Source organism: Cannabis sativa, unplaced genomic scaffold (assembly GCF_029168945.1).
Source record: "Cannabis sativa cultivar Pink pepper isolate KNU-18-1 unplaced genomic scaffold, ASM2916894v1 Contig7, whole genome shotgun sequence".
Lineage (NCBI taxonomy): Eukaryota > Viridiplantae > Streptophyta > Magnoliopsida > Rosales > Cannabaceae > Cannabis > Cannabis sativa.
The window spans coordinates 2201495-2273583 of NW_026870043.1; the positions used below are offsets into that span (position 1 = coordinate 2201495).

Sequence of the window (72089 nt, forward strand, 5' to 3'; positions counted from 1 at the left end):
TCTGGTCTAAGAACATAAAGCCCCTGTTCCATGGATGCAACACAAATCTGAATGTCATTTCGAGAAATGGTAGAACCAGAATCCAAAAAATCTAATTTGTATTGTTGCAATTGTAAGCATGAAACAGAAACTAAGTTTCTACTGAAATTTGGAATGTATAAGACATTGTCTAATTCCAAAATTCTGTTTTGAAACTTGAGTTTGGCTTTTCCTCTAGCTCTAACCGAAACCATTTCGCCATTACCAACTTTAAGTTTCAACTCTCCGGATTTCAAATAATTCCAATTCTCAAGCAATTGCAATGAACAACTTACATGGTTTGTAGACCCAGAATCAAGAATCCAAATGGATTTATCATTCTCTAACACACATGATTCGAAGACTAAAGCATTACTGCTTATTCGTTTGTTAATTGTTGTTCTTGCTAGTTCATTTTGTTGTGAAGTATAACTTGAGGAAGTGGAATCACTTTCTCTTATCTTCTCAACTAAGCTTGAAGTAGTAGGATTTATGGAGTTATGAACTATTTGCTCTTCAGAGTGAACAATTCCCAGCTTACCTGCTTTCTGGAATTTAAAGTCCATCATGAGCATATGTGAAGTATTACTGTAAAGCCCGCTTAGTTAATTTGGAAATTAGCAGTGTTTATGATTAATTATGAAAATTATTTATAGCTATTTAAATAATTTATTATACTGTTATTTATGGAATTCAGAAATGCATGGTTATGTTATTTAGTAGTTTTCATATTTTGCATTTTCGGTGCCCGGTATTTTGGAACTCGGCGTTTGGCTCGGTAGAAATCACAACTTAGCATGTTATTAGTTTGGGACGGTTTATTAGACATTGGGAATGTCGGGAATGGCCGGGAATTTAGAATTTCCCAAAATTACCCCTTTAGTGATTTTTATGTGATTTTAGTGTGGAGGGGCAAAATGGTCTTTTTGCCCCAATGACTTTTGTCTTTTAGTGACTTGATTAAATGGAAATAAATATTTATTTGAGTGTTTATTTGGCTGAAATGGGTATATGTTAAGTGTTTATTCATTATTCCAATTTTTACAAAAAAATAACAAAGTAAAGAAAAGTTAGAAATTTTCAACTCACTTTCTCTCTTTTCCTCTCTCTCTCTCTCTCTCGGCTGTGCTTGTGGGTGTGCAAGAGCTGGATTTTTCTGTGGTGATTCAAGCTTGGTTTGCAAAGCTCTAGTAATCTTTTGTTGAGGTATTTCTTTATGTGATTTCTCTACCTTGTTTTCTTGAGATTTTTAATGAAAAAGTTGAGTAAATGCATGCTTCTTGAGTTGTTGTTGCTGCTGTGTATTTGTCCTTAATTTCTGAGGTTTAAGCTTGTTAAGATTAGGGTTATTTAAGTGGTTTTGATGCATGATTATTAGGTTGAGCAAGCTATAGCTTTTTCTATGCAAAAATGTGATTTTGAAGAAATGTTGTGTAATCTGTTACTGTGATGTTGCTATTGTTTTTAATTGTGTTCAGAGGCTTAGTTAAGCTTGATTAAGTAGAATTAACCAGGTTTGAATGCATGTTAGAGGGATTTGCTCAAGTTTGAGTTTAGAACTCAAAGCTTGAGCTTTAATGGCAAATTTTGTATCTGTGGTTTCTGGGTTGTTTTTATGCCTTGGAAATGTTCTTTGGGGTATTTAGAGCAGGTCTGGAAGGTTTGGTATGAATTGGGTTTGATTTGGTTGAGTTAGGAATTTTTGAAAAATTCTTGCGAGGAACCGGAATTCCGGTTGTGCAACCGGAATTCCGGATGAGGGTCCAGTAATTCCCAGAACCGGAATTCCGGTTGGGCAACCGGTCTGCCGGTTGGGGAATTTTCAGAACCCGTGTTTTTCCTCGTTTTTATGTTTTAAGGGGTATTGCCATGTTTTTTATCGATAGGGAAACTTTTAGTTCCTAGTTTAAGTCCCCGGGAAGTGATTTAGCGTGTCACTTATAGTGTTGTGATTTTTATGGTTTAGGAGCCTGTAATCCGCCGCTCAGCTAAAGTTCCAGTCAGGTTGACCGGCACACCTGAATTCGGAATCCATGTAAGATTAGTATAACAGTATGCATATGTAGATTACATGTTTAGCGTGCATGTAGGAAGCCTGTTAGATTACATTAGTTATGTATGTTGGCTTCGAACCATCCAACCCTGTCACGTCGGTACAGGCTGGAGTATGACCAGCAGCCGGAGTATGACCGGTTCGACCGATCAGGTTGACATTTGGTTGGTGGTTCCGTACTATTGACCTATCCCGTCGGTACAGGCTGGAGTATGACCAGCAGCCGGAGTATGACCGGTTCGACCGATCAGGAGGATACTTGTCAATAGTACCGTCCCTGTGAACGTTCAATACTCAGTACCATGTTGGACATGGCAGTAGTGGCTCAGTACCGTGTTGGACACGGCAGTAGCGGGACTCAGTATCGTGTTGGACACGGCAGTTAGGGTTATGATCAGGGGTATGGGCGTCTGATCATAACCGGGATTATGTATGAGTATTATTATGCTTTTCTTACTGAGTCTGTCGACTCACAGTTTTACGTTTATGTGTAGGTAAAGGCAAGGCTAAAGCTGATGGGCCGTGAGCGAGCATGTGAAGATTGTACATGTCGGGGCGGTTAGGCCTGGAGCGTACGATCGTCGGGACAGCGAGGTTGATTTTTGTAACTGGTCGTTAGACGACCTTTATTTTGTGTATCAGTTAAACAGTTAAATCTTTTTGTAAATAATTTTATAATCGGGATCCCGAGTCTTTTGTAATATTATTTTATAAGTTTAATTAAAAAGCAAAATTTTAATTAATCACGTTTTTCCATAAACCTCGTTGATTAGCAACGAGCTGCACAGCATGTTTAAAAATCACGTAATACGCCTATGTTAGTTAGGGTGTTACAATTACTCTGACAAGGAGTTTATAACTTCAAGTTCAATTGCTAAGATATTAACTAGGAGTGGAATGAGAAGGGGATTATAGACACTACAACACATCAATAAAACAGAAGTAAGGTTTTGGTTCAAAATTCATACACAAGTTCAGAAAATAACAAGTAATTACATATGTTATAGAAATACTAAATCTAACATAGTTTATTTTCTAAGGTTTCCAACATAATGAAATACAGTGTCCCGGTAGGCGAGAGTCAAAGATAACATTAGTTGAATAGAGTTGTCAGCTCATCTAAAATTAAACATTTTAGCAACCTTTTATTCGATCAAAATGAGAATCCAACGTTGTCCCGGTAGGCGAGAGTCAAGGTTATTCTCATTTTATGAGCTTCCACCATTGTTTCATGTTTTATGAGTTTATCTCTAAGTAGTCACCGTAGGGGAGAGTCTAAATAGAGACGAAAACTCACAAAACATTTATCAAATGAAATCTTACGGTGTTAAAAGTGTTCAACGAATAACCATCCATAAGGGGACGAAGTCTAGCGTCTCGAGGTTATATTGAAAAAGTTTAACTATTGTAAGACCAACAATGGAGATCGAATATCTTTTGATTAAAAGCTCATTATTTAAAAAAAAAATATATATATATGTATTTTGTATAATCATAATATTCGATATTATAATAATAAAAAATTACAAATTAAAGTTGGTTTAAATAAAAAATCAACTTTAATTAATTTTTAATTATTATTTAATTTGAAAAATAAATTCAAATAAATATCGAATAAGTTCCATAATATAATAATGAAAAATTACAAATCAAAGTTGGTTTAAATAAAAAATCAACTTTAATTAATTTTCAATTATTAATTAAATTCGAAAAATAAATTCGAATAATAAATGGAACAAGTTCCATAAAATAATAATGAAAAATTACAAATCAAAGTTGGTTTAAATAAAAAAATCAACTTTAATTAATTTTCAATTATTATTTAAATTCGAATATTTAAATGGAACAAATTTGAAAATATCTCGCTTAAGTTGTTTTAGAAGAATCTAAAAAATCAACTTAAATATCTTTCAAATCAGATTTAATTAAATTTAAAATTAAGTTGTAACCACTTAATTTGAAGATATTCCATTTTAAGTTAATATTCGAAAAGATATTAACCTAAAAAATATCTAGAATATTCCATTTTAAGTTAATATTCGAAAAGATATTAACTTAAAAAATATCTAAAGAATCTTAATAACCAATGCCTAAAATTCCTCAACTTAATTTTGAAATTTTAAATTCAAAAGATATTCAGATTTAAGTTGGTTAGTTGTAAATAACTAAATATCAACTTAAATAGGAATATTTAATGAAAAATTTAAATTAAGCTTCAGAAAGAATCTAGATGGTTATAATTCTATATTTAATTAAATACAAGAAAATACATATAGTTTAGCTTAGAATATAAAATTCTTTAAACTATGATTTTCTAAATTAATTTCAAAATAAATGAAATTAATTATGTTGTTAATCAATTTTAATTAGGTTAAACTAGTGTAATTAACCTAGCACAGTCATTCAAATCAGGCAAATGGGCCTTCACAATTGGGGTGGTTCATGTGAGGGGGTGCTAGGTTCAGTATGTCGTACCCACTTCTATGGCTCCCAACTCTCACACAAGGCCCAAAAGAGAGGAATTTAACCTTAATAAGAACAACTGTTATTAATTGAATAGGCCCAAAAACTAAATGGGCCTAAATAAATTTTATCAAAAACTATGATAATTTATTTTAGCAACAACAACCTATATGCATCTATAATAAAATTAAACACATAGGCTCACACAGGCACACTTTGGATGGGTCCTATCATGTTGCTAGGTCATACACAGATGAAAGAAGATTGTAAATATACCTGTTACAAATTATTATCTTGACCAAGGGAGCCATCAGATCATTAGATCTGGCAAAAAGTAACCATGGCTATTTGCAATCAAGTAATAATAGGTTTTGAAAACTTACACACAAGCTAAAACACATACTCCTGCAACAAGGTTAGTTGGATAGTTGGATGTAGGATTTATTTAATTTTAAATTAAATAATTAATTTCGAAAATAATTAATTAAATAAAATAAATTTTTCGAAAATTTAAAAAAAAAAATTGAAAAATAAAAAAAATTTCGAAATTTAATTAAATATTTAAATTAAAGTTAAACCTACAATTTTGAAAAATTAGGTTTCAACCAACCTAAATATCATTTCAAAAAAAATTGCAAACTACTTTTTAAATTTTAAATGTTATTTTATAAATAAAAATTAAATAAAAAATTAGAAAAGATAAATGAATATCTTTTTCAAATTTTAAATGTAATTTAAATAAATAAAATAACAAAATTTAAAAAATTAGCAAAATATCTTATATCATTTAAAAATTACATGATTATAATTATCTTATTTTAAATTTAAAATAAGATAAGATATAATCAAATTTTAAAATAAGATAGATTTTTAAGCAAAATGATAGATACTAATTATATTCAAATTCAAATTACACTAATATCTTGAATTAAATTTAAAAAATATTAAATTAATTCAAAATGATAATTAGAATTGAATTAGGAATAGTAATAGTATAAATACAGAACGACACAAAAAATCGGAAGTTAATTCCATGAAAAAGCATGAAAAAACGAAGAAAAACGAAAAAATTGTGAGCTGTACGGACAGTTTTCGCGATCGCACGAAAATTTCAGCACAGCCCCGATTTTTTCGAATCTTCAAAAAATCATAACTAATTCAAATTAAATCGAAATTGAGTTCTGTAAAAAAGTAACTTGCTTAATTTTTTCCATACTATCCAATAAAAATAATTCCAGTAACAGAATCGCAATTATTTTTCACGAAAATTTACAAACATCAATCAATCATCAAATAACACTCAATACAACATGATACCATCCAAAAACAAACAAACAATCGTTTTAAAGTCCAAATTTCTTGCAAGTAAATCAATTACCATGGCTCTGAGGCCAGTTGTTGGAAATTATTTTACCAGGATCTTAGATCTACTCACAAGTATGTTTATTAACATCCTAAATAAGAACTTTCTAAAACGATAAATTAAACACATATAAAGTTTAAGAAACCTTACATTGGGTGCAGCGGAATTAAATGACTCCTTCCGTTCAGATCTCTAACCCTTGTATCCTTTCTGTAGCAGAGTATTATCAAGATCTGAACCTGGATCTCTTTCTCTGAATCCTTGATGCTGAATCTCCTTTGCTGATGATCTTTCTTCACGATCTTCCTCACTATGATTGAGGTATTGCTTGCTGTGTGTGGACACTACTCTAATCACTAAGGTAGATTCGAAATATGAAGGAAGAAGAGAGAGAGAGAGTGGCGGCTAGAGAAGATAGAGGAGGCTCAGGTTTTTCTGATTCAGAAAGTGTGAAGTGTTATTTTCCTGAAGCCTTCACTATCTATTTATAGCATTCCACTAGGGTTAGGTTTGAATTATTTGGCATTAAAATAATGAAAATATCAACTTAAAAAGCCTACAAAGGTGGTCGGCCATGGCTTAGTGGACTGGGCCTTGATTTTTGCAATTTTGCAATTTTAACACCTTTTGTATCTGATTTTCTCAAAAATGCCAATTTCTTAATTCAACCATTTAAATGCCAATTCTAACTATTTAATAACTATAAATAATTATTAAATAATATTGTCATTTATCATATTTATTAATTGAACCATACAAAGTATCATAATTAACAAATATGCCCCTATTTACTCTTTCTTTACAATTTCGCCTTTACTTAGTGAAAATTTCACAAATAGACATAGTCTAATTTGTGAATTATAATTGATTAATCAAAACCAATTACATGAGTCTTACAAACAATATTATCTCAACTAGTGGGGGGACCATGGGTCTATATAACCGAGCTTTCAATAAGTAGATCAAGAATTTAGCACTAAAATTCACTAACTTATTAATTCTTCGTTGAATCCACGCATAGAACTTAGAATTGCACTCTCAGTATATAGAATGCTCAATATGTTCCACCATATAGACACATCATTAGTTATCCATTGTTATAATCCTAATTTGATCAATGATCCTCTATATGAACGATCTACACAGTAAAGGGATTAGATTACCGTAACACCCTACTATGTATTTTATCCTTAAAACACTTGACCCCGTATAAATGATATTTCAGCTTATGTGAAATGAGATCTCCACCGTTTATTTTCGTTTGGTCAAGCTCGAAGGAGATCATCCTTTGCTTACTATTCGCCAGATAGAAGCTATAGATTCCATGTTTATGCTAGCGCTCCCACTCAATTGCACTACCGTGTTCCCAAAATGTACGTATCACCCTGACCTAAAAGTAGGCTTAACTAACAAATCAAAGAACACGAATAGCCTTTCAAGATTGAGCCTAATCATAACAGGATTAAGATCATTTGATCTAGGATCAACTTGGCGATATTGACTTGAATAGATTTTACGGTAAGTTTAATTAAATCTAAGTCAAAGTTCAATATCGGTCCCTTCCGATGGATACTCCATGCATCCAACCTGAGCTTTACTTTAACCAATGTTCTGGAAAGAACATAGTATTTCTCCAAATACAGGTAAACTCTTGTTGTAGATTATCATATCAGTAAAACCCTGTGTCTGATAAATCTAGGAAACTTTATTCACATAGTCATGTTTACTTTCCAATGTGATGACAGCACAATAAACATGATCAAGTATGTGAAAAAGGTTTAAGATGAATTTATAAATCAAATAGACAAGCAATTGATAAAGTGAACCAAAACATACACAAATGAATGAAAAATACTTCTGTTTCTTTATTGATGTTGAATAAAATAGATTACATTGAAATTGAGTTTTATTTAGGGCATAAAACCTAACAAAATGTACGTATCACCCTGAGCAAAAAATAGGCTTAACTAACAAATCAAAGAACACGAATAACACTCTTGAGATCGAACCTAACCATGTATGGATTAAGATCATGTGATCTAGGATCAACTAAGTGATATTGAATTGAATAGATATTACGGTAAATTTATCATATCTAATCCAAGTTCAATATCGGTCTCTTCCAATGTATACTCCATGCATCCGATACTAGTAAACTTTGTCAATGCCCTGGAAAGGACATAACACTTATCCAAGGTGTAAGTATACCTATCGGGGATTATCATGCCAGTCTAAATCCAATGAACTGACATATCAAGGAATTAAACTTTTTAACATATAATCATGATTACATTCCACTGTGTTGACAATACTATAATCATGAACAAATACATATGTTCTGGACTTAATAGAATTTATACATTAAATATAATTGTTATCCCGAAATTGGCACTCTGAAGTGGCATCACAAGAATGGTAACACGTGACATCTACTTAGAGCACCTGGTCGGATCAACAAGCCGAGCAGGATGCCTCGCTGGCATGTCCATAATGGAATACTCAACGAACCGTGCAGAATGAGCAACACGTAGCGAATTCAACCAAGCGCATCGTGAGTCACCAGCTCAATCCCTATAACTCAGGGATCAACTTGCGTGGATGTGGCATACACACGATCCCACTATCAGTGTATTCAGCCTCAATCCCACGATCCTAGCATTCAGCATTGATCACACGATCTTTCTGTTTATGCGCATTGTAACGAGAGAGGAAACTCTTCCTCCTCAAGTTTCCTCCTTATAAATAGTGAGGAATGTTCACTAGGCAAGGGATCGAAAAATAGAAACGGATAAATTGTAAGCCGAAACGCTATAAGCTAAGGCTATTTAAGAATTATATATTCAGAGATATTATTGTAAGCTATAAGAAAAGGAATCTTCTTCCTTATTCTTAAGTCAATACAACTAACGAGGATTAGGCTATTACCGAACTGCTCGGGGCTGAACCTCTATAAAATTTTTGTGTCTTCTTATTGCTTTACTACATATTCTTATTACGACATATCGTTTATCGCTTATCAAAAATACTCATTGTCGTTGGCTAAAAGCGAAGCCAACAGACTTCCAAAACTCTAGAAAAATGTTATTTTGGTACGCCAATCCACCTACCAACATTCTCTAGCATAAAAAATATCAATTCCATCACTTTTTTACTCATAAAAATCAATTTTCTTCTAAAACCCGAGTTATTCTAAAATAACAAAAAACGCTAAAATTATTAAGTAACAACATCTTCTAACTATGAAGAAATCAATATTTATAGAACCTAAAAGGCTCTTATCAGCTACTCAATTCTTAACGGCTCAACATAAAAATTGATTAATTAGGAATAAGAGTAAAGTGACCAGAGAAAATCATTAATTTAAAAAAATATCAAAAAATCAAACTAATATTTGTGTATCAAAAATTTTAGAATTTATAATAAATAATTAAACATAATTGTTGCCACTCTTTAGAAATTGAGTCTAAAATCTAAATTTAAATTCAAATTCTCTTAATACCTTAACTTAAAATAATCTATTTTTGAGATGATATATAATTACTCAAACACCTACTTGATTAGCATGGGATATTTAAATAAAAATAGATAATTTAAATGAGTTAATTTTTGTTTGATGTTGTTCGATTACGCTACTCCATTGGTAATGGTGTTTTATATATTTAAAATTAATACATAAAAATATATAATCAATTAGGTTGTATTAGACTTTGTCGACCTCCAGTTCTGGTACAGAAGCTCAACTGATTGTGAGTAAGTTATGTCTGACTCTGACTTTAATTTTTTTTTTTTAGTTCCATTAAAAACTCAATCTCTTCCCACGTGCTTCCAAACATCATTGTACATCAAATAGCTAAACAATGTTGACCTTATCAATTTTAACAAAATAAAATAAATACCACAAAAAAAATATCTACAAATTATATAAATCAAATACACATCATCAAAGATATATCGAGTACCATCAAACAAGTATCACGAAGCAATTGAACAAATTACATAACTTCTTATGTATTGAACGTGCAGCGTGTAACAATCAAATAGGTACTATAACTAATATATATCGAGGAGAAATTGAACACTAATCGAAATATCATCCCTAACCTCTAAAAATGCTAATCATTGAGTAAGCATTGAGTAAGCGTCAAATACGTTGAAATTTATGCAAAAAATGAGAAAATCCCAAAAAATATAGATCTCTAACCAACAAATTGACAAAACACACAATTAAATGTATATTTAAGCTACAAAATAATAATAACAAATTTAATATTAATAATAAATTTAACATAAAATCACATATTCATTTCTTTTCCATCAAAAAAACAATCTAAAATCTTAAAAACTTTGACATTCTCCTCCTATCTTGTGATAAGGCTTTTTCTTGATAGAAATATGTTTATCTTTTATAGATAATAGCTTTAAAAATTAGTGTCATGGCTAAAATTCTTTGGGTGTAGAGAAGACAGAAAATGTTTGGAGTGAAGAGAGAAAGAAAAAAGAGAAGATAAAAAAAAATGATTGGGTAAGAGAGGGTATTTTGAGTTTACACAAAAATATGTATATTTAAGATGGCACAAAAAGGTTTAAGTATTTTTTTTTTATTTTAATGTAAAATTATATATTAATGGCATGTTTACTAATAAGTAATGGGAGTCAATAGTAAGGTAATCATTCCATCACATTTGTTTACTTGCATTATTAAAATTAGGAAAGGGAGAAGTTGATTAAATAAGGGAGAAAAGAAAGGGAGAACTTGTTGGAAATATTTTACTAGGATCTAGATTTAAAACCAAGTATGTTTCATTAACATCCTAATATGAATTCTAAAACAATGACATAAACACATATAAAGTTTAGTAAACCTTACATTGGGTGCAGCGGAATATAATGACTCCTTCCGTTCAGATCTCTAGCCCTTGATTCCTTTCTGTAGAAGAACATAATCAAGATCTGAACCTGGATCTCTTTCTCTCCTTCCTTTGATGCTGATTCTCCTTCTTGTTGTTTGGAATCTCCTACAGTCTTACACACTATGATTGAGATACCACTTGATGTGTGTGGGCACTCACTCATTCACTAATGGCTGAATTATTAAGTGTGAAGATAGGCTTAGTGTTTCGAATCGAAGAAGAAAGAAGAAGGAAGAGGCCTCATCTAGGTTTTTAGCTTTGGAGGCATTAGTTGGATAATGAGACCATAACCTTCCTTTTATACTATTCTTCAATAGGGTTAGGGTTGAATTAAATGGATTAAAAAAGAATAAAATATTGGGCAAAATACCTCTTGGCCGTATACAATAAGTGGACCAATCTCTAGTTACAATTTTGCCACTTTATTTCAACCACTTATTCTTCTTTTCAATAATACCATATTTTTCAATTCAACCTTATAAATGCCAAACTATTTATTTAATAATTTTTTATTTTTTTTTTTTTGAATAAAGGATTTTCATTAAAAATTAACAGCATCAGCCTTAACAATGTCACACAAAGAAAGCAGAGCATTTAGCTCATTAAAAGTACAACCTGACGATAAATAAGACGCCCTAGCAACACAATGGGCAGCCCTATTTGCAGATCGATTAACATAAGAAATAAGGACATTATTCAAACTGGCTACAATAGTACGACAGTCCTCAACCAACAAACCAAACTGGGATGGCATATGCACTGAGCTATTAATTGCTTGAACAACAACTAAAGCGTCAGACTCAACAACCACCCTACCCCAGCCCTTGCGCTTTATCCAACTTAGCGCCTCCTTGATGCCAATGACCTCAGCTATTTCTGCAGAAACACAACCCCAACGACTCTCAGAAATAGCTTCAATAAGCTTACCATGGTGATCACGAGCAATACAACCGAAACCAAACTTTTGGTGAGCTTCAAAAGTCGCACCATCGACATTCACCTTGACCGTATACTCATCAGGTTTACGCCAACAATTACTTTTAGAGATATCCCCCATAGCAAATAAAGCATTAGGAGATTCAAATTTAGTAATTTTCCATTGGCCAAGGACATTTTTTGCCGACTTCACTACCTCCAAACCAGACCGAGACTTATGGTTCCATTGCACTTCGTTGCGAGCATGCCAAATACTCCAACACACCATCGCAGCCTCTACACTAACCTCCTCACGGCCATCAGCTAGCAGCTCAAAAAACCAGCTGCTAAACTCAGCAATAGAACCAGTAGCCGACTGGTTTACCGCCGAAAGAGCCCAGCAAGATTGAGAAAATGGGCAGTCCAACAACACATGTACAATAGTCTCCATATGTATATTACAAAAAGGGCACAAGAGATCTACATTTACATGTTTTGAGTGACGTTGTACCTTAGTTGGGAGGCAACTGGAGCAAGCACGCCAAAGAAAGTGATGAACTTTGGGAGGAATGGGCAGCTGCCATAGATGCTTCCAACAGTTCTCATCTTGCAAAAATAACCAATTCCCACTTGAAGATTGAAGGAACTTGTAGGCACTTTTAACCGAATAGAAGCCCGAGGACTCCATGCTCCAAAACCACCCATCTATAGCCCGAGAAGAAGATAGTTGGATGCTTCGAATCAACTGAATATCTCTCTCCTCAAATATATCATTAAGAAGATCAACATCCCAAGATCTTTCCCCCAAAAACCATCAAACTCGAGACATTGTGATCAACTAACCCAGGATTACTCGTCAAGACATAAGGATTAGAATCATTTGGAAGCCAAGGATCAAGTAAGATACTAACCGAAGAACCACTTGCAATAGCCCTTCTTGCACCGGCCCTTACAAGCTCTTGAGCGGCCCAAATGCTTCTCCAAATAAAGCTTGGATTGGATCCCAATTCAGCGTTAAGAAACGAACCTTGTGGGTAATATCGAGCCTTGTAAATTCTCGCCACTAGAGTGTCCTCCATAGTAAGCAGGCGCCAACCTTGCTTTCCCAAAAAAGAGAGATTATAGTCCCGAAGATCACGAAAACCAAGACCACCATAGTGTTTATGTTGAGAAAGCTTCTTCCAACTAACCCAACTCACTCCTCTGCTAGATGAATTAGATTGGGATTTCCACCAAAACTTCGCCATCATCCCTTCAAGGCTTGTGCAAATTTCTTGAGTTAGGAGAAAAACACTCATTGCATAATTAGGAAGCGCTTGAGCCACAGACTTTATCAACACTTCCTTGCCAGCTTTAGACAAGAACTTAGTCTCCCAACTAAAGATCTTCTTTTTCATTTTTTCCTTCAAGAAGCCAAGAATGGCATTTTTGTTTCTTCCCATAATGCATGGAAGACCCAAATAGAAGCGACATTTAAACGCATCAAACCACACAAGTGATCACGAACAACCGAGGTAACATTCTTGCTAAAGAAAACAGAGGATTTAGCAAAATTTACCTGTTGACCCGAAGCAAGCTCATAACTGTGTAATAGCCGCAACACACTTTGAGCTTCATTATCATTGGCCTTGCAAAAAACATAGCTGTCATCTGCAAAAAGCATGTGAGAAACCATAGGTGCACCCCGAGCAACACGACAACCAGTTAACCAATGATGCCTCTCATAGTGCTTTAACAACAAAAAGAGACCCTCAGCACAGATCAAAAACAAGTAAGGAGACAATGGATCTCCTTGACGCAACCCTCTTGACGGAGTAATCGGCCCCATAGAATGACCACCATGAGTAACATCATACGAAATCGTAGTCACACAAAACATGATCAACTGAACCCAATGTTGAGCAAAACCCATACGAAGCAACATGTTCTCAATAAAACTCCACTCAACTCGATCGTATGCCTTACTCATATCAAGTTTAATAGCCATGAATCCCTCCTTCCCTACTCTCTTTCTCTTCAAATAATGCATAATCTCAAAAGCAACCATAATATTATCAGAAATCAAGCGACCCGGAAGAAAAGCACTTTGATGACTTGAGATCACCACAGGCAAAACTTCTTTAAATCGGTTAGCTAACACTTTCGAAATAATCTTATAAAGCACATTACAAAGAGATATAGGGCGCAAATCAGTCATAGACTCCGGATGTTTTTTCTTAGGAATAAGCACAATATTAGTATGATTCAACTCTCTTGGAAAAGAATCAACAACAAAGAAATTCTTAACAAGAGTGATAATATCATTACTTACAGTGCTCCAACATTTTTGATAAAAACCCGGCGTCATGCCATCAGGACCCGGAGATTTATCCGGATGCATTTGAAAAAGAGCTCGATGAATCTCCTCATCAGAAACCGGTTCTAACAACCGGTTGTTGTGGTCACTAGTAACAGCCGAAGGTACACACTGAAACACCTCCTGGTCCGAGACAGCTGAAGCAGTAAACAACGTGGTAAAGTAATCCACCATGACCGAAGGGAGTCATCCTTTCCAATCCACCCAAACACCATCTGAGTCTTTAAGCTTTTGAATGGAATTGCGACGTCTTCTAGAAGTAGCTAAGGCATGTAAATACTTAGAGTTACTATCCCCTTCACGAAACCAAAGTTGCTTGCTTCTCTGCTTCCAAAAGATCTCACGTTGCAACAACACACTATTCAAGTTGGCTGAAGCATTCTTGTAGTTCTCAACCGACACCCTATCATGGCCCCGCTTCCACTTTTGAACCTCAAGCTTACACTCTTTTATTCTCTTAGGAAAATTCCCTGAATAATCTTTTCCCCAATGCCATAAAACATCACCACAACACTTGATCTTCTCCATAACACCCCTCGGCTCACCATTATCCCAACAACTTTTAACAATCTCATAAAACAAAGGCTCTTTCAACCATGAATTTTCAAACCGAAAAACATGACTCTTAGCAACCACCACTTCATTAATCAAAACTAAGTGTAAAGGAGTGTGATCCGAAGTAGACACCTCTAAATTAAAAAGCTTAGCCAAAGGAAAAAATCTAACCATGATTGAGTCACCATCGCCCGATCAATACGCACCTCCACCCAATCCGGTGTACCTCTACTTCGCTCCCAAGTGTACGGGTAACCATAAAGCTCGAGATCATGTAAGCCACAATCCATCAAGGTGTCATTGAACCCGTCAACTAACCACCGTGGATAAGGATGACCACCTTTTTTGTCCTCTTGAGAAGTAACATTATTGAGGTCGCCTATGATACACCAAGGCAAACTTGACTTGTTTTTTAGCTCCCTTATAAGGTCCCAAGTTCTTTTTCGTAATGATCTATTCGGCTCACCATATATTCCCGTCAACCGCCAATGCCCTTGGTCACTACCACAAACAACTACATCAATATAGGACAATCCATACTCTAACACCTGAACATCCTCCTCATCCTTCCACAACAACGCAACACCCCCACTCTTCCCCTGACAGTCCACCGCCAATGCTCCTTCAAAACCAATCGCCACACGCATTCTTTCAACAATATCCTTTTTAGCAAGAGTTTCACACAAAAACAAGTAACTGGGCTTCTTTTGGACCACAAGGTCCTTCAAGAATTGTTGAGCCCACGGGTTCCCAAGCCCATGGCAATTCCAGGAAAGAATACTCATGATGATGGGTGGGCCTGCATACCATGGCCCACCTGTGAATCGTTTTTTGACCCATTTACACCAACATCCCCACTAACAGCCTTAGCCGAAACCCCCTCCACGTGAGCTTCAAGGCCCACACGCCCAGTACGCCTCCTCTTACTTTCCATTAACACAACCAAATATTCCTCAATATTTGCATCATCGTCACTTTCCATAAATTCTGAATTTCCATCTATAGCCGATTGCCTAATCTCCCTCCCACTTTCCTTAGTTATTTCTTTCTTTTTACTCTTCCCTAAAATCATGGGATCATGATCACCAACATGGTCAACACAATCAACATCCATGATCTTTTGGATAGCCTTAACTCCATGATGATCTTCATTCGCACGCCCCCCACCACCACGGCCAGCTGCCGCTCCACCCTCCTCGGCCCCACTCCGAAGCCACTTAGCACCAACTAAGTAATTTTTCTTCTTTAGATCCGCCCGTAGCGCCGCACCATACGGTTTGACCAATTGATCAATAGGTTGATCAAAACGTTTAGGACAAAATCTATCCGCATGCCCGATGATTCCACAAACAAAGCAAAAGGTAGGAAGGTGTTCATATTTAAAATTCGTCCAAATCCAATCCCCATTCTCCTTGCAAAGTTTCATCCTCCTCTTTAATGGTTTTTCGATATCCACCGTAGTACGAACACGCAAGTACTCTCTCCAAATACTATTAAAATTCTTAGGATCCGATTTAACATACGTACCTATATAAGCACCCGCACTCCGAACCACCTTTTCCAACATGTATCCAGATTTCAAATCATGAATCTGAACCCAGAAATCAAGCTTGTGAAGCGCCACTTCCTTAGGATCTTCTCCCTTATTCAGACGATGAAAAACAAGAGGGCTTCGATTGAACGTCCAAGGGCTACCATCTATAACGGTTTGGACATCCAACTCATGGAAAAACTGAAAAAGATAACGATTCGTACCCAACTCCTTGATAAAGACACCCTTACCCGGCTGCCAAAGTGAAGCCATTAAGTGGCGCATTGCATCAAAGTCCACCGGTCGACCCGTCAGAAACTTCCCCACCAAACACCACTGATCGTCGAAAGTCGTCTCATCTCCCTCATCGTCTCCCCCAATCAGAACACCCGCTTCCTCATCCTCCAAACTAATCTGAGCGTACTGCTCATTCAAATCGAAATCCACGTGACTGCTCGATGCCATGATGACCAAAAGACAAGATCTTGAAGACAACCTTAAAAAACTTTAGAGAACTTTTACCAACATGTCAATAGACAAGACTTTATTCACGGTACTAATCTTTAATCTTTTGTCAATTCTGAAAAGATATTGATTTCCCTCTTTTGGTGAGTGAATATATTCATTATTCACTATATAGGACTACCACATTTATTTAATAATTTAAATAACTATCAAATAAAATTGTCATTTATAATATTTATTAATTAGACTCCATAAAGTCTCTTAATTAACAAATAAATCCCAAAACACTATTTCTTCACAATCAAGCCATAACATAGTGAAAATTCATAAACTAGACATAGTCTAATTTTAGAATCATAATTGATTAATTAAAATCAATTAACTGAGTCTTACAAGCAGTATGGTCTCAACTAGTATGGGGACCATAGGCCTATATAAACCGAGCTTCCAATAAGTCGAACCGAATTTACCAAGTAAATTCCCTAACTTATTAATTCCTTATTGAATCCACACTTAGAACTTGGAATTGCACTTTCAGTTATATAGAACGCTCTATATGTTTCACGATATAGATACGCTATTAGTTATCCATTGTTATAATCCTAATTTGATCAATGACCCTCTAATAGATGATCTACATTGAATAGGAACTAAATTACTGTTACACCTTCAATGTATTTTATCCTTAAAACACTTAGCTCCGTATAAATGATATTTCAGGGAAGTGAAATGAGATCTCCACCATTTATCTCTGTTTAGCCAAGCTCTAAGGATATCATCGTTTCACTTCTAAATTCCTATAGAAGTTATAGACTCCATATTTATGTTAGCGCTCCCACTCAATTATACTATCATGTTCCGAAAATGTACGTATCACCCTGACCCAAAAGTAGGCTTAACTAACAAATCAAAGAATATGCATAATACTCTTGAGATCGAACCTAAACATATCAGGATTAAGATCATTTGATCTAGGATCAACGGGTGATATTGAATTGAATAAATATTACGGTAAATTTTAATATATCTAATCAAAGTTCAATATCGGTCCCTTCCGATGTATACTCCATACATCCGATGCTGGTAAACTTTGTCAATGCCCTGGAAAGGACATAACACTTATCCAAGGTGTAAGAATACCTATCGTTGATTATACCATGTCAGTCTAAATCCAGTGTTCTGACAAATCAGGGAATAAACTTTCGAACATATAATCAAGATTATATTCCACTGTGCTGACAACACTATAATCATTAACAAATTCATATGTTCTGAACTTAAATAGAATTCATACATTATGTATATATAATCATGAAATATATCATGTGAACATTGCAACATTAAATGTTATTTCTGATCTTTATTAATAAGTAAATCTGATTATATTGAAATGAGTTTTATTTAGGGCATAAAACCCAACAGAACTTCCCCCACCAATTTTGTAAGGAATGTCATTAAGGGTAATGGATTTTTAATATTTTTATTTTATTTTTTAATATTAAAATATATAATGACAATTTTGTCCTTTAAAGTATGTCTTACAAAATAACTACCATATAATATAGTTTAACTCAAAAGGACAATTTAGTCAATTTAAGCATTCCGATTACGTTTCCTGATAAAGTAAACAAGATAAATCACAACTATTCTATTTCTAAAAAAATTTAGTAAACAATATATTACAAATATTGATTCCGATTATTTTTTATTTATCTTGTTACATTTCTCCATTAATTTATTCCGATTATGATTAGTGCATAGTAAACGTGCCATAAAAGTGAAATTTGACTACCACAATTAAAGTTGAAAGATGTGGATGAAATTAAAAATAAAATATAATATTTTTACATATTTTTATATTTTTGCTCTAATTGCAAAATGGTATAAACAAGTGCCTTTGATGACCAAGCAGAGTTTCTGACGTGGCATGATATTATTGGTAGAAAAGGCGTGGAATTGTTGGGAGGGAGGCCACACGGGAATAAGAAAGAAAAATAAACTCCCATCTGTGTATAAGAATACCAAGTCGGAGCAAATTCATTCTTATAATTCACGCTTTCACATTCCGATCTTCCACATCTTTCTTCTTAACACCGAGTCGACTCAGGCGAGTTCCTTACGCACTTTTTTATCTTTCTCAGTTTTGATTTTCTCTTTCTGCTTCCTTAATCTTGTAGATCTAGGCCATGCAATCTTGAATATGGGGATTTCGTTTAATAATAATTTTGGATCTGACTATCGGATCTGCTTTCCCCCTGTGCAATATTGTCATATTTTTTGGCTCTCTAAATTATGTCAATGTTAATTCTCTGTGATAACCATTTAATTTTTGAAGGGGCTAGTATGGAGTTTTACCTAGTTTATTGGATGGATTTGGGGAATTTTGTTTGAGGCCATTTTATAGGTTTTTTCCTGCTGCTGTATAAAATTCCTGATTTTCATGAGTTTATCTGTTCTTTTGGCAAATGATGGCATTAAATTGAAAACTTTACGTCCTCTCAAGGATCTAAGTGTTGATGATTGATACAATTTACTCTTTGCATATGCTAGATCTATATACCTCTGTATTCATCATTATCTACAGTTGATTGTTTTTAGTTTTGCCCTTAATTTTTTTTTTTAATTTATTTGTTTATTTAAAATGAAGGCGAATTCTTCGATATTTGTCTATTAATTTCACGTGTAGCTGAGAAACTAGTAATGGGATTTGTATTAGAATCATTGTTGAACCTATACTAAGATCTAAATGTTTGTCACCAAAGGTTTTCTCAGCTGGTTATGCTATTTGTATCCTTTAAATGGCATTGAAAGGAATAATTGGGATTATTCCGATTATTTGCTGGAGAAGTGGCGCTTGCAATCGCCTTAATATGCATTTAATATAGTCCTGTTGCACTTTATTATTGAAAGTGTGATCATCTCAACAATGAGTGTCCATGGTTAGGTCTCATGGGGTTTCAGGTTTCCGTTCTTCATGGGGGGATAACAATTTGTTAAGAGTTTGCTAAATGGTGTGACCATTGGAAGTTATAACTGTTTGTTTGATTGTTTCAGAAAAAAGCAGAATGGTTTTGGGTGGAGGAGGAGCCCCTCAAAGAGGAAGTGCTGCAGCCACTGCAAGCATGCGCCGAAGGAGGACGACAAGCAGTGGGGCTTCTGGCGGTGCTGCTGGGACCATGCTCCAGTTTTACACAGATGATGCTCCTGGACTTAAGATCTCACCCAATGTCGTTCTCATTATGAGCATTGGTTTCATAGCCTTTGTTGCAATTCTTCATGTTATGGGCAAGCTCTACTTTGTTCGCAGAGAAACCTAGAAGAAGAATGTAACAACAGAGATCTAAGGGTTCATGTTCTGGATTTCGTTTGAGTTAAAAAAAAAAATAGACCAGTTACTCATTACATTGCGTTTACTTTTTCCTTTTTGTTAATTTGTTCATTTAGAATATGAAAGGTTGGAACAGTAGTGGCATTTTGTTTTCAAATGAAAGATAGATTTTGATCTTAGTATGGCTTAATTCGTATGCAAATTTAGTTTGTCAAACGTAGAATTTGGCCGCTCACATACAAAAATTGGTTGAATACTTGAATTGTTATGGAAATTAAGGTTGAAAAACATTTGATGAAGCACAATAGAGCATGTGTCAATTTAATGATTTCATTGTAGTTTACGACATACATGCATTGCCAATTGTAGGAATAGATGAACCAACTTTATTTGCTTCCATGATGCCTTATGTAGCCAATGGACTTTTCAAAAATGAAAAAGTTAATGATGTTTGGAACAATAGTATTATGATCAATTCAATTATTGCTGGAGTTTATTTTTTGGGTTGACTTTTCTTCCCCAAGATCCGAACCTTTTAGTTTGCATATTAAATTTGGGATAATAATTAACAATTGGAAAGAAATTCTCAATGCTAAAAAAACATGAGTGAGATTGACGTGGGTGGAAAGAATACAGTTTTTATATAAACCTCCCAGCTCCTTCCCACAATCCCGCGTACGCTGTTTATGATGGGCAACGGTTGCAACTTTGAGCGTAATAGAACATAACCAAAAACCATTGAGTATACCGTGAGTGTCCAATAATCGAAAGAATTACTCGATAGTTTCTCTCAGTCATATATCAGCCAAGAAAGATTTGACGTGAAGAGTTAGTTAAACAAACACATTCCAGAACACCAAGAAAAATGATAAACAGAAGACTAAGCACTCGAACGAGCATCCAACCAACCCAAAGGACCGAACCCCACATTGATGCACCCCTTACTTCCAACTTATGTGACAATGGCACTCCTTCCTTGCCAAGAAAATTCACAAATTCCAGGCGGACCATAGGTAAAAGCTCAGATTGGTCGTTGAATTCTCCCAAGGAAGATCAACCAGAATCTCCATCACCCATTTGCAGCAGTTGCACTAGTCCACTAAGCTCTAAAACATCTTCTTCTAAGCTCAATACATTCTTCTCTCGACTCTCCACTGAGTCAGCAACTCCAAGAAACCAGGTTCTTTTTCAAGAATCTCCTATGATCTCAGAGTTTGAATTTGTGTTACTGGATAAGCTTTGTTATTACTCGTCATAGACAATTCAACACCTAATAATACTTTCTCTGGTTACTTGGTCAAGATCTTTCAAGATTGCCCAACCTTTTTCGCTTGGACACTGTTTTCTTTCTTTTTAAAATATGAAAAAAAAAACATTTGTTACCACGATTGGAGTATATCCAACTATTCTTTTTGTGAAGGGCCTTGTATTGTTTTCGTTTTATTTTTATGCATATGGTAATCGAAAATGCTGTAAATTTGACAACCCTCAGAGCTATTACGTTGATTCGGATAGTGGGAAGAATGGCCGTTTCAACGACCCAAATCCTCAAGACAAGTATCCACTAGGTCTCTTTCCCTTTTCCACTTTTAAATCATCCCAAAAAAAGAGTATAAATTAATATTAACATAATTGAAATAGTATCCGAGTCTAATTCCTTGACAATCCAACACATTTGTTTCAGCAATTGAAGAGAATTCAGTAGCTGAGGAGATTAGTAGTCAAGCTTGCAGTTTAGGGAACTTCGGAGTGTCCAATGGTGAAAGCCCGGATTATTTACAGCATAACTTGATGACTCGGCCGAAGCCTTACAGTACGTTCTTAGATGAAGTCAAGAAGCAGGAGCTTGAGGCTGAGGTAGAAGCATGGAAAAAAACTAAAGAAACCGAGCTTATTGACAAGTGAGAACTGAGAACACATTGTGTTTCATTCATGTATAAAAAGGGGTTTATCCTCCTCTATTATAAAAAGGGGATTCAACTTTCTTATCTAGCAATGCCTGGCAGGTTGGCCAGAAAAGAAGCTGCTATAAACGAATGGGAACACAAGAAGACTAGCAAGATTGTGGAAGAAATGAAGAAATTTGAGGTATGAAGCTCTTGTGAAGGTTCTGAGTTAATGATGTACATTTTTCTTTCATGTAAAAGTATTGCTCATGAGATCATTATAGGAAATAAAGAAGGGGAAAAAAATGGGTTAGCTTATCAGTAATCGGAAAGATTAAAGACATGTTGGGAATAAAGATATAAAACACTCTCCACAAGCCTTCATAGAACCCATTTCAACAAAAAAAAAAAAAAAGTAGAAGCAGAAGAGCGTGAATATCTTATCTTGTATCAGTAATTACTCACTTATTTTAACCTTTACTGCTAAAGGTATTCGCTTATTTTATATAAAAGATACAAAAGAGTCTAAGCTTATGTAATACTTTTTGCTCATCTTCATTGTCTTCTTATTTCGCAGAGCAAGCTGGAGAAGAAGCGTGCTAAAGCATTACAGAAATTCCAAAAGAAAATGAACATAGCAAAGGCTGAGGCAAATAAAATGACAACAAAGGCAAGGAAAGAAACCATTGAGAAAATATCAGACATTTCAAAGATCTCTGACACAGCATTAGCCACGAAGAATTCAAAATGTGTCAAGCTACGGTTCTCTTAGTCCAAAAAAAAAACAATTATAACTTTTAGTAATTAGATAAATGAGATGTTTGGCATTAAATTCCAATGTGCATCAACGATTCTATTCAGCAATTATTAATCATAAGAATCCGTAGTATCTCCAAGCTTTTTGACGTTATGCTAGTCCTTGTAAGAGAGTTAGTGGTCATGTTGGTCATATATTTTTTTAGACATTTCAGACATGTATCGGTGGGTTCACTTAATTTTGACCGATTAATATTTTTCATATTTCCCTGAAAAATAAAAAAGGAAAAAACAACCAAGCCGAAGAAACAATTAAAGAAACATGGCTCTTTCTCAAGTTTGTTTTAGAAGTAAAAATTGCATTGAACTTGAAGAATGATATACAACTGTGCAGGGATATTTAACTGTCTAAATGATATAATTCAAATGCAATGATTAATGACCGCACTACAAAACAGAAAGAATATTTACATGCCATTAGCAGTTTTGAGCTACTCTGCAACTAAAGCAGTGAATACTAGCAAATAAAAACGCATGCCGTGCGCCGTAAATATCCACATGGAAAAGTTACAAGTTAATGTGCGTTCTCAGATACCCAATTGGACACCATACTCTCATCCACAGGTTTCGGGCCCCCACAAGATCTTGACACTGATTCAAAAAGCTTTTCAATTTCTGGTGCGCACCTAATGAAACCTCGGTTCCAAAAGTTGTACCTTGGATTCTGGAAGGAGAAAGGAGGGAAAAAAAACACAATCAACACAAGGACTTGCACAAAACAAAATTCTGCAACCATGGAAGAAGAGACTCACCTTAATAAGCTCAATAAATGTAATAAGAAGACCCCATGGATGAGGCCTGTTAACAATCAAACGTTCCAACAAGACTCTTGTAATTTGCTCCTGGATAATTTCCTGTAAATAGCACACTTTGATAAGCAATTGAATACTACTAATAAGTTAGCTGCAAAATTAAATGAGCAATAATGACATTAAAATGTTCACACCTGATTGGATTCGGCAAACAAGTAAAGAAGGATAAAAGAAAAGTAATGTGTATGAGTGTTTGGATAGCGGAGTTGGTTAGCCACCGCATTAAGGAATAGATAGCGTCCCTCAGTATCTAGGTCCACTATTAGAGCCTGGAATATATCTAAGGCAGCACCCACCAAGAATACAGCAAGTGGAACATTTTGGCTACTTTGGGAATGAGAAGTTCTAGCCTGAAGCTGCTGGATGGCCTGACAGGAACCCAAAAAGCAGGTATGGTGAACATTCATTGTTTAATAAGCAGAAGACAAATTAAATAGATCTTTGTAATCTCTTGTTTTTGGCAACTGAACAGTATCTTATTTACATATTGAACTAGAAACCACGCACAATGAAATGAGCATATTTTCAATTTTACAAGGCAACTGAAAATGTGTGAAATTTATTCCCGTGATGCATTCTGATGTGACAATAAGGGAGAAATTGGCATAGAAACAAGTACCTGCATGCCAACATAAAGCACAAGCGAGTTTATCAAGGGTACATTATAATTGGTGCCAGCCGCAGCAACTTCACTGGGTGGAAGAAGCAGCTTCTGTTTCAGATCAGTCAAAAATGAGGAGCCTTGCCTTGTCTGTTGAGAAAAATTAAATAGGCATTACATTGGGTAAAAGTTCAGGCAAATGGCAGATAAGACATAAAAGGAGAGACACATGGAGAGTACCATCTTTTTTAACTCAAATTAAATAAACAAATAACAAAAATGAAAAATGGAGGAAAAAATTGCAATAAAGAGAGGTACCCATGGCATAAACTACGGTAGGAATAATTTCTCTCACCAGAATAATGTAAAAAATAGAATGCAAAACAAAATACCTTGAGATACTCATCCACATCATTCTTCATTTGTTTTGCCTTTAGAGCTGCATCAACCTCCGAAAGAATGCGAGGAGATTGGCTGATTTCTGCAAGCAAATCAATCTGCAGACATAATAGAAAAGAAATACTCTTCTTAAGAATCTGCATCAGTAGATAAAAGAAAATTGTAAAAGTACATAAAACCACCACTACTACCACCACCTTCAAGTTAGGAGTAGATGGATCTGGCAGCCTCATATTGCGGGGAAATGCACTTAGAATAATATTTCTCATTTGAATGCAGCTTGGAGGAATAACATCACAGAAGGTAAAATGATAATCACACAAAAACTCGGGGAAATCATGAAGCAGCACTAACAACACCCTAAGTGTGCCTTTATACAGAAAATGAACCTGTACAACAGATTAAATTTTAATTATATTAACAAAGGTAGCCATATGACAAAGCATAATTAAAATGGTATATCAAGACAGACCGGAACTCCAAGCTCAGCATTTCTCAAGAATGGTTCCATAAATTGGAACAAGTCTACCAGCAATCGTTGAATATAGGGCCAACCCTTCTGACCATTCCCCGTCAGCATTTTTGGCATGAAACTCCTGTGGCTCACCAACTCGAGCCATGCAAAGCTGATAAAGCATTTCAATTAGACCAGAGAATACTTCTTTCTTTCTTTTTTCCCCTTTTAATGTAGTACGAAAGACCACAATATGAAAACAAAATAGGGACCTTCAAGAACAGGTTTTATACATAAAAACATACTATCCCAGATTCCCAGCCCCGGACTAAATTGGAGAGTAGAACTCATTCACAGATTAACCTTACAAAGAATACTGAAATAAAATGCGACCAAGTCCTCCTAAATACCAAAATTTGATGATCATGCTACATTCTAGATATATTAATCTATATTACCCAACAACATTTAAACAAGAATCATGAAATAACCTGAATGCAGGAACTTTGAGAGGCTGCAAAGCATGAAATGCATTTGCAAATGCTGTCAAAATCTGCAGCAGAAAAAAGAAGGTTAAAATATAAAAAACAAAATGTAATCATTTGTAGTGCAAGTGATATCTGATAAGAGAACCATATAGACCTGAAAGTTTGCGCCATCTACAAGGGGGTCTATGGAGCCAAGATCCTGAAGCCAATTGATAAACAATCTAAAATATGGTCTTGGATTAAAAGATGATTTCTTCTCTTCAGCATCTTTTTGAATGAATCTGACAGTAACTGCTAGAATCTGCCAAACATTATACATGTCAAACAACCAAAACATAATAAATTAGTCAATACTCTGAACTTAATAATCAATTTTTCTCACCTTAGACAAGAGAAATGGTTTATTGGTTCCCTGCTGCAAGAGGAAATTATTTATTTAGAATTCAGATCTTATTGCAAAAGAATTGAAAAAACACTGGAAATGTGCTTGCTGAGTGGGATGCCTACTAACCTTGAGAATTGAAAAGACGATTTTTGCATAAATATCAATTGCAAGAAATGACAAACTCTGCCCTTGAAGAGGTGCTTGCAATGTGCCTGAATTAATCACCTCAGAAGATAGGCAATGCGCAACAGAAAGTTCCTAAAACAGAAAAAAGATGAGGCCATGGCTCTTGTCAAATCATAACTAGCCTTTCCAAAGAAAGAGATCTCACTGTGAGGAGGCGGAAAAATCTCTCTGTCACGTCATCCCCTTTCAGCAGTCCATTTTGATGCAGCTGTAAAATGTAATGTGCACACGCTGCATCATTAGCACCAGGAAGTTCACAAATCCTGTACCACTCTGCAAACAGCCTCGAAACCTAACAAAAAGAAAAGCATTAGAGATGAGTTTCATGAGCATAAATGCCGTACAACTCTTTTCATATTAATTTCCATGGGTATCGAGTTACTCTGCTCTACCAAGTCAGAAAAACAAATCCTAAATAGCTCCCTCCCCACCCCCTAACACTACCAGAAAGAGATAATGATAACATCAGAAGTATATATCTAATATATTTATAACAATAATAATAAAAAGAAAAAACAATTAAAAAATCATCTTCCCATAAAAGAGAGAAAAGGGAGTCAGCTAAGTAGAATTTCTCTATGGTTTGCATATTGCATATTCCCATACAACACTATCAACTTCAACCACCATTCCGAGTGTAAAAGTACATAGAAGAATATTTTATCCTCATTCTAGTGCTATTATCCATCTAAGAAAATAAAAAATCTAGTTATCATCAAAGGTGAATGTTACTTAATCAATAACATAAATTATAAGGAATATACTTGGAAACTAAATGTCATGATACCTGCTCACGGAAACCAGCAGGATCTGGTTCAACAGACTCTACACTACTCAAGTCTTCCTTAACCATAGAGAGACCAGGAGCCTGTTAACAAAATACAAAGTTAAATAAAAGAATTGTTGAAATAGGTTACACACAAAAGAAAAAATTTGACCAAGATGTCTTTACTGACTTTCTTGTCTCTAGATTGTCGAGCCTTGTCATCCTTCCCAACATTAACACCAGAAGAAACAGCCACATTTGCTGAAGGATTCTTGACCATCTCAACCAACTGTTGCAATGACTCGGGAGACCCAGGCTTTGAAGCAAGCTGTGTTTCAGAATGATAAGTAAATGAGTTTATACATCAATATGCAAGGACATTCACTCATGCAAGACTGAACAAGTACAAACCTTTGCTAATGCATCTACAAGATTATGAAGTTCCGAAATTACTGTAGATTCTTCTACTGCCAATATTTGAAGAAGCGAAATAGCAAACTCCGTTGCAGCCTCTGCATGTTTAATGCACTTAGTAATATTTTTAAATGCAAGAAATAAAAGGAAATCAAAACAAAATCTTCTACATACTATTCCTTCCTCCATCAATAAGTTTTGCCATATGCACATTATACTCTGCAAGGTTTAACAATTCACTACGGATAAGGCCAACAGTAATATCTTTGTTAAACTTTCGCTCCTCGTCTGAATAAATCACCTGCGCAAAGTTGAAAAGTATTTGATCAATACAACCAGAATGTCACACTTTATAACAACAGAAATGGATACCAGCTCATTAAACTAAAGAACTAGGCAAACTCCAGTCCTTTCACCAGCCCAGAAAGCTGAAGACTTCGCAAAAATGATTAAAATGAAATAGATCCATAAAACTTCTTGCCAACATAATATCATCTGAGAGAGTCTACGTGGTAAACCCACAATATAAAACATGATTCAATGTTGAATGAGCATACCCAGCTAGTGAGCTCCTTGACAACTAGCTTGCACACATCCCGAATAGCAGTAAGGATCGTGAGAAGAGAACCAACATGAACATGGTTTGATGCATTTTCATATAAACCCTTGAAAACCTGTACCAAAATTTGAAACAATCTCAAGATATTGACATGTTGGGGCCAAACAAATGACATATCATCATCACTTGGGAATGAGTTAGCTAATTTCGTTAATCACTTGTATAGTTTTTAAAGTAGAAAGAAAGAAAAAAAATTGCAATAAGTACTACGAACCTTTTGAGCAACAGCTAAGGCAGCTTCATCACGGCTTACGCATCTAAGTATGATCTCTGGAACTTCAGTAACAATTCCCTGTAAACATGTCCCCCAAAAAAAGGATTTAAATAACACCCTAATGCAAAGTTGATGAATGTACAAAGTCAAACAAAAAGCATAATTACACATAAAATAATAATATAAAAAATTAATGATAAAAAGGATGCCATCACAGAATCAAAACATGATATTGAAAGATCATAACACATTGAATGGAACCTTCAAATTAACATTCTTTACCATATCTGATTAAAAAAATTAAATACCTGAATTTCTGCTTCTCTAGCTTCATTAGTTATCAAAGATTCAAGCTGAAACAATCAAAAAGGAAGTCAGCTACTACGTTATATAAAATCCTCCGTGGCAGAATAGAATCCATTTGCAAGAAAAACAGGTTCATTTTTGCACCAGGACCCAAGAATATTGAAATGCAATGGGTAAGGCCAGAATGTTACAAAAGATCATAACCTTTCTCACAGAAACGAAAATAAAAATTGAAAGTTGTGGCAAATTAGAAAACACAATCCCACATTTCAGAAGAAAAACAAGAAAAAAAAATTCTTATGTCCAAAGACCAACATAAACATTGGCTTGAATGTGAAGCAAACTAAACAACCTTAGATAAGTAATGGGACCATAAAATAAAAAATAGATGGGGACAAAAAAGCATGCAGAACCTTTTGTGAAACAATCTGGTATTTATCCAACGCATCCCTCGTACTAAGTGAAGGGTCTGATAAGCTACTTCCAAGACGCTCACCAGCAGCAGGTGAAGGCAATGGCTGCGAAGAAGTTCCAGATTCCTGGTAATAAATTTAAAGCTTGAAGTTTAATTTTCAGAACCATAAACAAGCTCATTTTCAACATCAATATGTGAGCATCCAACCTTAGCAGCATCAGTGTACTCCACTGAATGTAACTCAGGCAGAGAAGAAACAGTAGCAAATGAACCAACGACAGGATCACTTTCAGAACTATGTTGGGTAACAGCTTCAGCCACACCAACATGCAATGAGGAAGCACTGAAAATCCCAAAAAGGTAAGCAATTAATAAGTTGAAAAAGAAACAAATTCTGCTGAAATAAGAACAGAGTCAATCCTCAGTACAGCCTCCTGATCTTGTTTCGCGCACAAAGTCTAGTTTGTTCAAAAAAAAAAAATTGACGATGGTGAATATTACAAACCTAAGATGCAGAGCTGAATTAGTAGAATCAATAGCCTCGTCCACTGGACGGGAGACAGAGTCAAAACCCAAGCTTCCAGATGCAGAAGAATATGCTGGACTAAGTTGTGTTGAAGCTGTACCATAAGCACCAGCTAGACCAGTATTTGCAGTTGAAGCAGAGGCACCAGCAGGCACAGCATGCGAACTCTGACTAGACTGATTTTGCAAAGGAAGCCGGACAAAGTCCTAAAAACAATAACAGAATACAAGATCTGAGTACATTAAAAACAATTTCCTATTAAAAGGAATGCACTAAGTACACCAATCGACAAGTGCTAACCTCATATACTCTCTGTTGAGAAAGCGACAAATGACCAGGTTTAGGACGAAGAGACTCTGGCACAACACCCATTGATCCTTGAGTGTACACGTTAGCATCAAAAAAGTTGGCGCCAACACCGTCTCTATGGTTCCTCCTCAATGAAAGTTGTTGATTTATTTCTCCATCAATGCTTTGTATGGCCTACACATGCAGGCACAATCAGCATAAAGACTACAAAGCCACCAGTGGGTGACATTCAAGTTATAAATAAAGAGTTATATGCTTCTTCATAAATCACCAATTACTCAGCCAAAATATATATATATATAATAGAGAGACACAAATGGATGTTTTTGGTCATAGGCATAGCTTGATGCTATCACCTCCTCTTTAGGTCCTAAGTTCGGATCCCCTCCCCCAATATCAAAAAAAAAAACACAAAAAAGCATAGGCTTTTAATTTAAAGTGAAGTTCAGATACTGCTTCAACTCAGTGCAATGGTAATAAGTTGGTTTCAATGTAGAGCAGCAGGCACCTATACATGAGAAATGACAATGACAAGATTTGGGATGGATTTTATAGTTGAATGATAAAGATGCTCATCTATGATCACCAGCTTCACAAGTGAATCTCTAATGTCCAGAAAATAATGATCACCAGCATCTATCAGCATCATTTGTACACAAACGTAAGGAGCTAAACTGTCCTCACATTCTCTTCAACTTATTAAAATAAATCTTCTGTTGAGTTTTTTTTTCTTTTTTAGTCAAATCATTTTTCTTTAAGCAAGAGCTGAGCAAAATGTTCCCAAAGGCAAATCGTCCTATAGTATCACATATTGGAACAGAAAATTGTCTTTAGATATCTTATATGATATTACCTAAATTTATTTTATTTCCAATGTAATAGCAATAATAGTTCCCTAAGGTGGTGTTTAGTTGGAGGTAATGAATTGGAATAGAATGGAAAACAAAACAATTTTTATTCCATTCCTTTGTTTAGTTGCATTTTAAAGTATTAGAATATCATTTCAATGGAATGACTTTCCCATCATTTTGGTGGAATAACTATTCCATTTCGAAGTGGAAGGAAAGACCATTCTAATGCAAGATGAGAAAAAATTTAATAATTTTTTTATGAATTTTTTATGCGATTTAAATATGATTCCCTTCAATTCCTATTCCCACTCCTATTCATATTCCTATGTTTTCATTCCTTCCAACCAAACGCCACCTAAATGTCCAAATGGCACATGAATCTTCATCAAAAGTAAACAATTTGATACTCGGCTCTAAACTCTAAACTCATGCAAACAAATTAATATATTTGTTTAGCAAAACAAACCTTATCGGTTGCAGCCTGCTCAATGACTGCACAGCCAAGATCCAAATTGTCATTGGTAACAATTTGAACTGCTTGTTCCAGAAGTTCACTAGCAAGATTCAAACCCTGAAGTGAATTCCTCAGTTGACTCAGTATAGAAGTTCGCAAGGGTTCCTGCCCATCAAACAACAAACATAGTTCTAAACACACGATTAAGGAAGAAGAAGTTGGGAAGAACAAACAAAGAAAGAACTTCTTGGTTAAAAAAATATACAAAAAGAAACAAGTATGTCCCCCACCTAGAAACAATAAACATTGAATTGGGGTAAAAAAAAACCAAATATCTAAAAAGAAACAAGTATTTTCCAAAATGCACAATAAGATTAAAAAAAACCTTGCACGTCACATGCGCTAGACTTCCTGCCAGACTTGCAACCATCAAGTGTGCTGCATTGAATATACGTGTTTCATCCGATTCCATGGCATAATCCTACAAATGCAATCAATTAATTATAGTGAAATATAAAACGTGGAAATCAGAAGGCTACCTAACTGAGAAACATATCTAAGATGATGTAGCTCCATTATTATACAGAAGATGGCATTAGGCTAAGCATCTCTAGAACCGTCAGACGTGAGAGAAAACTCATTTGAACAATGTTAAATTATAGCAAAAGAACTTGCCACAAACTAAAAAAAACATAGAATAAGCCAGTAAACAAAGATGAAACCATTCAACATTGAAGGTACCAAACTACAGAACAAGTCTGGGCTGTACCCATTTCTTAATTAATCATGTATGTCATCATATAAAGAAGAATGAACCAACCTTTAAAACAAGTTCCTTAGTTGTCTGGGTAGCTATAGAAACACTACGTTGAACAATACTAGGCACTATCTCTTTAATAGCTCTATCCATCGCGATCGGAACAACTCTACAAAATACAAGAGAGATTAGTGTTAACAACACCCAAGCAGTTTTACACCCAAAAAAAAAAGAGCGGGGGGGGGGGGGGAAAGGTATTCATAGCACCTCTGAAAATGCATGTGCAAGCCCAACGCACTAAGCTTCTGGTTGATGATGACATGAGTACCAATGTTAGGTACTGGTGTGGGAAGCTACAAACAGAAGAAAAAGAGACGTGAAAGTTCTCATCAATGATTCAATCTAATTGCTCTTCACATAATAAAGGAAAGTAAAAGAGAGGAAAGAAGGATACCTGACTAACAGAGAATGGTGACTGAGGAGTAGCTTGTAGCAGTCCTTGTGCAGATGGAAGCTGATCAGACAATCCTAAAGCTGCCAACTTATCATCCTCCATTAATGTACCAGACGAAAGATGTAGAGGAGCAGCATACTAGGCCAAAAAACAAATAATAAAACATTAGAATATCAAACCAAAGAGAACCCAGAAAAAGTTATTGCTGGCAAAACCAACCTGAGATAATAAATGAGGATGTCCTGCAGAATTAGATGAAGGAGCAACCTCAAGTGGTAGCTCAACTTGATTTAGTGGAGACATTAGGGTTGATTTAACTTCAGCAACCATTTGAGGTTGCGATGCTCCCACATCTTTATTAGAAAAATCAGGATTTCCTTCAACTTCTCTCTTGCGATCCTTCAGAAGGGCAGTTGGTGTTATCTCCTTCAAATCCACATTTAGGTTTTTGAATAGAACCTGAGACAAAAAATTAGCAAAGTTTGATTAAAAAACACACACACACACATATACATAGGATCAACCATTGGTCAGAGAAACTACAGCATAACTAGTACCTCAATGTCGAATTTCAGATTCATTTTCAAGTTTGGCATCGAATAAATTTCAGCAAGTAATCCAAGAATTCCCATAGTCCAGGGATTGGGAGGTTGATATGCTAGACTGACATTGCATGGTTCCAGGACCTGCAAGTGGCGGAACATTAGCCCTACATCACCTAACTCAGAATGGCAGGCATGATTAGTATAAAGTATATATTTATAGTTATATACCTTTGATGTGAATGGTATTACAGCAATCATCAAGCCCTTCTCATATGCCTGTGGAGACAATGAACATGAGCAAAATAACCAAAAAGAATAAAACAAAACAGGAGGAGAGTAATGAGGGCACACAGAAAGGAAAATAGCTGACAAAATTAGTACCTCTATAATCAAGGATTTGGGATCTATTTCCCGAGCCCGTAAAACTTGGTTTCTTCCAATTGTCAACTTTCCAAGCCAGCTTCCTAAATTTTTTAATAATGAACGCTCTTCTGAACTTGATTTTATTAGCTCTGACCCCAAAAGAACCTAAATTGCGCAAAAATGTTAAAGTCCAACGCATCAAATCAAGTATAAAAACACAAAATGCTCAATATTAAACTTGTCAGACATAACCTTGCAGTTCTCATAAGTGGCCTGAATAATCTCTTTATTCAAGGCCTTTGCATTTACTTTGTCCAGGAATTTCAAGTACAAATCATGAAAATTTGGCTCAATACTTGCCCTGTAAAAATAGTTTCAGGAGATTTAATGAACTTTTGAACATAATATAATTGACGTTCAACTGCTAGAATCAACTGATCACAAAAGTACCAGGGCTTTATTTCACATATCATAATATGTTTTATACTAAAACAATAATAAGACTCTTGGAAAAGAAAGATTCTTCTTCTATTGTTTTAAATGTGTAATCAGCTCACAAATTGAAGACCCTGACTAGTTTTTTGACTAACTGGAATGTTCGAAAAACTCCAAAAATTAATTACTTTGTGCTAAGTGATACCTAAATATATTTAACAGAGCACATGTATACATATACCATGTCTAAATAACATAATTTTTTTACAATGCATGGCATTTCAAAAAGTCTAACCTTTTCATAACCATGTATTGTGCAAACCATGGATAGTGCTGCTCTTTCAATATGTCAATGAATTCCTTTGATTTAGCTTCAAGATTAGCAGAAGAAATATTATTAATTATAAACGAGATCTTGTCCTGAACCTCTGATGCTGGAGCCTGTTAACAGAACATGGGAGTTTATTTCAGATCAAGAAAACATAAAGTAACAAAACAAAATAGACTCATGATTTCCTTTCTCCCAAGGCAGTTGATGGGTCTGCACATCTGCCATACAAAGGTATGCAATACATTTCTAACATTGAAATTTAAATTTCTTCAAAGAGCCAAAATTTATTGGAACATGTATATTTTTAACAAATTATATATTGAAGCTAAAATGCATTCAATGATAGAAGTTTCAATATAATCTTAAGGAAATGGATGCTGAAAGCTATATTAGGTAAGTTCAAAAAGAATATCTGAGCAACAGAATATGACCCTACTATTATAATAAACTGTAATAAAATTAAATACCTCTATAGGAGTATCCCTTTTCTCCGCAGCAGCAACTAATGTTTCAATGTTCAGAGCTGACCCAAACCCTGTATGATACGATGTTTAAAAAGGCACCCACACTCAAAGAAGGAATACAAGAAATGACAAAAAAGAGGGGAAATTACTTGTGGAAGGAACTCCTCTTGTAGAACGAACAAATCCTTGGGTAGAAGAAAGCATTGCCGGAGAACTAGTTGCACTATGTAACTGCAGTTTTTCAGTAACATAACACTTAGGTTGGACATTAGATTACTACATGAAGACAAGAGCATGTACTAAATATTTTTGAATAATCAAAGCTTACTTTCTGAGCACTACTAGCTTCACCAATAGGAGCACCTGGTGTTTGCACGACAGAAGATAAAGGTGGTTTGTCATTGGATGAAGCCACAGGGACCTTATGACGCTCATCAAAAGAGCTATCATGTCTCTGTTGAAGCTGCAGAGAAGAAGAGAGTTGCTGCCCAGAGTGCATGGTACCAGGGACATTCAACTGTAACTAACCAAAATTGTGTTAGGCAATCATTCCATCTAATGTTTTCTAAAATGTATTTTTAAATTTCCATTTCAACAAACAGTAGCAATAGAACTGAAGTGTGGTTGTACTGCAAAACATAAATTAAAAAAATGATGCATTGACTGGCATGCTAGCTTAAAAATAAGATGCGTCAAAAGGAATCTGTCTATAGTGCCACAAGAGTGTTATCTATATTATGATTATATATTCATACCAATATTGACTAGACACGCCTTATAATAATTAATACTAAAGTAATAGTGATAGTGAAATATGTGGAGCACAAACAGCTAGTAGCATGAGCTTGGTGATGGAAACCTAAAAAAATTAGTGCATGAAGCATATTTTCTCACGTTCAAACCATGTCAGTAAACAGAAAGTCATCATGCTACAATGAAGTAAGGCACACTTGAGAAGAAAAGCATAGTATCTAATGGAAGAGAAAAAAAAAAGATGGCAACCATGGCTTTCGTCCTCTCTCTACCCATTTAGCCAAATTATATTGCATCACACAAGACAAGAAATAGGAATCACGACTTACATCCATATGTCCTGATGCCACTTGATATGGGCCATGGTGATGAGCAGAAGAAGCCTGGTTGCCCCCTTCAGAGTCTGAATGACCTGATGAAATCCTAGCTAGAGCTTGTTCAATGAAAGTAACTAGCTCTAAATGAGTACTACGTAGATGGGAAATTTGTAATATATGGTTGCAGTATTGCGGCCACTCTATAAGGCGATCCACAAACTGCTCCAAAGCCTTGGTACCAAACACAAACATCTGCATGTCAAGAGAGGGAAAAGAGCATAAGCAAAAATAAAATACCAAGTGAATGAAAGAAATTCAATAATAGATACAAACTTTTGAATCAGCAGGTTTGCGCAATGCATCCAGAACACCGCGTAGAGCAATCCCAAGTGGAAGATGAGTTACAAGTTGATGCTTGATAACAGAACCTAGGATATACACCAACACCAGAGTATACAAAATTTAAATCAACTCAAAGACATAGTTGCCATAAAATCAATGAAATTAAAATATGATTGGCTTCATAGGAGTAAACCACAATAAGGGTATGCACATAATGTATATCGATATGAAAGACAAAGAACCAATGAAAACGAAATGCAATCAGCTTGAGTGCATAATTCAGATACGTAAATTTAATTGACTTTATAAGATCATGCTCTAGAGATCAAATGTAAAGATAAGAGTAATTCAGATATGTTAATCTAACAGTCAATTATTTAGGAAGTATTAAAGCTACATCTTTTCTTCAAAGAAATTTGATGATTGAATGCAATGCATCATTACAAAAGCATTTGAATAACTAACTAAATAAGATCATGCTCTAGAGATCAAATGTAAAGATAAAGTAAGTAAAATGCCAAACTGATCCATTATTGCTATTTGAGCCACTAAAAAACAATGCTATCTATCAGCACAGGAAGAAATTACTATCTATAAGCATCAACCTTATACTTTAAAATCAAAATGAATGACAAGAAACAGTCATTTCATAAACACCAGGAAAATTATATGAAATCCATAAAAATGCTACAAACTCACCAAAAAGAATGGCTGCAATCTTCAATTGCTTTTCCGGATACTTTGGAAAGAACATGTACTCCTCAAACAGATTTGCAATCATGCACTCAAAAATTAAGTTCTTCCTGTAAGTTTGTGCAACAATGTCATCTATTACTTCTCAAGATATATACATGAACATTAGTAAGTGATATCAACATATCAGGACATCTATAAACAAAAAGATTCTCTAACAAATGGTCACAATCAAAACATAAAACATGTGCCAAACAGGAAAAATATCTGGCATCATATTTTCTTGAAGTTTTTGTTGTTTACATCAATGCCGCACAACTTGGAATCAATGTAAAATTGAAAGATAAGTGATGATTCCTCCTCAAGAACAAGCAAAAACATTCATAATTAAAAGGTTTGCAATATGAAGAACGCAAACAACATAATTATTTATATGTCTGCCCAAGGCACAATAAAACACCCATCACATGGTCACAATACTTTAACATCAAAGATGAAATAAAATAATCATAATGTTAAGATTTCAAAAGCTTATAAACAACAAAAGTCAATTTTTGATAATATCAAAAGTTTTAACTAGTATGGAATTAATTCAATCGGTTCAAAAACTGTACCTATTTACAGATGATTCTTTGAAGCGGGCCAACATCTGCACCATTTCAGCAATGGTCAAATTACCAGAAAACATCTGATGGAAGTAAGAGTTGGCTTCAGCTTCAATGTCATCTGCATATCCATCAGTTGATGAATCAGCAGTTCCACCATTTTGAAGTCTTGGATTAGAGTCAACAATTGATACATCCAACCTTTCCAATTCCTCAGAAAGTTGGCTAGAAGTAATCAATCCAGTATGAGATTTAAGGGCCTATTGTCAAAAATCAAAAACAAAGAAATTACATAATTACAGTGAAGAATAAAGTAGTACAAAAAAGTTATATCCCAATTGCAGTACCTTCAAAAAGGTACTAGTAGCATCCGCATAAAGATTGGAGATGGCACCAGAATGTTGGAAAGGTCGGGTGGAAAAATCATGTGATCCACCAAATTGGATCTCCTTTAAGAACTTGAGGCACTCCTACAAAGTTTAAGTACAATTAGCTCATGATACACAATACTTTTTTATACATATAAAAGAACAAAACAAAATCATTATTTCCTCATTTAGTGTGCAAAGAGTAACCCAGATAACAGCCAATCAAATCTTACCTCAAAGAAAATATCTTTATACGTATTCAAATTACCACTCAGCCAATTTTCAAGGTCTACAAGCTCCTTTTTAGAAGCAAGGGCAGCCAACTTGATACTAAATGAAGAAGGAGTCATATCTAGCACAGGTGACAATATCTGCAAGCCAAAATATATGCACCAACATATATGAAGGAGAAAAACCATAAAAATCAGCATACTGACGAAACAACATTTAAAAAAAAAAAATAACTAGGATCCTCCTAACCATAATACAATAACAATATTTTTATTCATTTTTGGGGGAAAGGGGTGGACATCAAGAGGTAGTTTACTGTAAACTTACCTTCAGCTCTTGGCAAAGGTCCAGTATTTTTGTAATAATGTCTAAATCACATTTGTGAGCGTCTGCAAATCCCCGCAACACCAATTTGGAATTTACATGCCAAAGATGAAGAATTATGCTACTAGCCATGGAGTTCTTCACTATGGTAGGAAATACAATCGCAGACACTTCATGTTGCAGCAGATTATATGCAGTCTGCAATTAATTGGAACTTATAAAGCAATTGATAATATCAAATTAATGTAACATTGTAAAATTAACTGTTGAGAGCAAAGGCATATATGAAGGAGCCAGTACATTTATTTGTGCAATCCCAAGAAGCAAGACTTCAGGACAGTGTTGAAGAGGATAATCGAGCATTGATCGAGCAGTAGAAGCATGACCCCTCTCGGATAATTGACACAATACGTCCAAAAGGTCAAGGCACAACCATGCATGATTTGCATGTCCAACTTGAATATTAGGCCCAAAATTCTCCTGAAATGATAGCAGTAGTTCATAGCCTTACAATTGTCAAACGGAGATTATACAAGGGAAGTATGCTATATATAGGATCTTACCAGCTGTCTCTGAGAATGGGAAAAGCTAAAAACTTCGGGTGGTGCTGATACAGCATATTTAAGAAACGATAACTGACCCTCAGTATTCTTCCAAACACACCCGCAAATCGCATGGAGTGGGAATGGCTCCTGCACATCTCAATTCATAAATTTAGAACCAGTATATATTTCTCACTTTTTTGTACTAAAGATCCACATGACATGCAACTTTAATCACATACCTGGGACACGCGCTTATATACAGACATAAAGAAGGATAACGCCTCCTGATTATGAATATAGAATCCCTCATGATCCAAATTTTCAATAACATGTATCCAGTTGGTACTAGGTGCCTGTGTTCAGCATGCAAACGTAAGACATGTGTATGTCTTCTCACCACTGCCCCAAGGTTTAAGAAATATAATCAGCACAAGAAAACATGTAAAACTTACGAGTTGCTTAATAGTATCAATAAGGACATCGATATTCCAACTATTCAATGAAGGCAGTTCAGACAACGTGTTGCAACCAAGAGCCATGCCAAATGTTGAAAATGAGTTCTGGCTGTCCTCAAGACCAGCATGGGAGCAGGTTATAGTTCCAAGTATCTTAGAAATAGTGATTTCATTGAGCGGTAAGAAAAGGGATAAAATATCCTTGCACTGGGAAGCATCAACTGTGCATCCATAACCTAGCTCCTTCATAATATCTCCCAAACTCATTTCCTTCTCCATTTCAGCCAAAATCGCATCAAAATCATTATCTTCACCCTCGTGCAACAAATCCATATTCCTGTTTAAAAAAAGCAAGAGCTACTAAGGACATGATATTACTTATATTTAAGTGACAAAAGGAAGAAATAGAAATCATAAAAGTAGTCTTATAACCCAAAAAAAAAAAACTCAAGTACTTAGACAAACAAAGTATTAACAGTACTTCAAGAAATTGGCCTCTCGCTGTTCATCTGAAACAGAAGGAGTCAGAACAAATTGTGAGACGTCTTTCGGCTGCACCAAAGATAACATCTGTATAAACGAATCTACATGCTTGGAGAGACCCTCAGACTGCTGGAGGAACATAATGATATTCAAAATTTGCTCAGAAGAATTAAGTGCGACAGGATTTGCACATAACTCTTCAATCTGAGCCATACAAAAGTTCTTGCCTATAAAACGAAAATATAGTTAAATACTTAACAAATGATTCAAACAAACAAATGGGCTTAATAACTGAAACTCACCACATATCCTGGTGTCAGAGTTTTCAGAATCAGACAAAGCAAGACCAATGCAAATCTTTTCTGACGCGGATAGGTGCAATGCATTTGAGAAATTCTCAAGTATTGCTTCACTGATCTCTGAATTTCTTAGTGACTCACAAAACACCGTACTAAAATTAGGTCTATCCAGAAGACATTTGAAAATTGCAGCCACAACTATTTCCAAGGTCGCATTCTTCGCGTCTGTCCTGTATCTGTTCAGATGATCCAGGCACGTTTGGAGCAGCAAAATCCTTCCCTCGGTTTCATATTCAACGAACTGCAGATAACCATACATTAATTCATGTCGACATAATAAATCTTTTACTCAAATTTATAAGACTGCCCTTATTTAAAGAACCACAAATATGAAATAAAATTAGACCATAAGATGCCAATGCCTGGTAGAATGAATCTTATTCGTCATTAACAAGAGGAGCGTAAAATAAATTAATTAAAAGAGAAATACCCCAAGAAAATGACATTTAGAAATGAAAAATTCGCAGCGAACACAACAATGGATAATATATATATATTTAAATATAGAGAAAGTGGAAGTGAGATTAGTGGTACCTGAGAGAGGTCCTGAATAACAGAGTCTGCATTTGCTTCGGTGAGGCTTTGCAGGACAAACCGAATCTGATTGGCAGTAGTTGACGAGAATTTCAGCATTGCAACGACAAAGCTATAGTCTAGGGTTTTCAAACAGGAGAGGGAAAAAAAAAAGACTGCAAAAGCGAGAGGGTGTGAGATTCTGCGGATGGCGAGATTAGACAACAATGGTGAATTTGGGGGAAAGATCGGTGAAGAGGAAGAGAGGGGGTACTTAGATTCAGAGATTTTGGAGACTCGACGAGGTGAGAATCGGGAGAGTGAGACTCGGCTTCGAAATGCCAGTGCCTATTATACTCAAACTTTTGCCATTGGATTACCTGCGGGTTACCTTATTAGACAGGTGTCACTCTTATAATGGGATCAATAGAGAAGCTTCAAAATAAAATAATCTATATAATATCTTTATCTATTTTATTTTATATAAAATGTGAATATATAATTAGTTTATTAGAAATTATAGAGTGAATTTTTATTTATATATAAAATAAATTCTAAAAATACGATTGAGAATGGAACACAAATTTACGATGGAGGAAGGATTTATAAGTTTATATTACAGAATTCTTAGTTTATGAGAAATTTGGTGAATTTTTATTTATATATAATAAAATAAAAATAAAATAAATCCCAAAAATACGATTGAGAATGGAACCCAAATTTACGATGGAGGAATGATTTATAACTTTTAGACGATTTAGATGGAACGATCGCCGTCACTGTGGGATCGGACTTATGTTTGCCCTAATATTACCTTCACTTGGTGCCTGCACTTGTCTTCTTTTTCATCTCACTTTGTAGATCGCCGGCCACCTGCATCGGCTGTCCCTATCGTCTCTCCACTTCTCTTCTCGCACCTCGCCATCTCCGACTCCCTTGCCCAGTGTTACGTGCAGTCTATGATGGCACGTTACAAGCTAAGTGATGGCCACAAGTTGGCCAAATGGTGGTCAAAGTGGTGGCGCATGTTGTGGTGCATGCAGGTGGCATGCTGATGCTTAGTTTGTATGCAGTGGCATTTTTGTAAATATCTTCAATATTGTCCGGATCGGGACGGGACTTGGTATTCGCCATTTATTTGGGTCTACAAATAGAATGGTGCAATCGGTTTGGCGAAACTAGGTGATTTGGTATATGGTGCTTCCCATATGTCTACAGAGCAAAAATCATCTATGTTCCTGGTAGAAGGCTAAAAGCTCAGAATGCTCTTTAAGGGGGTACCCTGGTGTCAGCTCTCCACCACCCCTTGCACTTTTGTGCTAAGTGAGCTACTACTAGCCAGTGGGGACTAGTAGGGCGGGCATATGAGGACCACGAGGGGACTCAGATGTCTCCATGAGTTGGAGTACTCATGGACATTATCGGGCCGACCCGGTAGTGCGTCGAAGAAAGCTACCAGAGGTTCAATGGTACGTTTCCCTTGGCTTGTCGGTATGCCGCTTGCACGGGATGTAGCCTAGATCCTCAAAGAGACGTCGTGGTGCGCCTAGGCCACGAGTCTCAACACGAGATGACACGGGTAGTCATTCGTGGACTAGTTTGCATACACGCATGGGACGGACACACCATGTTGGAAAGGGACAGAGGTCTAATGTATGTAACTAGTTTGGTGAAATGTCTTGAGGGCCTGCTAACATGCGTGGAGGCATGGCGCCTTGAGGATTGGTCCATGGATGTATGGGAGTCCTTGGGCGACGAGGGAGACTATTCGGACAGTATCGAATGGGGCATGATAGAGTCGTTGGCACGTTAACTTGGTGTTGGCATCTTGCCACCCATGCTACCTTGGTCACGAGTGACAAGGTGAGCATCGGTGTTGGGATTTGTCTTACCATGGTGGGAACCTATGGACAGTGTGAGTATCTTGGCTAGAGAGCCTCGATGCATGAATGCACTCATGGATGCTTGCGAGCATGACTCGGTGAGAGTTGTTCGAGAGACGGAAGTGTGCACGAGGCACACGGTCGCGCGAAAAATGAGCCCATTGTTACTCGGATGGTTGGAAGGCTGACCTTGGCTTAGAGAAGTCAAGGTGCCGCACGGGTGTTCCGCTGCCTGAAAAGGTGAGCCCGTGACACCCAGCTTCAGCGCCCTTAATAAGGTGGGACTCAATCTAAGTAAAATTTAGGGAAATTAGTGTTATCTAAACTTGGATATTCAATTCAAACCCAAAAGAAATTTAAGGAAATTTTGTTTAAGCTGATTCATTCCGTTTGTCGTTTTGGCTTGTCCTCTGCTTAGGTTTTTCTCAAGGCGTGGAAAGGGAATTTGTTGTTGAAAGAGTTGAACTTTCGTTATGAAGTAATGGCTCACAGGTTGCTTCGAGATGTTGAGGCTGATGCTTGGGAACGATCCGATTTCCCCATAATCTGCGAGTTTCGTGATTGTCCTTGCTGGAGCAGAATAGATTTCTTTAAGATGATTTAGATTTATGCCAATATCTATTTTATCTTTTATATAGTTATGTAATTTTTACTAATGTTGTTGGTTACATAATTCTTGAAATGTTTTATCTTTTATATAGTTATGTAATTTTTACTAATGCTGTTGGTTACATAATTCTTGAAATGCAGACAAAAGCAAATTATGACAAGGAGTGCAAGATTTGTACATGACCATTCACAGTTTTTAGATAGAGACCGGGTCGGGATGGAAGATGTAAGAAATCGGAGATTTGCCAAACTTGCAGTAAAGTGAAAAATGTTTGTCAAGTTTGCCTTTTGGATTTGGAGTATGGTTTACCAGTTCAAGTTTGAGATACCGCACTTTCTATTAATTCTAATGAGGCCATACCCAAGAGTGATGTAAATAGACAGTTTTTTGCTTAAGAGCACGATCGCAAGGTTTGTTTAAATTTACTTTTATTTGATTGCAGTATGTTAATTCTATTTTTGGCATATTTAATTGACAAAAATATTTTATTATTTATTGTATATTTTCGGCTGGTATACATTAATATGGTTTCCTATTTGTGTAAATCAAACTTGAAAGGAAAGTTGTCTAGCTTTCCTATTTTTGGAAAAAAGGTAAAAATGGTAAGTTTGGTTACCCATTTCGATTTTATCTAACCAGCTGTGTAATCTGATCTTGTGTTGAGTTTCCCATTTTCTTAGATCAGGTTTCTTGAAGAGAAAACCGGAGCTAGACTTTCCTTTTCTATAAAAGGAAAATTGTAGTTACTGCCCACGATTCTGTATGTACAGAAACGGAAATTCCTGGACTGATTGAAGAATTATTTTAGGGAAGTTTCTAGTGGGTTGAGGTCTTGTTCAGACCGAATGTAAGCTGTCTATGAGATGTATATTCATTATAAATACATCCTGTAGCTGCTAGGTTTTGTATCTCTTTCACACACTTAGAATTGCTTTCATATCTTAAGGAAAGAGTGTCTTTGTTTAGTACCTCTCTTGGTACCTCTCTTGTATCTTTGAATTTCATTCATATCTTTAGAAAAGAGAGTCTTTGATTTGTAGAGAAGAGTTGTTCTACTCTTACTCTGTTTATTTGTTGTTTGTATTGTCTTGAGTCTGTATTCAAGTCTACAACGAAGAAGAACATCAGTGCACCTTCGGGAGAAGGGTATTTACAAGCTTTCGGGAGATTGCTTTTGAAGTCTTGCATCGGGAGGATACAAGCACACAACCTTCGGGAGATGGTTGTATAGGCTTTCGGGAGATAGCCTTTAAGCCTTGAATCGGGAGGATTCAAGCACTCTTCAAGGTGATCGAAGGGAGTTCGAGCACTTGGAGTTTTATCAAGATTCGGTTAGTAGGTGGAATACATCAAGCTTGCGGCATACAATAAGAGGGAGTCTATTTATGCATAAGTCAATTACTTTGTATTTTTGATACCGATCTAATGAATCTTATCTCTGGGCGTGGCCCCGTGGACTAGTAACAATCTGAAAGGATTGTTGAAACCACGTACAAAAATCTTGTGTGTTTTTACTTTTATGCACTGTTTGTTTTTCTGGGTTTCTCTGGAGTTACAGAGTTGCATTCTGTAACTACAGAAAACTGTTTTCAGTACCAGTTTTATTATTCCGCATTTAATTAATCATTTAATTAAATAATCAAACTGGGAATATTAAAATACGGAATTTCACAGTAAACAACAATGTTGAAACTAAGAAAGAAATATGTAGTAATTTGCACACTTATGATATCTATTTTCTTTTTTCTTCGTTTTACTTTTTAATAATCGTTTTACTAAGCACTATATTATTCTAGAAGATTTGACTCCTGAGGAGATCATCTGGATTGTTCCTATTTATTTATGTTTTGATGAGAGGATTAAGCTGATTAATGCAATCTCTTTTATTTGATTGCAGTAAACAACAATGTTGAAACTAAGAAAGAAATATGTAGTAATTTGCACACTTATGATATCCATTTTCTTTTTTCTTCTTTTTACTTTTTAATCATGGTTTTCCTAAGCACTATATTATTCCAGAAGATTTGACTCTTGAGGAGATCATATGGATTGTTCCTATTTATTTATGTTTTGATAAGAGGATTAAGCTGATTAATGCAATATCTTTGATAATTGTAGCTTGAAGAGAGAAACAAACTATATGTGTACTATTTAGTCTGTTTTATTGTCTGTGGTATCTTTGTTGGAATTGCTAATCATGAGGATGCAACCACTTATGTACCTTTTTTCTTTAACTGTTGTTTGGTTCTTAAATGCAGGCTAGAGCTAGTTTAGATTATGAATATTCTTATGGGAAGGTGCGAGCAAATGACACCATTTTGAAGCTTCAAAGAACAACACCTTATTACAAGAGGAATTGAGCCCATGTCTGCAGTTTCTACATTCGTGGTGAATGCACTAGGGGTGTTGAGTGTCCTCACAGGCACGAGATGCCGATAACTGGGGATGCTTGTGGTTTTCCTTTATAGCCAAAAGAGAGATAGAGTTGGAAAAGAAAATAATTTTTATGAGGATGCACGCAATGACTTAGTAGTCCCAAACTTTTCTATTTACGTGTACTATTTCTTTATTGTGTATTTGTACTTTGATAAATACTTGCCCTTTCAAGTTGAGGGCTAAGCATGTTAACTAATGGTGATTGAGGTAGACTAAAGAAGCTGTTAAAAATGGCATTGAAGTCTCAAATTTGTTTTATTTAGAATTGTGTTAATGAGACTATAATATGATTTGGTATCTTTATGTATTGTTTTTTTGTTTACTATTTTTCTTTTCCAAATTTTCACAACTTTACCCTTGTTTACTTTAGGGAAAAAAATAGAAAAATTCTAAAAAAGGGTAAAATATTACAATATTACTATGGGTCGGCCCAATCAACATTTATACAGCCCACATTAAAAATATTACAAAAATACCACCTGGCCTATACCTTCAGCCGCACGTCACGAACGGAGACGATGAAGAAACCTTCATCGATCCAGTCTGCTACGCAACCAGAATGAAACCAGATCGAGCGTAGAACAACCATAAATTCCGGCGAAATTTGATTGGAAAAGAAGAACTCCAAGGATCTAAATAGAAAATTACAAAAATAAACCAGAAAAACCGTGAAGAAACTGAAATTAAACATTTGATTTCGGGTTTTATCGTTCAAAATCACTCAATCGAGCCTCGAAAATCCAGATTGAAGCAATGTAAATCTGTATTAAATAGATTTGGAGCTCCCCCTCGAATCCAAAAAAAGGTATGATATGAAAAAAATTTCAACAATGAATATACGTCATATACAGTTGCATTTGTTGGAATTATATTTTACCAAGAACTTAGATCTACTCACAAGTACGTTGATTTAACAACCTAAAATCGAACTTCTAAAACGATGAACTAAATACATAAAAGTTAAGAATAACTTACAGTGATGGCAGCGGAATTAAGTGTCTTCTTCTACTCAGATCTCTAACCCTTGATTCCTGTCTGTAGCAGAGTATAATCAAGATCTGAGCCCGAAACTTCTTCAGTTGGATGTGATCCTTCACAGTCTTCCAAACTATGATTGAGATACTGAATGATGTGTGTGGGCACTTCTCTCTCACTAGGATTTTCGAAATTCTCTCTTGTTTTCTCTCTTGATTTTGTGTATAGTGATTGCACACAAAGACATGCATCAAGAGAAGAGAGGGGCGGCTATAAATAGGAGAAGGGAAGAGCACAACTTTCCTAATAAGGAGTTTCCTCTTTTACTGTGTAATTGATTAACTGCCTTATTTAGTGTGATCCACCACTTTCCTATTTTACTAGGCTTTGATTAGCAATTACATGGCAATTTAAATTGAAAATAATAATTGGGAAACATGCAAAGGGTGGCCGGCCATGGTGTGTATGGGCCTCACATGGATTTTGCAGTTTTCTCAATTTTATTTCTATTTCTCCAAAAAATGCCATTTTTCCAATTCTAATCATTTAAATGCCAAAACTAATTATTTAATAACTAAAATAGATTATTAAATAATATTGCCATTTAAAATAATTATTAATTAGACATGCAAAGTCTCTTAATTAATAATTAAACCTAGAAACCCTTTTATTTACAATTTCATCCTCAAACTGTGAGAATTCACAAATTAGACATAGTCTAACTTTTAGAATTATAATTGATTAATCATAAATCAATTATAGAGTCTTACAAACAGTATAGTCTCAACTAGAATGGGGACCATGGATCTATATGCTGAGCTTCCAATAAGTTGAACCGATTTACCAAGTAAATCCCTAACTTATTAATTCCTTGTTGAATCCACTCTTAGAACTTGGAATTGCACTCTCAGATTTATATAGAGCATATCATATGTTTCACGATATCAATATGCTATCTCATTTAACCATTGTTATAATCTTAATGTGATTTAGAGATCATCTATATAGATGATTTACATCGAGATGGGACCAATTTACCGTTTACACCCCTCAATGTATTTTGCCCCTTTGAACACTTAGTTACCTGTAAATGATGTTTTAGTGATCTAATATATAGTCACTGAAACAAGAGCTCATTTATTTACTTCTATTTAACTAAGCTCGAAGGGAATCATCACTTTACTTCTATACACCAGTAGAAGCTATAGATTTCCATATTTATGTTCAGCACTCCCACTCAGTTATGCTATCATGTTCCCAAAATATACGTATCACCCTGACCCAAAAGCAGGCTTAACTAATAAATCAAAGAACATGAACAACACTCCTGAGATTGAGCCTAAGCATATCAGGATTTAGATTCTCTTAACTAAGATCAACTTCTGATATTGACTTGGAAAGATACAACGGTAAGTTTACAATATCTTTGACCAAGTTCAATATCGGTCTAGTCCAATGTATACTCCATACATTCGAAACTAGTATACTTTGCCAATGTTCTGGAAAGAACATAACACTTACTCCAAGTGTAAGTATACTTCATCGCTGATTGTCACATCAGTGTAAATCCAAAACACTGATGAATAGGGACCAAATCTTTTGAATCATATAATCACAATCACATTCCACTGTATTGACAATACTGTAATTGTGAATAACTCTATGTTCTGGATTTAACTGATTTTGTGCATATATCAAGTATATATATTAAACCATAAACATGTAACATACATGTAATCATAAATCACTTCAAAATTCTAAATTGATAACTAATCAGATTGTAATGGGTTTTATTTAGGACACAAAACCCAACAAACTCCCACTTGCACTAACATAAAACAAGTTGTGCATTACAATCAATCTTTTGCCTCGATCCTCTGATCAAGTGTAGTATATTTGAATCCACCCATATATCTGGAACCAGGTTCATAAAACTTATGAAACCTTCTTAACTATATGCTTTACTCATCAAGGGATACTGAAATCCTTACTGCCCATTAAGTACATTTGAACAAACAGAAGACATATCTCTCAAATTTTTAAAATTTGGAATTGAGATAATGCAGTGTAGAATTTTCTTCAGTAAAATAACTTTCTGGTAATTTTGAATTTACAAAGTTATATCTTCTCTGATGAAGCTTGAATTATTATACATGGGTTTTTACAATCTTCTACAATGATTCCTCCACCCCCAGAGTAACCACCATCTCAAAATTCTTTATGAGTCGGTGTGGATATTGGGATCACTAATGCATAGTTCCTTAATATCTAACATATAGGTCACTTACATAAATCTTTCTTGATTGTCCCCTAATGTTCCCCATTTGATTACTTCTCAGATGGCTCCCACTCAATAGCAGATGTCTGGTTAGAAACTTTTAACCTTTTACTATTGTTTCTGGGGATATCTTGTTGTGACTTATTTTCTTAGTCTGAAACTATAAGTGCATGTTTGGCATCATAACTAAAAAACTGTTTTTTGTTTTTAAAAACAGAAAATTGTTTTTAAAAACAATTTGGCTTGTTTGGCCTTGTTTTTTAAAAACAGTTTTCAGAAAACAAAGTTACAAAAAACAAGAATTTTGAAAACAACAAAATGTTGTTTTCTGTTTTAAAAACCAATTCACTTTAGGTCAATATTGTTTTTAAAAATCACTAACCAAACGTGACTTGTGTTTTAAAAACTTCAAAAACTATTTTTTGTTCTTATTTCTAAAAACAATTTTTTAAAACAAAAAACAGAAAACAATACCAAACATGCTCTAAGTTTCTCTAAGACTAGGTCAGCAACATAGCAGTCTAGTATTTGAAGTGTAAAATACTTGTTAGAGTTTAAGCAATCAAATCAAGATACCATAAAATGTTATGAGGATTAGAAATCTTGACTCAAGTCATTCGAATAGACTATGCAAGAATTCTTCTATCTTATTCTCATAATTCTGATAAGTTATTTCTATCCATGTGAATGGTTAGATTTGTTTTATCAGAGTTGTTCTTAGGTTCCTATCACAATTATCAACCAATACGAAGATGGGTAAAGAATTTTAATATTCTCCCACTCAACTAAGGTAATGTGATACATTATCAAAGAACTTTATTGGTATTATTAACTATTACAACAGTAAATCTAAAATGGAACATATAATCAAGATCAAGGATTTATAATAGCTAATTTATTATATTATTTCCATGCTTTAGTTATGTGTTACAAGGGGTACTGTGGAATAAAGTCCCCCCTAAGTTTATAAAGATTATGATTCACCCCTAAAGGTTGTAAATCTCTAAGTGTGATAGAGAGTCTGTGGAGTTGAATATAATCCAGAGTTCATTAGATATAAAAAATCGTTGAACTGCATATTATTCTTAACTTTTCTCCACCCCTATCAGATCAAAAGATCTTTTTATTAAACAAATTCTCAATAATTGTTTTAGAATTAACAATTATTCATAAACATAGAAATAGTTTCTACTGTTTATGTAGTAATAACTCTGTAAGGAGTTTAAATAACTATAAAATTTGTATCAATAATAAAAACACATACACATACAAACATAATAAATATAACAATTGGTAATAGATTTATAAGATAAAGTATTGAAGCTCAACTCATAAATTGCAGTTAATTTTTTTTTATTATTATAAACCAAAAAAATTGTTTGCAATATTATGAGAACCAAACACAGAATAAAATCCCAAAACTTGAAATCCAAATTGTTTGAAAAACTAAACAATTAATTCAAAAAAAGGAGCTTCTTCTTTATCGTAGACGACCTCCATCCACCATCCAGCTTTCTAATCCAACTCGCTAAAACAGCATCCGAGTTTAAGAAGCTTGAGCTATAAGAAGAATAATAAACAAGGTTAGTAGTCCAGAATTAATAATCCAAAAGGATAATAATTCACTAAAACACATCAGTTTATAAAGAAATACCTTGTTTCTTTGCAAGAAGCTTAGGACATTGGGATTTCCAATGGCCTTTCTCATTGCAGTAGAAACACTTTCCTTTTGGTGTATCGCCAGAAGCTCCAGCCTTTTTATTCTTAGCTGCTTTCACAGCTTGAGCTCGCTTCTTGGCATTTTTCCACTTCTTCTTATGATTGGATTTGGAAGTAGAAGCAATATGTGCCTCAGGATTACTCGTCTTATTACCATTTCCAGAATTCTGAGGTTTATTCCCTCTTTTCTTGGGACCTCCAATCAAATTTTCATATGTCTGAAGGTCATTGACTAAAGTATGAAAATCTTGTTCCTTCTTATTCATGACATCATTTGATGTGTAGGGCAGAAAATCTAGAGTCAGACTATTCAAAATGAGACTCACTTGAGTAGTCTGATCCATTTCAGCACCATGATTCTGGGCTTCCTGGAAATAACTAGCCATCTGGAGTAGGTGATCACGCACATTCTGATGGGGTTCCATCCGTGCGTTGATGAATTTCTTAGTCGCGTCAAAGCGAGACTGGATAGATGCCATACCGAATAGCTCAGTTAACTGCGTCATGATTTCTGTAGCCGTGATAGTGTTAGCAAACCTTATTTTCAAGGTGTCAACCATGCTGGAAAGCATGAAGTAACAAGCTTTATTGTTAGCATTCTGCCAACGCTCGAACTTCTCTTTCACAGTTTTGGTTGCATTGTCACCTGGCTGCTCAGGGGACGACTCAGTCAACACAAACGAGGCACTTTCACCTATGAGAGCAATGTTAATGTTCTCTCTCCATTTAGGGAAGTTAGATCCATTTAGCTTATTTTCAGTTAATAGTGACAACATGGGATTCGACATTGCAATTCAGGATACTACAAGATAATAAATAGATATCAATTATGGTTTAACACAAAATCTTATTCAGAAATTATTAGCACATAGCAAGTAGGAATGACTAGAGAAAATACTAAAAAATGCAATCCTAAATAATTTCCAAGGTTTTCAACAAACTGATATCAGTGTCCCGTTTAGGCGAGAGTCAAAGCTATCATCCATTGAATAGAGTTGTCAGCTCATCTAAAATGATAAACATTCTAGCAACCTTTTATTCGATCGAAAAGAGAATCCGACGTTGGCCCGATTAGGCGAGAGTCAAGGTCATTCCTATTTCATGAGCTTCCACCATTGTTTCATACGTTTGTAAGTCTTATACAGTAGCCACCATTAGGGTGATCAATACTAATATAAATAACTTACAAATATACTTATCTTTTGAGATTAAACGGCGCTAACTTGCTAATGAACGTTCCTCCATTAGGGAGGATTACTCACTAAAACAATAGCTATGTAAAACCAACAATGGAGATCGAATATCTTAAAATAATAAAGCTCATTATTTAAAAAAAAATGTATTTTCTTCTATTATTTATTTATTTTAAATCTATATATATTTATTAAATTTTAAATTTAGAATAAAATTCTAAATAAAATTTAATTTAATATTTGTAAAATTAAACTTAGATGGTTAAGAAAATAAAATGAATTATTTCCATCTTAGTTTTAATTTTCCAACAAATATTAAGAAAATTACTTAATTTAAGTTGTATTAATTTAAATTAATTTGCAACTCAAATTAAAATTTTCCACAAATATATATATATTGTATTTCCAAAAATATACAATTTTCGAAATACATTAAAATAAATCAAACTTTACTTAGAAAAAATACTTCAAGCAAAAATACTATCTATCTAAATTTTCTTGACTAATTAATCCAATTTCTAATAATATATTTTGGTTCCTTTATTTTAAATTAATCATTAAATGAAAGATCATTGATTTAAGTTGATTCAAAATTAATTAAAATAATTAACTTACAACTTTAATCTATCTTTCAAGATATATTCAAAATCATCTTGCATAATTAAATGCAATTTTGAAAAAAAAATGATTAATAAAATAAATAAAATATATTTTGAAAATTATTCAAATTTAAGTTGTTATGAAAATACCCAACTTAAAATAATTTTCTTATTTAATTAAATATCATGAAAATAACAATATTTAAGTATCATTATGAAAATCAACTTAGATATTTAATTTTCAATTTAATTAAATGTATTAAATTCAGGAAATAAATAATTAAGTGTAGAGAAGACTTAATTATTAATTTCCAATTTAATACAAGGAAAAATATCCTTAATTGAATTGTACCAAAATTAATTATTAAACAATTAATTTCACAATCAATGATATTTTCCTATATTAGAAATAATAATTAGTATAGAAATAACTATCTAGAAAATATCTCAATTCAACTAAGTATCTTTTCAAGATTTGGAAAATATCTGATTTAAGTTATTATAGAAAGAATCTATAATTTACAACTTAAAATTTTCCAAACAAAATTTAATTAAATATCAAAATTAGGTGGTAGCTACCTAATTTAAAGATATTCTCTTTTAAGTGTAAAACCAACTTAAAAACTATCTTTTAAAAATCTTCAATAACTAATTCCTAGAATTCCTCAACTTAATATCAAATTCAAAAGATATTTAAATTTAAGTTAAAAGAGAAAATTAGTAATAACTACTTCATAACTTAAATAGGAATATTTAATGAAATAATAAAAGTAAGTTTCAGAAAGAATCTAGTTAGTTAAAATTCTTTATTTAATTAAATACAAGAAAAATACAAATAGTTTATCTAGAAATGAAATTCATTAAACTATGTTTTTCTTAAATTTTTGAGGAAGAAATTAATTATGTTGCTATTCAATTTTATTAGGTCAAACTAGTTTAATTAACCTAGCACAGTTATCCAAATCAGGCAAATGAGCCTTCACAATTGGGGTTGTTCATGTGAGGGGGGTTGGGTCCAGTATGTCGTACCCACTTATAAGGCTCCCAACTCTCACACAAGGCCCAAAAGAGAGGAATTTAACCTTAAAATGAACAACTGTTATTAATTGAATAGGTCAATTATCTAAATGAGCCTAAATAAAATCTATCAAGTTATGACATTTTATTTAGCAACAACAACCTATATGTGTCTATAACAGAAATTAAACATATAGGCTCACACAGGCACACCGATTTGGATGGATCCTATCATGTTACTAGGTCATACACAGCTGAAAGAAGAATGCAAAAATATACATGTTACAAATTATTTACTTGATCTATCATCAATTGAACCATGGGTTAAAATCAGATCATTGGATCTGTCAACAAGTTAACCCTGGCAATTTAGATCAAGCAATAATAGGTTTTAGAAAACTTACAAACAATCTAAAACACATACTCTTGCAACAAAGTTAGATTTGGATAGTTGGATGTAGGATTTATTTAATTTTAAACATTAAACTTTATTTCGAAATTTAATAAAAAAAATTCCGGTTTCAAAGAATAAATGAAATAAAGTAATATTTAAAATTAAACCTACAATTTTGAAAAATTAGGTTTTGAGTAACCTAAATTTCATTTCAAAATAAATTTGCTAACTTTCCTTTTACATTTCATGTTATTTAATAAATTAAATATTCAATAAAATAAAAATTGGTAAATACATACCTTTTTCTGATTTTACAATATAATTTAGGTAAAAATAACAAAATTTAAAAGAGTTAACAAAAATATCTTATTTCCTCTTTTAAAATACCATGATTATAGTAATCTTATTCTAAATAAGGTCAATTTACAAAAAGAAATTTTTATATAAAAAAAATTTAATTTCTCACCTTTTATAAGATAAAATAATCAAAAGTTAAAAGAAATAAGAAAAGAGGTAAGCAATACTTGATTTTATCCTATTTTCAAATTCAAATTACACTAATATCTAAAATTAATTTTAAAATAAAATTAATTTATTTCTAATAATTATATTTGAAAAATAAAAAACAAAAATCAAATTACAAAACTACACAAAAAATCGGAAGTTAATTCCATGAAATAGCATGAAAAATCGAAGAAAACGAAGAAAAATAGCACACTGTACGGATGGTATGCGCGCGCGTATACAGGGTGATCTGCCGAGTTTCCTCGGCGCTGGGAGGCTGCAATCAGCCCTTCCGCGCGCGTGGGTAGGGTGATCACCACCTCGATTTTTCCCGATTTTCAAAAATTCATAACTAATTCAAATTAAATCGAAATCGAGTTCTGTAAAAAAGTAAATTGCTTAGAATTTTCCAAACTATCCAATAAAAATAATTCCAGATACATATAATCAATTATTTTTCCCAGAATTCACAAACATCAATCAAACATCAATATGACACACCATGAAACCATCCAAATCACAAACAAATCGTTTTAAGTCCAAATTTCTTGCAAGCAAATCAATTACCATGACTCTGATACCAGTTGTTGGAATTATATTTTACCAGGAACTTAGTGTTGGAATTATTTTACCAGGATCTTAGATCTACTCACAAGTATGTTTATTAACACCCTAAATATGAACTTTCTAAAACGATGAAATAAACACATATAAAGTTTAGGAAACCTTACATTGGTTGCAGCGGAATATAATTACTCCTTCCGTTCAGATATCTAGCCCTTGATTCCTTTCTGTAGCAGAGCATTATCAATATCTGAACCTGGATCTCTTTCTCTGAATCTTTGATGCTGAAACTCCTTTTGCTGAATGTCTTTCTTCACGATCTTCCTCACTATGATTGAGGTATCACTTGTTGTGTGTGGGCACTACTCATACACTAAGAATTTCGAAATCTCAAGAGGGAAGAGAAAGAAGACGTGGCAGCTAAAGATAGGGAGAGAGAAAGGCTCAGGTTTTTCTCTGAAGGAAAAATAGAAAATTTAAGTGTAAATTTCCTGAAGCCTTCACTATCTATTTATAGCATTCCACTAGGGTTAGGTTTGAATTATTTGGCATTAAAATAATGAAAATATCAGTTTAAATTTCCTACAAAAGTGGCAGGCCCTATACTAGTGGATTTGGGCCTCACTTTTTGCAATTTTGCAGTTTTACCTTTTCTGCATGTGATTTTCTCAAAAACGCCAGTTTTCTAATTCAACCATTTAAATGCCAATTCTAACTATTTAATAACTATAAATAATTATTAAATAATATTGTCATTTATCATATTTATTAATTGAACCATACAAAGTATCATAATTAACAAATATGCCCCTAAAACTCTTTCTTTACAATTTCGCCCTTACTTAGTGAAAAATTCACAAATAGACATAGTCTAATTTGAGAATTATAATTGATTAATCAAAACCAATTACATGAGTCTTACAAGCAATATTATCTCAACTAGTGCGGGGACCATGGGTCTATATAACCGAGCTTCCAATAAGTAGATCAAGAATTTATTACTAAAATTCACTAACTTATTAATTCTTCGTTGAATCCACGCATAGAACTTAGAATTGCACTCTCAGTTATATAGAATGCTCTATATGTTCCACCATATAGACACATCATTAGTTATCCATTGTTATAATCCTAATGTGATCAATGATCCTCTATATGAATGATCTACACTGTAAAGGGATTAGATTACCGTTACACCCTACAATGTATTTATTCTTTAAAACACTTGACCCCGTATAAATGATATTTCAGCTTATGTGAAATGAGTACTCCACCATTTATGTTCGTTTGGTCAAGCTCGAAGGAGATCATCCTTTGCTTACTATTAGCCAGATAGAAGCTATAGATTCCATGTTTATGATAGCACTCCCACTCAATTGCACTACCGTGTTCCCAAAATGTACGTATCACCCTTACCTAAAAGTAGGCTTAACTAACAAATCAAAGAACACGAATAACCTTTCAAGATTGAGCCTAATCATAACAGGATTAAGAACATTTGATCTTGGATCAACTTGGTGATATTGACTTGAATAGATATTACGGTAAGTTTAATAAATCTAAGTCAAAGTTCAATATCGGTCCCTTCCGATGCATACTCCATGCATCCAACCTAAGCTTTACTTTAACCAATGCTCTGGAAAGAACATAGCATTTCTCCAAATGCAAGTAAACTCTGTTGTAGATTATCATATCAGTAAAAACCCTGTGTCTGATAAATCTAGGAAACTTTATTCACATAGTCATGTTTACTTTCCAATGTGTTGACGGCACAATAAACAGGATCAAGTATGTGAAAAGGGTTTCAGATGAATTCATACATTATGTACATATAATCATGAAATAAATCATGTGAACCATGCAACATTAAATGTTATTTCTGATCTATATTAATAAGTAAATATGATTATATTGAAATGAGTTTTATTTAGGGCATAAAACCCAACAAACTCCCACTTGCACTAATATAAAACAAAAAGTGCGTTTCAAATAATCTCAACACCTTGATATACAAATCAAGTGTAGTAAGTAGTAAACTCCTCGTAATAGGATCTGAAAGGTTGAATTAACCACAACCTTTTCTCCACCATTACTCTTCCTTAATCACAAAATCATTGATAATGTGAAATTTCTCTCTATATGTGTACTCTCTTGGGATACTGGATTCTATATCTTTGGCAACTACTTTTGGTTAATCAGGAAATTAACACTAGTAGTTTAAGGCAATTTGGAATGGTGCCAAAGATGTATAGAACTTTCCTTAGACTGAATAAGTACCTTTCCTGCAACTTTAACATTCAGTCCCTCTCTGGTAGACCTAGAGACTTCAGATAGGTTTTTATGTTGGGTTTTATGCCCTAAATAAAACTCATTTCAATATAATCAGATTTACTTATTAATATAGATCAGAAATAACATTTAATGTTGCATGGTTCACATGATTTATTTCATGATTATATGTACATAATGTATAAATTCATCTGAAACCCTTTTCACATACTTGATCCTGTTTATTGTGCCGTCAACACATTGGAAAGTAAACATGACTATGTGAATAAAGTTTCCTAGATTTATCAGACATAGGGTTTTATTGATATGATAATCTACAACAGAGTTTACTTGCATTTGGAGAAGTGCTATGTTCTTTCCAGAGCATTGGTTAAAGTAAAGCTCAGGTTGGATGCATGGAGTATGCATCGGAAGGGACCGATATTGAACTTTGACTTAGATTCATTAAACTTACCGTAATATCTATTCAAGTCAATATCGCCTAGTTGATCCTAGATCAAATGTTCTTAATCCTGTTATGATTAGGCTTAATCTTGAGAGGCTATTCGTGTTCTTTGATTTGTTAGTTAAGCCTACTTTTAGGTCAGGGTGATACGTACATTTTGGGAACACGGTAGTGCAATTGAGTGGGAGCGCTATCATAAACATGGAATCTATAGCTTTTATCTGGCGAATAGTAAGCAAAGGATGATCTCCTTCGAGCTTGACCAAACGAACATAAATGGTGGAGTACTCATTTCACATAAGCTGAAATATCATTTATACGGGGTCAAGTGTTTTAAGGAATAAATACATTGTAGGGTGTAACGGTAATCTAATCCCTTTACAGTGTAGATCATTCATATAGAGGATCAGTGATCAAATTAGGATTATAACAATGGATAACTAATGATGTGTCTATATGGTGGAACATATAAAGCATTCTATATACTGAGAGTGCAATTCTAAGTTCTATGCGTGGATTCAACGAAGAATTAATAAGTTAGTGAATTTTAGTGCTAAATTCTTGATCTACTTATTGGAAGCTCGGTTATATAGACCCATGGTCCCCCCACTAGTTGAGATAATATTGCTTGTAAGACTCATTTAATTGGTTTTGATTAATAAATTATAATTCTCAAATTAGACTATGTCTATTTGTGAATTTTTCACTAAGTAAGGGCGAAATTGTAAAGAAAGAGTTTTTAGGGGCATATTTGTTAATTATGATACTTTGTATGGTTCAATTAATAAATGTGATAAATGACAATATTATTTAACAATTATTTATAGTTATTAAATAGTTAGAATTGGCATTTAAATGGTTGAATTAGAAAATTGGCGTTTTTGAGAAAATCAGATGCAGAAAAGATAAAACTGCAAAATTGCAAAAAGTAAGGCCCAAATCCACTTGTATAGGGCTGGCCACTTTTGTAGGAAATTTAAACTGATATTTTCATTATTTTAATGCCAAATAATTCAAACCTTACCCTAGTGGAATGCTATAAATAGATAGTGAAGGCTTCAGGAAAATAACACTTTTCTTCTGACTTCTTTCTGATTCAGAAAACTGAGCCTTCTCTCTCCCTATCTTTAGCTACCACTTCTTCTTTCTTCTTCCTTGATAATTTCGAAATCCTTAGTGATTTGAGTAGTGCCCACACACATCAAGTGATACCTCAATCATAGTGAGGAAGATCGTGAAGAAAGATCATCAGCAAAGGAGTTTCAGCATCAAAGATTCAGAGAAAGAGATCCAGGTTCAGATATTGATAATGCTCTGCTACAGAAAGGAATCAAGGGCTAGATATCTGAACGGAAGGAGTCATTATATTCCGCTGCACCCAATGTAAGGTTTCTTTAACTTTATATGTGTTTATTTCATCGTTTTAGAAAGTTCATATTTAGGATGTTAATAAACATACTTGTGAGTAGATCTAAGATCCTGGTAAAATAATTTCTAACAACTGGCCTCAGTGCCATGGTAATTGATTTACTTGCAAGAAATTTGGACTTTAAAATGATTGTTTGTATGTTCTTTGGGTGGTATCATGTTGTATTGAGTGTTATTTGATGATTGATTGATGTTTGTGAAATTTTCGTGAAAAATAATTGTGATTTCGTTTCTGGAATTATTTTATTGGATAGTATGGGAAAAATTAAGCAAGTTAGCCTTTTACAGAACTCAATTTGGATTTTATTTGAATTAGTTATGATTTTTTGAAGATTTAAAAAAAATCGGGGCTGTGCTGATATTTTCCTGCGATCGCAGGACTGTCCGTACAGTTTCGAATTTTTTCGTTTTTCTTCGATTTTTCATGCTTTTTCATGTAATTAACTTCCAATTTTTTGTATAGTTTTGTATTTATACTATCACTATTCCTAATTCAATTCTAATTATCATTTTGAATTAATTTAATATTTTTTAAATTTAATTCAAAGATATTAGTGTAATTTGAATTTGAATAGAATTAGTATCTATCTTCTTGCTTAAAAGTCTATCTTATTTTTAAATTTGATTATATCTTATTTTTTTTTAAATTTAAGGTCAGATTTTATAAGATATTTATAAAATCTTTTAAGATATTTTTAAAATATCTTATCTTTTAAGATATTTTAAGATATTTTTAATTATATCTTATCTTTTAAGATTTTTTTTAAATTAAATCTTTTTAGATATTTTGACCTTATTTAAATTTAAAATAAGATATTTATAATCATGTAATTTTAAATAGATGTATAATATTTTGCTAACTTTTAAATTTTGTTATTTTATTTATTTAAATTAAATTTAAAATCTGAAAAGATATTTTATTTATCTTTTCTAATTTTTATTTAATTTTTATTTTTAAAATAACATTTAATTTTTAAAAGTAGTTAGCAAATTTTGAAATGATATTTAGGTTGGTTGAAACCTAATTTTTCAAAAAGTAGGTTTAATTTTAAATATTTTTTAAATTTCGAAATTTAAATTTTATTTCCGAAATTAATTTTTTTTTTTTCGAATATTAAAATATTTTTTAATTATTTATTTTTCGAAATTATTTATTTAAAATTAAATAAATCCTACATCCAACTATCCAGCTAACCTTGTTGCAGGAGTATGTTTTTTAGCTTATGTGTAAGTTTTCAAAACCTATTATTACTTGATTGCAAATAGCCATGGTTACCTTTTGCCAGATCTAATGATCTGATGGCTCCCTTGGTCAAGATAATAATTTGTAACAGGTATATTTACAAACTTCTTTCATCTGTGTATGACCTAGCAACATGATAGGACCCATCCAAAGTGTGCCTGTGTGAGCCTATGTGTTTAATTTTATTATAGATGCATATAGGTTGTTGTTGCTAAAATAAATTATCATAGTTTTTGATAGATTTTATTTAGGCCCATTTAGTTTTGGGCTTATTCAATTAATAACAGTTGTTCTTATTAAGGTTAAATTCCTCTCTTTTGGGCCTTGTGTGAGAGTTGGGAGCCATAGAAGTGGGTACGACATACTGAACCCAGCACCCCCTCACATGAACCACCCCAATTGTGAAGGCCCATTTGCCTGATTTGAACAACTGTACTAGGTTAATTACACTAGTTTAACCTAATAAAATTGATTAGCAACATAATTAATTTCATTTATTTTGAAATTAATTTAAGAAAATTATAGTTTAAAGAATTTTTTATTGTAAGCTAAACTATATGTATTTTCTTAATTAAATATAGAATTATAACCATCTAGATTCTTTCTGGAGCTTAATTTAAATTTTTCATTAAATATTCTTATTTAAGTTGATATTTAGTTATCTACAACTAACCAACTTAAATCTAAATATCTTTTGAATTTCAAATTTCAAAATTAAGTTGAGGAATTTTAGGCATTGGTTATTAAGATTCTTTAGATATTTTTTAAGTTAATATCTTTTCAAATATTAACTTAAAATGGAATATTTTCAAATTAAGTGGTTACAACTTAATTTTTGATATTTAATTAAATTTAAATTTGAAAAATATTTAGGTTCTAGATTTTTTTCTAATACAACCTAAATTAGATATTTTTTCAAATTTTGTAGAAAAGATAGTTAGTCAAATAAGATATTTTCTAGATAGTTATTTCTAGACTACTTATTATTTCTAATTTTTAATAGGAAAATATTATACATTGTGAAATTAATTATTTATATAATTAATTTTGGTACAATTTATTTTAAGTATATTTTTCCTAGTATTAAACTAGAGATTAATAATTAAGCCTTCTCTACACTTAATTATTTATTTCTTGAATTTAATACATTTAATTAATTTGAAAATTAAATATCTAAGTTGATTTTTATCATCATACTTAAATATTTCTTTTTCATGACATTTAATTAAATAGAAAATTATTTTTAGTTGAAATTTATTTTTTCAACTAAATTTAAATAATTTTCAAAATATATTTTTTCTTTATTTTATTAATCAATTTTCACAATTGCATTTCTTAAATGCTAGAATTTCGAATTTTATCTTGAAAAATAAATTAAGTTGTAAATTAATTATTTATTTTAATTAATTCTTGGATCAAATTAAATCAATGATTTTTTCATTTATTGATTAATTTAAAATAAATTGAATTAAAGTATATTATTAGAAATTGAATTAATTAGTCAAAGGAAAATCTAAATAGATGATATTTTTGCTTGAAGTATTTTTCTAGTGTATTTAATTAAATAGAAAATTAATATTTAAGTTGATTTTCATCATCATACTTAAATATTTGAAATTTTTCTTATAAATTTAATTAAATAGGAAAATTATATTTTTTGTTGTAAATTAATTTTATTAATTAATTTTGGGCCAACATTAAATTAGAATAATTTTTCCAGGATTTATTTTTTATTTTAACATGCATTTTCGAAAATTGTATCCTTGAATACTTTAATTTTTCGAAATGCAATATATATTTATAGAAAATTAAATTTGAGTTGTAAATTAATTTAAATTAATTTTGTAACAACTTAAATATTTTTTTTCTAAATATTTATTGGAAATTATTACTAAGATGGAAATAATTCATGTTATTTTCATAACCATCTAAGTAAAATTTATAAATATTAAATTAAAATTTATATTTAGAATTTTTCATTCTAAATTGGAAATTTTAATTAAATAAATATATATTTGAAATAAATAGAATAAATAAAGAGAATCAAAGAAAATACAACTCTTTTTTAAATAATGAGCTTTATTATCAAGAGACATTCGATCTCCATTGTGGGTTTTACACCGCGTTTGTTTTAGTGAGTAATCCTCCCTAATGGAGGAACGTTCATTAGCAATTTCGCACCGTTTAACCTCGCATGATAAGTAGTTTGTAAGTGTTTTGTATGGTATGGATCACCCTAATGGTGGCGACCATACTTGACTTGCAAATTATGAAACAATGGTGGAAGCTCATAAGATAGAATTGCCTTGACTCTCGCCTAAACGGGACAACGCTGAATTCCAATCTTGATCGAATAAAAGGTTGCTAGAATGTTTAACATTTTAGACGAGCTGACAACTCTATTCAATGAATGGTAGCTTTGACTCTCGCCTAAACGGGACACTAATATCAGTTTGTTGAAAACCTTAGAAATTATTTAGGATTATAAGTTTTAGTATTTTCACTTGTCATTCCTACTTGCTATATGCTTATAATTTCTGAATTGTGTATGAATTTATATTGAACCATGTTATTTTCTGTTATTAAGTTGTAGTTTAATTTCGAATCTTCATTGTTGGTCTAACTTGGCTTGTTTATCTAATGAGATAAATCCCTAGTGGATTTTCACCATTAGACATTCATAATAGTGTTAGATCTCGAAAGATAAATATTGTATATGCGACATCTAGCTGTTCATCAATTGATGACACCTTAGACTAGTATTTTTACGATATGAAACAAGAAGATTGTATAAATAAGATTACTTTGACTTTCGCTAATCGAAGCATCGTTGGATTCTTATTTTAAACGAAATTATCCTAATTCCTCTTTGCTTATTCATTTCGAATTAGCTCAATAATATATCATTGGATGAATGGTCTATAAATCATTTCATGTCATTCTATATTTTCTCTTAAGAAATTAAATGACGCTTATGATTATAATCCCGAAATTCTATTCCCAATTGATATAAATCCTCAGTCTTAGAAATCTCCTACTTGTATGGGCAAATTAGACTTAGAATTTAAATTAGTAGTGGTGGTCCAAGAAAGAATTACTCATTATATTTGGTATAAATTTAAGTCTTTGACTTTAATTTTAGATTCCAAATAGAAATTTTCTTATATTTCTAATTCCAGAATACAATACAGTTACACTCTCTCAAGTGTTTAATATCCATCTTTTATTAATGGATTCAAACTGTATGGAATATGAGTTAGGTATTCTGTGACCAGGATCCACTTGCACTATTCTAAGAATTCTTTTATAAACATATGTCATCAAAAGACACTACCACATTTTTTTTTAATCTATGGCATTTGTATCTTGTTCATAGTGGATTTGACAAGATCAATCTCTGCAAAGAGTTAATATGCCTATATCCACTGAAAGTAGTTCATCTCATTCGCAGATGGATGTACATTCAGGGGTGGATATGAGTTTTTCGTTGTATTCTTAAAACGATAACTCTAGATTATACCTTTTGGCAAAGAAATTTGAAATGTTTAAAAATTTCATTAATTTCTAGCAATGGTTAAAACTATTAAGGTAAGTGGTTAAAGATCTTGCGAACTGATAGGGGTGGAGAAATAGTTAGTAGATATGCAGTTCAAAGATCATTAAATTGATTTTTGAATTATATCCAAACTTACCTCCCCAGAAATTTCGAGTTGCATATTGATGATTAGTTACTAGTCGTTGCCTAAATTCTTCTATGGTAATACAATTTCAGAATGATGTAATGGTTGGGTACTTAATGTAAATCATTACTAGATTCATGGATGACCTAATCAAAATCTTAAGAAAAGCTAGAACTGTTAACCATGGTTTGTTAGCTGTTCTAAGTGATTAGGGGTGGACCATCCCATTGTCAATAGATAAGAAAGTGTTTGTTCAAACAAATACTACTTTTCTAAGAAAATGACTAAGTCTGAAAAACAAGTAGCAAATAAAGGAGATATTTAATTCTTGATTCCAAAAGTATTCTATCATCTTATTTGATATATGATGATCCCACTGCCTCTGTTGTCTTGTCACAACCGAAGAGATCAATACCATTTAGTTTTCTTCGACATAATTCACGGTACCTTGTCGTAGTGGGAGAGTTTCTAGGAACTCACCTTCTTCTGACTTGGGAGACACTAGTGATTAAAATCCATTGTGAGTTTAAACAAGTAATGGATTGTCAAGATAAGAAACTAAGAAGAAAGCCAATAGAACTATGGTTTAATCCATTCACATGGAGTAACCTAAAGTTTTCTATTACAAGGACATAAAAGGAAATTTTCGTTTATAAGTCTATTCAATGGACTTAACAAACTTCCTGTTTCTAGTATTATAGGTTTGAGTTTATCTAAACCTATGGCTTGTGGTACACCTGGTAATTACTTACTCTAATGCAAGCAACTTACTTTAGTAAGATGCTGAAGCATTTTCTTTCTAATGGCAATCTATAGAAGCTTCACAACTTCTTAGGCATAGATTTTATTTATCTAAGGAAAAGTCTCAACTATTCCAGAAAAGATAAAGCCATGAAAGAATTTCTTAAATCAACAGTGAGAGGTCTTAGATATGCTTTTGTATGCCTTAGACCAGACACCTGCTGTTGAGTGGGAGTAATGAGTAGGTATCAGATTAATCCAGGAGAAGAACATTGGAAGACAATCAAGCAAATCTTAAGATAAAGAAGAGGAACTATATGTTAGTCTATAAGGGTGTGCTTAAAACTCTTAGACTACACCATATCAGATTTCGAAATTTGCCTTTGTGCTAGAAAATCTTTCTGATAAGATGGTGATTACTCTGGGGGTGGAATAGTGATTTTGGAGAAGTGTAAAAACCTATCTGAAGTCTCTAGGTCTACCAGAGAGAGACTAAATGTTAAAGCTGCAGGAAAGGTACTTATTCAGTCTAAGGAAACTTCTATACATTTTTGGCATCATTCCCAATTGCCTTAAACTACTAGTGTTAATTTCCTGATTAACCAAAAGTAGTTGCCAAAGATATAGAATCCAGTATCCCAAGAGAGTAGACATATAGAGAGGAATTTCACATTATCAATGATTTTGTGATTAAGGAAGAGTAATGGTGGAGAAAAGGTTGTGGTTAATTCAACCTTTCAGATCCTATTACGAGGAGTTTACTACTACTACACTTGATTTGTATATCAAGGTGTTGAGATTATTTGAAACACACTTTTTGTTTTATATTAGTGCAAGTGGGAGTTTGTTGGGTTTTATGCCCTAAATAAAACTCATTTCAATATAGATCAGAAATAACATTTAATGTTGCATGGTTCACATGATTTATTTCATGATTATATGTACATAATGTATGAATTCATTTGAAACCCTTTTCACATACTTGATCCTGTTTATTGTGCCGTCAACACATTGGAAAGTAAACATGACTATGTGAATAAAGTTTCCTAGATTTATCAGACATAGGGTTTTACTGATATGATAATCTACAACAGAGTTTACTTGCATTTGGAGAAGTGCTATGTTCTTTCCAGAGCATTGGTTAAAGTAAAGCTCAGGTTGGATGCATGGAGTATGCATCGGAAGGGACCGATATTGAACTTTGACTTAGATTCATTAAACTTACCGTAATATCTATTCAAGTCAATATCGCCTAGTTGATCCTAGATCAAATGTTCTTAATCCTGTTATGATTAGGCTCAATCTTGAGAGGCTATTCGTGTTCTTTGATTTGTTAGTTAAGCCTACTTTTAGGTCAGGGTGATACGTACATTTTGGGAACACGATAGTGCAATTGAGTGGGAGCGCTATCATAAACATGGAATCTATAGCTTTTATCTGGCGAATAGTAAGCAAAGGATGATCTCCTTCGAGCTTGACCAAACGAACATAAATGGTGGAGTACTCATTTCACATAAGCTGAAATATCATTTATACGGGATCAAGTGTTTTAAGGAATAAATACATTGTAGGGTGTAACGGTAATCTAATCCCTTTACAGTGTAGATCATTCATATAGAGGATCAGTGATCAAATTAGGATTATAACAATGGATAACTAATGATGTGTCTATATGGTGGAACATATAGAGCATTCTATATACTGAGAGTGCAATTCTAAGTTCTATGCGTGGATTCAACGAAGAATTAATAAGTTAGTGAATTTTAGTGCTAAATTCTTGATCTACTTATTGGAAGCTCGGTTATATAGACCCATGGTCCCCCCACTAGTTGAGATAATATTGCTTGTAAGACTCATTTAATTGGTTTTGATTAATCAATTATAATTCTCAAATTAGACTATGTCTATTTGTGAATTTTTCACTAAGTAAGGGCGAAATTGTAAAGAAAGAGTTTTTAGGGGCATATTTGTTAATTATGATACTTTGTATGGTTCAATTAATAAATGTGATAAATGACAATATTATTTAATAATTATTTATAGTTATTAAATAGTTAGAATTGGCATTTAAATGGTTGAATTAGAAAATTGGCGTTTTTGAGAAAATCAGATGCAGAAAAGATAAAACAACAAAATTGCAAAAAGTAAGGCCCAAATCCACTTGTATAGGGCTGGCCACTTTTGTAGGAAATTTAAACTGATATTTTCATTATTTTAATGCCAAATAATTCAAACCTTACCCTAGTGGAATGCTATAAATAGATAGTGAAGGCTTCAGGAAAATAACACTTTTCTTCTGACTTCTTTCTGATTCAGAAAACTGAGCCTTCTCTCTCCCTATCTTTAGCTACCACTTCTTCTTTCTTCTTCCTTGATAATTTCGAAATCCTTAGTGATTTGAGTAGTGCCCACACACATCAAGTGATACCTCAATCATAGTGAGGAAGATCGTGAAGAAAGATCATCAGCAAAGGAGTTTCAGCATCAAAGATTAAGAGAAAGAGATCCAGGTTCAGATATTGATAATGCTCTGCTACAGAAAGGAATCAAGGGCTAGATATCTGAACGGAAGGAGTCATTATATTCCGCTGCACCCAATGTAAGGTTTCTTTAACTTTATATGTGTTTATTTCATCGTTTTAGAAAGTTCATATTTAGGATGTTAATAAACATACTTGTGAGTAGATCTAAGATCCTGGTAAAATAATTTCTAACATTTTACACTTCTCCAAAATCACTATTCCACCCCCAGAGTAATCACCATCTTATCAGAAAGATTTACTAGCACAAAGGCAAATTTCGAAATCTGATATGGTGTAGTCTAAGAGTTTTAAACACACCCTTCTAGAGTAACATATAGTTCCTCTTCTTAATCTTAAGATTTACTTGATTGTCTTCCAATGTTCTTCTCCTGGATTAATCTGATACCTACTCATTACTCCCACTCAACAGCAGGTGTCTGGTCTAAGGCATACAAAAGCATATCTAAGACCTCTCACTGTTGATTTAAGAAATTCTTTCATGGCTTTATCTTTTCTGGAATAGTTAAGACTTTTCCTTATATAAAAAAAATCTATACCTAAGAAGTTGTGAAGCTTCTATAGATTGCCATTTGAAAGAAAATGCTTCGGCATCTTACTAAAGTAAGTTGCTTGCATTAGAGTAAGTAATTACCAGGTATACCACAAGCCATAGGTTTAGATAAACTCAAACCTACAATACTAGGAACAGGAAGTTTTGTTAAGTCCATTGAATAGACTTATAAACGAAAATTTCCTTTTATGTCCTTGTAATAGAAAACTTTAGGTTACTCCATGTGAATGGATTAAACCATAGTTCTATTGGCTTTCTTCTTAGTTTCTTATCTTGACAATCCATTACTTGTTTAAACTCACAATGGATTTTAATCACTAGTGTCTCCCAAGTCATAAGAAGGTGAGTTCCTAGAAACTCTCCCACTACGACAAGGTACCGTGAATTATGTCGAAGAAAACTAAATGGTATTAACCTCTTTGGTTGTGACAAGACAACAGAGGCAGTGGGATCATCATATGTAAGATGATAGAACACTTTTGGAATCAAGAATTAAATATCTCCTTTATTTGCTACTTGTTTTTCAGACTTAGTCATTTTCTTAGAAAAGTAGTATTTGTTTGATCAAACACTTTCTTATCTATTGACAATGGGATAGTCCACCCCTAATCACTTAGAATAGCTAACAAACCATGGTTAACAGTTCTAGCTTTTCTTAAGAATTCGATTAGGTCATCCATGAATCTAGTAATGATTTACATTAAGTATATAACCATTACATCATTCTGAAATTGTATTACCATAGAAGGATTTAGGCAACGACTAGTAACTAATCATCAACATGCAACTCGAAATTTCTGGGGAGGTAAGTTTGGATATAATTCAAAAATCAAATTAATGATCTTTGAACTGCATATCTACTAACTATTTCTCCACCCCTATCAGTTCGCAAGATCTTTAACCACTTACCTTAATGGTTTTAACCATTGCTAGAAATTAATGAAATTTTTCAAACATTTCAAATTTCTTGTCTAAAAGGTATAATCTAGAGTTATCGTTTTAAGAATACAACGAAAAACTCATATCCACCCCTGAATGTACATCCATCTGCGAATGAGATGAACTACTTTCAGTGGATATAGGCATATTAACTCTTTGCAGAGATTGATCTTGTCAAATCCACTATGAACAAGATACAAATGCCATAGATTAAAAAAAATGTGGTAGTGTCTATTGATGACATAGGTTTAGTTACATCAAAGAGTTCTTAGAATACTGCAAGTGGATCCTGGTCACAGAATACCTAACTCATATTCCATACAGTTTTAATCCATTAATAGAAGATGGATATTAAACACTTGAGAAAGTGTAACTGTATTGTATTCTGGAATTAGAAATATAAGAAAATTTCTATTTGGAATCTAAAATTAAAGTCAAAGACTTAAATTTATACCAAATATAATGAGTAATTCTATCTTGGACCAGCACTACTAATACAAACTCTAAGTCAGATTTGCCCATACAAGTAGGAGATTTCTAAGATTGAGGATTTATATCAATTGGGAATAGAATTTCGGGATTATAATCATATGTGTCATTTAATTTCTTAAGAGAAAATATAATGACATGAAATGATTTATAGACCATTCATCCAATGATATATTATTGAGCTAATTCGAAATGAATAAGCTAAGAGGAATTAGGATAATTTCGTTTATAAATAAGAATTCAACGATGCTTCGATTAGCGAAAGACAAAGTAATCTTATTTATGTAATCTTCTTGTTTCATATTGTAAAAATACTAGTCTAAGGTGTCATCAATTGATGAACAGCTAGATGTTGCATATACAATATTTATCTTTCGAGATCTTACACTATTATGTATGTCTAATGGTGAAAATCCATTAGGGATTTATCTCATTAGAAAAACAAACATGTTAGACCAACAATGAAGATTCGAAATTAAACTACAACTTAATAACAGAAAATAACATGGTTCAATATAAATTCATACACAATTCAGAAATTATAAACATATAGCAAGTAGGAATGACTAGTGAAAATACTAAAATATACAATCCTAAACAATTTCCAAGGTTTTCAACAAACTGATACAGTGTCCCGGTAGGCGAGAGTCAAAGTATCATTTATTGAATAGAGTTGTCAGCTCATCTAAAATAGAAACCATTCTAGCAACCTTTTATTCGATCAAAATAAGAATCCAACGTTGTCCCGGTAGGCGAGAGTTAAGGTTATTCTTATTTTATGAGCTTCCACCATTGTTTCATGTTTTATGAGTTTATCTCTAAGTAGTCACCGTAGGGGAGAGTCTAAATAGAGACGAAAACTCACAAAACACTTATCAAATGAAATCTTACAGTGTTAAATGCGTTCAACGAATAACCATCCATAGGGGGACGAAGTCTAGCGTCTCGAGGTTATATTGAAAACATTTAACTTTTGTAAGACCAACAATGGAGATCGAATATCTTAATAATAATCAAGCTCATTATTTAAAGTGAGTTGTATTTTCTTTGATTCTCTTTATTTAATTTATTTATTTTAAATATATATTTATTTAAAATTTCCAATTTAGAATGAAAAATTCTAAATATAAATTTTAATTTAATATTTATAAATTTTACTTAGATGGATATGAAAATAACATGAATTATATCCATCTTAGTAATAATTTCCAAAAAAATATTTAGAAAAATATTCAATTTAAGTTGTTACAAAATTAATTTAAATTAATTTACAACTCAAATTTAATTTTCTATAAATATATATATTGCATTTCGAAAAATTAAAGTATTCAAGGATACAATTTTCGAAATTGCATATTAAAATAAATTCTGGAAAAATTATTCTAATTTAATGTTGGCCCAAAATTAATTAATAAAATTAATTTACAACAAAAAATATAATTTTCCTATTTAATTAAATATATAAGAAAAATTTCAAATATTTAAGTATGATGATGAAAATCAACTTAAATATTAATTTTCTATTTAATTAAATACACTAGAAAAATACTTCAAGCAAAAAATATCATCTATCTAGATTTTCCTTTGACTAATTAATTCAATTTCTAATAATATACTTTAATTCAATTTATTTTAATTAATCATTAAATGAAAAAATTATTGATTTAAGTTGGTCCAAAATTAAAATAAATAATTTACAACTTTAATCTATTTTTCAAATAAAATTCGAAATTCCAGCATTTAAGAAATGCAATTTCGAAATTTGATTAATAAAATAAAGAAAAAATATATTTTGAAAATTATTTAAATTTAGTTGAAAAAATAAATTTCAACTAAAAATAATTTTCTATTTAATTAAATGTCATGAAAAAGAAATATTTAAGTATGATGATAAAAATCAACTTAGATATTTAATTTTCAAATTAATTAAATGTATTAAATTCAAGAAATAAATAATTAAGTGTAGAGAAGGCTTAATTATTAATCTCTAGATTAATACTAGGAAAAAATATACTTAAAATAAATTGTACCAAAATTAATTATTTAAATAATTAATTTCACAATGTATAATATTTTCCTATTTAATACTAGAAATAATAAGTAGTCTAGAAATAACTATCTAGAAAATATCTTATTTGACTAAGTATCTTTTCCACAAAATTTGAAGAAAAAAAAAATATCTAATTTAGGTTGTATTAGAAAAAATCTAGAACCTAAATATTTTTCAAATTTAAATTTAATTAAATATCAAAAATTAAGTTGTAACCACTTAATTTGAAAATATTCCATTTTAAGTTAATATTCGAAAAGATATTAACTTAAAAAATATCTAAAATATTCCATTTTAAGTTAATATTCCAAAAGATATTAACTTAAAAAATATCTAAAGAATCTTAATAACCAATGCCTAAAATTCCTCAACTTAATTTTGAAATTTTAAATCCAAAAGATATTCAGATTTAAGTTGGTTAGTTGAAGATAACTAAATATCAACTTAAATAGGAATATTTAATAAAAAATTTAAATTAAGCTCCAGAAAGAATCTAGATGATTATAATTCTATATTTAATTAAATACAAGAAAATACATATAGTTTAGCTTAGAATGAAAAATTCTTTAAACTATAATTTTGTTAAATTAATTTCAAAATAAATGAAATTAATTATGTTGCTAATCAATTTTATTAGGTTAAACTAGTTTAATTAACCTAGTACAGTTATTCAAATCAGGCAAATGGGCCTTCGCATTTGGGTAGTTCATGTGAGGGGGTGCTGGGTTCAGTATGTCGTACCCACTACTATGGCTCCCAACTCTCACACAAGGCTTAAAAGAGAGGAATTTAACCTTAATAAGAACAACTGTTATTAATTGAATAGGCCCAAAAACTAAATGGGCCTAAATAAATTCTATGAAGAACTATGATAATTTATTTTAGCAACAGCAACCTATATGCATCTATAATAAAATTAAACACATAGGCTCACACAGGCACACTTTGGATGGATCCTATCATGTTGCTAGGTCATACACAGATGAAAGAAGATTGTAAATATACCTGTTACAAATTATTAACTTGACCAAGGGAGCCATCAGATCATTAGATCTGGCAAAAAGTAACCATGGCTATTTGCAATCAAGTAATAATAGGTTTTGAAAACTTACAAACAAGCTAAAACACATACTCCTGCAACAAGGTTAGCTGGATAGTTGGATGTAGGATTTATTTAATTTTAAATTAAATAATTAATTTCGAAATAATTAATTAATTAAAAAATAATTTTTTCGAAAATTTAAAAAAAAAATTTGAATCATTCGAAATTTTAAAAAAAAATTTAAATTTAAAATTAAACCTACAATTTTGAAAAATTAGGTTTC

At 33.1% G+C, this 72089-nt stretch overlaps 5 protein-coding genes across 11 annotated transcripts; 2 read left to right on the forward strand and 3 right to left on the reverse strand.

The window, feature by feature from the left end:
* Positions 1-11348: 11348 nt before the first annotated feature.
* On the reverse strand, positions 11349-12173 carry LOC133033441 (uncharacterized). Its single transcript, XM_061108166.1, has one exon. It carries the CDS (start codon positions 12171-12173, stop codon positions 11349-11351), a length of 825 nt encoding a protein of 274 aa, XP_060964149.1.
* A 331-nt stretch (positions 12174-12504) lies between these two features.
* Positions 12505-13119, reverse strand: LOC133033442 (uncharacterized mitochondrial protein AtMg00310-like). Its single transcript, XM_061108167.1, has one exon. It carries the CDS (start codon positions 13117-13119, stop codon positions 12505-12507), a length of 615 nt encoding a protein of 204 aa, XP_060964150.1.
* Positions 13120-18585: 5466 nt separating this feature from the next.
* LOC133033429 (protein transport protein Sec61 subunit beta-like) lies at positions 18586-20136 on the forward strand. Its single transcript, XM_061108151.1, has 2 exons — positions 18586-18736; positions 19684-20136. Exon 2 carries the CDS (start codon positions 19695-19697, stop codon positions 19944-19946), a length of 252 nt encoding a protein of 83 aa, XP_060964134.1. The 5' UTR covers positions 18586-18736; positions 19684-19694; the 3' UTR covers positions 19947-20136.
* A 197-nt stretch (positions 20137-20333) lies between these two features.
* On the forward strand, positions 20334-22861 carry LOC133033428 (uncharacterized). Its single transcript, XM_061108150.1, has 5 exons — positions 20334-21137; positions 21450-21525; positions 21642-21858; positions 21964-22045; positions 22421-22861. Exons 1-5 carry the CDS (start codon positions 20823-20825, stop codon positions 22613-22615), a joined length of 885 nt encoding a protein of 294 aa, XP_060964133.1. The 5' UTR covers positions 20334-20822; the 3' UTR covers positions 22616-22861.
* A 76-nt stretch (positions 22862-22937) lies between these two features.
* LOC133033427 (uncharacterized) lies at positions 22938-40560 on the reverse strand. Of its 7 annotated transcripts, none has more exons than XM_061108149.1 (51): positions 40217-40560; positions 39626-39923; positions 39322-39550; positions 38838-39177; positions 38625-38738; positions 38404-38532; positions 38141-38320; positions 37844-38038; positions 37519-37656; positions 37265-37387; positions 36927-37177; positions 36319-36422; positions 35611-35705; positions 35290-35529; positions 34536-34724; positions 34357-34438; positions 34211-34278; positions 33708-33853; positions 33230-33338; positions 32996-33142; positions 32843-32890; positions 32627-32755; positions 32289-32528; positions 32070-32207; positions 31883-31968; positions 31679-31784; positions 31244-31339; positions 30871-31023; positions 29545-29727; positions 29224-29450; positions 28926-29061; positions 28717-28842; positions 28306-28350; positions 27998-28075; positions 27722-27838; positions 27339-27465; positions 27162-27262; positions 26941-27078; positions 26772-26852; positions 26130-26276; positions 25925-26056; positions 25796-25825; positions 25568-25714; positions 25417-25478; positions 24944-25097; positions 24669-24860; positions 24465-24569; positions 24091-24222; positions 23606-23839; positions 23412-23513; positions 22938-23323 (listed from the first exon to the last, which is right to left on the reverse strand). In XM_061108149.1, exons 1-51 carry the CDS (start codon positions 40313-40315, stop codon positions 23174-23176), a joined length of 7218 nt encoding a protein of 2405 aa, XP_060964132.1. In that variant the 5' UTR covers positions 40316-40560; the 3' UTR covers positions 22938-23173. The 7 variants fall into 7 exon arrangements, with proteins under 7 accessions (XP_060964132.1, XP_060964129.1, XP_060964130.1 ...); XM_061108146.1 differs by having other exon boundaries at positions 24666-24860; positions 25796-25828; positions 40217-40554; XM_061108147.1 differs by having other exon boundaries at positions 34536-34730; positions 40217-40554.
* Between the last annotated feature and the right edge of the window lie 31529 nt (positions 40561-72089).

Excerpts from the sequence above, each read along its gene's own strand:
- LOC133033429 (XM_061108151.1), top strand. The coding sequence starts at position 19,695 with ATGGTTTTGGGTGGAGGAGGAGCCCCTCAAAGAGGAAGTGCTGCAGCC.
- LOC133033442 (XM_061108167.1), bottom strand. The coding sequence starts at position 13,119 with ATGAAAAAGAAGATCTTTAGTTGGGAGACTAAGTTCTTGTCTAAAGCT.
- LOC133033428 (XM_061108150.1), top strand. The coding sequence starts at position 20,823 with ATGATAAACAGAAGACTAAGCACTCGAACGAGCATCCAACCAACCCAA. Across the intron at positions 21,526-21,641 it reads TCAAGACAAGTATCCACTAG|CAATTGAAGAGAATTCAGTA; the intron begins GTCTCTTTCCCT and ends CATTTGTTTCAG. Across the intron at positions 21,859-21,963 it reads GAAACCGAGCTTATTGACAA|GTTGGCCAGAAAAGAAGCTG; the intron begins GTGAGAACTGAG and ends AATGCCTGGCAG.
- LOC133033427 (XM_061108142.1), bottom strand. The coding sequence starts at position 40,315 with ATGCTGAAATTCTCGTCAACTACTGCCAATCAGATTCGGTTTGTCCTG. Across the intron at positions 28,076-28,305 it reads CTAGAGAAGCAGAAATTCAG|GGAATTGTTACTGAAGTTCC; the intron begins GTATTTAATTTT and ends ACATGTTTACAG. Across the intron at positions 24,223-24,464 it reads ATGTGGATGAGTATCTCAAG|ACAAGGCAAGGCTCCTCATT; the intron begins GTATTTTGTTTT and ends TTTTCTCAACAG.
- LOC133033441 (XM_061108166.1), bottom strand. The coding sequence starts at position 12,173 with ATGGAGACTATTGTACATGTGTTGTTGGACTGCCCATTTTCTCAATCT.